We start from the raw sequence: 72,089 nt of genomic DNA on the forward strand, positions 1-72,089 counted from the left end.
TCCTTCCAAGTAGCTGGTATTCTTGGAAGATGAAGGAATGCTTTGTAAAAGTGGCTCTTTGGATGCACTCATCAAAGACATGGATTGTATCATAGCACCCATTATATGTGAGTCACCATCACCACCAAAATTTAATACAAGCAAACCTCTTTTGGTGCATTCCTCATATATGTGCTTCCACCGCAACATCACATGTTGAGCAGTGAACTTATTATCACTGCCAATGCAGGCTAAGCAAAATGGTGGAGCTGTCAGACACAGTGACTGTGCCATATAAACATAGGCATACTTAGCTTTTGCAGCAGACCTGAACATATCTTCCATAGCATTAAAAAAACAGCCGAAAAAGAATCTACAAGAGGAAGACCGTTATCATTCAATGGAAGAACAAACCTCACACATTTATCAGTTTCAGAGTCATAATCTAGTCAAGATATTACACGAGTGGCATCTTCTCCAATAGATAGAGCTGTAGATGCCTTAAACTCCTTGATGTGAAAGCAAACTCATCAAACTTGAAATAACCTTCAGAAAATGTTTTGTAATCAGAGCAAATGATTCTCTGAACAGTTTGAAGTGATGGTAATGCCTCAGGTAAGTTTTTCTGGATTAAATCATATGTCAGTGGCCCAGCATAAATTAATAGAGCTGTTGAGAATTTTTAAAAATTTCTGAATGCCTCCGATGGTTTGGAGCTTGATCTAAATTCCTTTCTGCATTCAAAATAAGCTGTCTTAGAATAGGTGTATATGATGCATCATGACTAATGATTGCCTCTGACTGCTCTTTCCTGTACTGTTGTAGCAAATCAGACAACTTTGAGTTGGCTTTTAACAATTGTTCAATATCTTTTAGTATTTGAAAGTAATCCGTTATGCGCGATTGGCATGGGTCGCTGGCTGCTTTAAGAAACTGTCTTTGAGCACACTCATGTCGAGAAGGCTATTTTGAAATTTTATCATTTGAACATAACACTACCTTCTTCACTAATACACTGTCTAATGGACGTGATTGTGAAGAACTACATTCATTTGAAGAATCTAACTGAATGGGCTTCAATGTGAGCTTTGCTTGTCCGGAGTCTGCTTTAAGCCTTTTAAGATAGCAAGGTGTAACATGTTTTGTCCAGTTTGATATTCTATGCTGAACTCCCTTTTTTGGGTTAATTTAGGTTGTAATTTTATGGGAGTGTTACAAAGTTTGCATTGTACATACACCATTACAGTAGTACCATTTTATTGCTGTAATGATCTTCATTGAGGCTTCTGAGCAATTCACTCTGGTGACCTTCTATCCAGTTCTGTATTGAGCTCTGCACCTGCCTATGTTCCTTACTTTCAGGCTGAACAGATAAGCCAGGAGGTGTTTCATTTAAGGTCACATCAATACTCATCTTACATTTTTTATGATTGCCATCTGATTGAGGATGGATTCTTGGTAACATTTGACCTTTTTCTATTTTGCTGTTCATTGTGAGGTATAGAAGCTAGCTGTGATGGCTTCACTGCACAGTTGAAAACAGGTGAAATCTTTTTGGTGTAATTCTGTTTTACTTCTTTACGAAATTGCAAATCCTTACTTTATGACCTGGAGGAAATTCAAACGGTCCCTCAAGGCCAACAGAGAATTCACTATGCACAGATGGATCATGGGAATAATGCTTCTCTATGTAGACTTCCATTATTTTCATAGCATTTTCTGGTCCATCACTAGTCATGTCCATAGAAGCAATAACCTCTTCAGAGTCAAACCCTGATGCACAAAAACACTTTGTTATATACCCAGGCAATTGTTGTTGGATCAACAATAGTAACTCTGGGCTTTCATCACAATTTATCTTGTTATCTGTACCACTATAATCAGAAATACGAAACATTTCATATATAAAAGTTCATTATCTTACTACTGATCACTGGAGGTAGACATTCTCAGATGGAGTTTCCCAGAGTTGGCAGAGATAAATCACCGATTTTATGATCTACATGTAAGACATATTGCATGTGTGTTAAGTATACACTATACATAAGTTAAAACAGTTCTATTTCAAAACTGCGAAGCATCAGTACTAAAGCAACTAGCAAAAAAGTTGTAAAAATGTCTCTGTGATGAAAGCTCAGTGGGTACAAACTCCTACATTTTATACTAGCCATGGATAAAGTTCACTTGACCACTGAATTTACATAAATGAAATATTGATCAGGCAATAATAGTGCTGGGTGATATTGCATTTTTAATCTATATATTCGTTGCTAAAGTTTCTCAAATTTTGTACTTGATATTTTTTGTATAATGTACCGTATTTACTCGATTTGTGCCCCAGGGGTACTATTATTTTTTGCCCAAATATAAGGATAAAACCCTTGGAATAGTGCCGCACTGCGGTATTATTCGAAGGTGCACTACTAATATTTTAAACATGCCACTGCTATTGCTATTCTACACTATAGTTCTATAAAGCATACACAACACGTTGCTACTTACTCCTTCTATACAGGACCTTTCTTTCTGTCAAGTCCTTGTAGCACATCCATCTCACGTCTCGTCCTACATCGTCAATTTACTAACTAATATCCGGAATTTCGATTACGTGATAGCTGTTTAAGTTTTGCCAGGACAGTGCCTTCCTTAAATTGAGATGGAGATTAATACTAAAGGTATGAGAACACTAGTAATTACGAAAGTATAGTGTGGTACTATTCAAGGGTGTGGTACAATTAAAATTATTTTCAGAAACAAGGATATAGACCTTTGAATAGTACCGCACTGCAGTACTATTCGAGGGTGTAGCACAGATCGAGTAAATACGGTAAATAAACACTGCAACATTGTAAATCCAGTAAATGAACATAGTGCATATAAATTAGTAAAAGGTTAACATGTTTACCATTTCAGTGTTTAACAAGGAATGATTATGAGTAACTTTGTCTTAATGATCATTCAGATGGACACCTATAGTGGCACAAAAGCATAGGTACTTCCTTGCTAAAGCCAACAGGGTATAAACGAGGCAGAATTACACTACTGTTTACTCCTAGCCATTACACCTGCTACTAGTACATGACACTACAGTACATTAATCTACACCATGTGCAAACCACTGGTAAACAAATTAAGTTGTTGGGGCTCCACCTGTACTAATTAAAAGTGAACAGTTATAGCTACATGACAAGATGTGAAATTGATCAGTGACAAATATCTAAATTATGTTGGCTATCAGGTTGCTGATAAGTGCTAATACAACATGTGTTTTTGATAATGACATACGACTCTATAGTGCATTATTCTCATCTACGTAGAGATCAAGAGTTAATCTTTTAGAATAAAGGCAGGACTTTATTGTCTACCAAAATTGTAAATTTCATCAAAAGCAAATTTTAACACAGGGTCTGTACTAGGAGTTAGACAATCTCCTCCGTAAAAATAAGACTAACACCTGAGATGCAACTTGGATTAGTACTTTCGCTCATTTGCTGTACACTCCATTTAGACACTCTCCTCTACACACAAACTTCCAAAAGTATGTGTGTATATGTAGCAATACTTCTGCATGCTTTGAAATAATATCACCCAAAAAACAGCCTCAATTTCCCCTAATGATGATCAGGCAGTATTGGTTAGGTGAAACTAAGCCCAAACAAACTTTCAGATTGAATCGAAACACTTTCAACAAGTTGCTACAGAATTTTAAAAATAATTTATTTAACGGAATTTTCTACTGACTGAGTAAGTAAGTAAGTTAATAAGTAACTGACTGATGCCTTCAGACAAGCGTAACTCGATAATGGTTCTAATTTTGTTAATATACAACATGCCATTGCTGAGTGAGCAATTGAGCAAGTATAGCAATTGTTATTTGTTTGCACGGATCTGTGAGATTGTATAATTGCTTATTAACTTGTTCCCAGGTTACAAGTGTGTACCAATGACCATATATAATAAGACATCGAGATTGGGAGAATGGGCTGGAGTGCTGTAGCCTCAAGACCTGACCCTTAATTTGTCACATGAGGTCACGCAACCCTCCAAGATTGGGTCATGGTAAATATGCACCCCGACATCTATGATAAGGCTCTGGCTGGTATATTTGGTGGTATGCCAACTTACCCACACCAGATGCCCTATATGGTCCCTCCTAGCTGATATGCTACAGCGCAACCCATGTCACACTAACAAGCCATAGTTTGGTACTACAAAGAAAGAAATGGGGAGGGATCTTTGGGCGGGATAAAACTTTTCCAGCACTGCAAACAATTGGTGATACTGCTGCTCCTTAGCTGCCACTGCTACCCTGCTATAGCATAGAATGATCTAGAACAGGCAGGATGCTACATATGCTACCACCTCAAACCTGATACCTTTTAATGCATACCACAATGCATAGTGATCAAGCTAATAATATTGTTAGTTGTTTACTGACACCTCACCTGCATAGTGTTTAACCTTAGTCCACAGACTAATGTTGCTATGGCACCTTCAAGTTAACACTGTTTAACCTTTGATTAAACTTGTGGTATCAGGAGAATTATTTCAATATGGAGAATGTGTTTAGACTTGATTAGTTGTTTCATGGGCCTGACCGACTCACCTATTCATAGATGGAAAAATTTAAGATAAATTTCCATAAGTGAGAAATCAAGCTACGTAAATACTGCGGTACCTGAGTACAAGCCCGATATTCTTGGAATGTTGCTTACCTATAAATGTCTTCTTAACACCTAGTTCTATTACAGATTAGTAGCTACAAATGAGCTTCTGTTTCATCCAGACCACACCCCTTACACATACTTTACTATTTCTGCACTGCTTCTGTCCTGATTTCTGTTAATATTTTAAATATTTATATGCCAGCCTACCAACCCTCTACTCTTGAGCTTTTTGCCCACTAAACAACTAATCAATGGCCTTAACCTGTTGTATCAAGTTCACCTTTCATCAAATTAATACCTCAACTGGTCATCATCTGATACAGGACTGTTGATTGGCAGTTGGACAGACTGAGGTTTTACCAAGAGCATGTAGCTATGCCTATTAGTCTATATGTGAAGAGCATGTAGCTAATGCTGCTACAACTTGAGCTCACTAAATTTTAGGCTAAATGACAACATGGCAAATGGTATGGAAGTGATTAACTGCTACAAATGAACAATTTGCTGTTGAGCATTTTATCCTATACCTGTAATTCTAATAGCCTTGTTCTTGTTATTGCAACAAGAACTTCACAGGGCCTGATAACTCTATTCTCTACATGATATTTTGGTTATAGAAGTAATGTATTAAAATTGCACTAAACATTTAGCACATTTGAAAAGCTTTTCTGATTAGTTATAGTTACTCAATTAAGAAATATAACACTGTAATTATGCAAACGTGTAGCTGTGAGGCAGAATATTCAGCTAGCCAAGAGCAGACCAAGAGGCTAGTTAACTAACTTATTATAGCTACATCCTATATTATACATTCAGTGTGACTTGAGCTAACCTCTGTAGTCTAGTGTATCTATTGTTTGATACTCGGCTTGAGATGTAGCTTGGTAGTCTCCTGGTGGACGACAGGTCACTCCACAACTGATCCTGTTCTAGCTTTTCTATGCTTTCTAGCTACTACAGAAGAACAGGGAACACAACACTATAGTGAAAGTAAAGGTAAATGAGCTAAATTGCACTCACAAACTGTAGCCCCACATACCTAACACTTGTGTTGTAGACAGTAGCGCTTGGACAGCAGCTGCCAGGTACCCCACTAAAGGCTTCCACACCGAGCCATTGCACACAGGATATTGTGTAGCTAACATGAGGGAGCTGATAATGAGCTATCAAGATCTCAACAAGACAGCCGAGCTGGGCAGCAGCCTACTCTAAGAGGACAGAGAGACCTACATGAGGACTTACAAGTACAGAATCAATTTAAGCTCAGTGTATGATCACGTGATTAGATTAGTTGCGAAACCGCCTACCAGGAAATTAACATTGTTAGAATTTACGGTGTTTTATTAAAATTATACGGAAATAATCGGATTTGATACAGATAGTCAAGATTTCACTTCGCCGAAGATTCTGGATTCCAGACCAAGATTCCAGATTTCATTGAGGGATTCCAAGTGATTTGTGTTGAATTCCAGTTGGTGTCGGGCCCCTCGGGCCAGTTACGCTTTTCGCTTTGTGACCAGTTGTAATAAAGCTTGTGCTTCGTGGCCAGTTGTAATATAGCTTGTTGTGTTGTAATAAAACTTGTCGCTTTGTTGCCAGTTGTAATACAGCTTGTTGCATTGTAACAAACTTGTCGCTTCGTGGCCAGTTGTTATAAAGCTTGTCGCTCTGTGGCCAGTTGTGATAAAACTTGTTATTTTGTGACCAGTTGTAATAAAGCTTGTTGCTTCATTGGTCAGCTTGTATTAGCTAGTAAACAAGCCTTGGAACTAAATAACAGCTGCTAAAGCAACACTAACCTGGCCACTAAGCCGGTGGCACATGCAAACATGCTGTAAAGGCGCTTACTTAGCATGACTCTGTGCTTCTTTTGTAATGAGCTTTCTAAAATAGTAGGTTAGATACCCACTGTCGTTTTTTAGTAGGTTGAAACCCTCGTGCTTGGTTTGGCACCTCGGCGGGCATTAATTAGTAACCTCAGCTGTGCCTTGGTCACTAATTAAAGCCATGCCTTGGGGACCAAACCACGCCCTCGGGTTGTGAACCCTACTAAAAAACCCTCAGTGAGTATCTAACATACACTAAAAATAATGTTGTTGTTGTTATCAGTTTGTGCTATGCAGTTTTATGGGGGGAGTGTATAAACAATGGAATGGAATACTGGAATGGTGGAATACTGGAATGGTGGAATGGAATTTTTTAAGTTCAATATTAGTTTTTACATCCAAGTAACTAAGTACAAATCCTCTCCTTAAGCAAATAAAAGGATTTCCCCTTCTTTTAGCTCATCATAGACAAACTTGATATAATTAAGCGAATGTATTTTTAATATGAATATGATGATATTGACTACTGACCAAGAAGACTTCTGACTCAACCCTGTTCCCAAATGGGAAATCAATGATAAAAAAGTTAGCTAGATGATTACATGTATGCATCGTAGTACACACTTGTGTTGGTGCTGCATTGCACACAGAACTGAACCTTCACAAGATAGCATTTGAAGAATGCATACATGATATGAGTCTTAAATGTTTTCAGACAAGTGATGATAAAAGTATCAAGTCACACAAGTGACAAAAATACAAAGTACAAAGTCATAACAAGTGACAAAAGTATCAATATACAAGATACAAAGTATCACAAATCATACAAGGAGCATAAAGTTGAGTCATAAAAGATATAAGTGATGAACTACAAGTTGTAAGTCATACAAGTGTTATACCAAAAAGTGATGAAATAATACTTTTGTGCTGTGGTAGTAACCTTGATAAAATTGGTGATGTAATCACCAGAAGACTAGGATTGAAATGAGGCCATTTCTTGACAATACAGGCAGGGTTAGCATGGTAGTAAGCATTGCCATATCTCAATTCTGGTAAACCTGTTGGAGACAAAAAAGACTGCCACTCTTCATGCTGAATACACAAATCGTTGGGTGGTGAAGCAGTTTTGTCAAATCTATTTTTGCTACCATTGCATACACTTACGTTTCCGGTTCTAAAACACAATCTGAATTCAGAACTATCACTGGTGACAGGTGACATCCAGTTTTGAGCATTAACCTGTGGAGTGTGACAATTTATGTGGGGAGAAAGCCAGTTTTGCATAGCTGAAACATATCCAGTTCCTGTATTAAAACTCATCGATGGCATGTGAACACCAGGTAAATTGTATACTGAATTAGATCCAGGAATTGTATTACTAAACCTGTTTGTCGGGTATGTAGCATTCCCCAAAGCTGCAGCAGGTAATGTATGGTATGCATCTTCAGTGTGATCAGCAGTGTGTGAAGGTGGAGTCGATATCATGGTAGTTGATGATGCCTGAATATGAGTGGTAAGCTCAGCAGGTGATGTTGGTAGCATGGTAGTAGGTGTGGTAGCAGGTGATGACTGAATACGAGTGGTGACTTCTGATACCTTTCTTTTCCGAGACACACGGTTACCTTTCCTCCCAACACCTGAAGAAACCCCTGTTAATAGTAGCCTGGTAACACTTGGTAGACGTTTAGATTTTCTGTAATAATCAACAAATTCACAAAGGCAATTGTTGGTTTCTGCAGCCACAACACAGTGCAAACAAATATTTAAAGACTTCCAATTTGGACAGTCGCTATCACATGAGACCCTTCCACCCTTTCCACATTTGACGAGATGAGGGCGTTACCCACTTCTACTTAACACCATCATTACCCCTTCATTAAATCCTGGGGCTGGAACAATTGCATTAGGCTCAGTTATTAATTCTTCAGCTTTCCTCCATATACCCTGAATGGAAAGCAAATGGAACCTTCTGATCTCCAGAATGGCATTGCCCTGCTGTAACAGAAAGAGAACATGGTCTTGCCTCACTAGGCACCAAGTCCAAATTTTTAAGTGTAGAAGCTGAAACTTTTTTCATATGTTTTTCTCTCTGCAATTTTGTCATTTTAAACTAGGTAGCTTCGTCAACTTCAAGAAATTTGTATTCTTCTCTAAATTCATATTTGCCACGTCTTATGACTGCACGTTCTAATTCTCTTTGTTGCTCATCGATTAATTCTTTTAGATGCTGAATAAAAGCTACCAACTCACTTTTTTTGTAGTTAACTTTTCTCTTCAGCATTGCAGTAATAGATTCACTTACATTCGTTGTGAATGCTGATGGAGGCACACCCAAGCCAGCATCTTCTCGTACAGGACTTAGCATACCAGACACTATTTCTTCACATTTGTGTTCATTAAACCACTCATAAAAGCCAGAAACACAACCAGGATTTTCCTTTTCTATTCTATCCCATTGAACTTTTCTCTCTTCTAATTGCTTGTAAAAAATTTCTTCACTTTCAGCGTCTACCAAACCTTCAACATAACTTGAGCCAACCTGCTTTCCAAATATTTCGTCAGTAATCTCATTGACAACTAGCTCAGGAAGCCTCCTTTCTCTTAGATTTTTCTTGATGTTGTTGCGAGCATGTATTGAGCAGTGTAGGTGAATAGCAAATCTAAATTCATGCATAAATGCATTAATCAAAGCCTTTTCTCCATCAGACCCAAACACTCGTAAATACTGTAGATCTTTTCTCAGAGCAACCAAAGCTGATGAAAAGTGCAGAAATGTGGAAAAGTTTTTGCGATAATGAATGAGAATTGGCCCCACGAACACTGGATATGTCTTGTACCTTCGCGTTTGGACCATCAGATGACGATAAGTAGTGGGTGTACACTCGAATTCTCCAAGATTAAACGTTGGACCAACTGTCATAGCACAGCTCTCTACTCCTGCTAATGGCGCACAAAATCTTACAAGATCATCTAGTTGTCCATCTGATGCTATAACGATAGCTGGATCTGGTGAGGTCTTGATGTCACGGACATATGAATTGTTTGCTTTTGCTTGTTGCATAACAGAATAAAGTTCGTCCATGCCATCATCACTACTGAATTTCAAAGTGCGCTTGGTATTGATTACTTGCCTTTCACCACGTGGCAGCTCTCCTGGGACATTTGCCTGCATGACATCTCCAACTTTAGCAGAAACAGATGCCACAACACCTTTAGGACAATTGCTGGGCACTTCACTTTTGATCATTTTCATTGTGCTGGGCCAGGTGGGAAAGAACGGCTGATTAGACTTGGAGTTTCCATGAGGTAGCGCAATAGGTGTGTGCCTTTTGGGATGTAATATACCAGCAAGCAGAGGTGATGAGGAGCATCTGTTGAGTCTACAAAGATTTACAAAACAGTGATATAAATTATCACAATATAAGACATACAAAATACACACACACATTATAATAAAGGAAGTAGGGTTGCAGCTGTAGCCAGTTTTCTGCTATGTCACATCAGGCAGACAGTAAAAAAGTTCTATCAAATAATTTTTAATACATTCTGTAGCATGTTTTTACTTTCAGGCTTGATTTTACCCAATCAATACTGTCATGTCGCAGTCAGAGAATATCGAGGCAGGTTTTTTGGTAATATTTTATATACACCTTCGTTGTCCCTACCATACTACTGCATAATATTACAAAACAGGTGCTTAAATTATTTAACTGAAAAATTTTATATTTCATTTATTACATTTAGATTGAACAAATATGTGGAATTTCTTTCACTATGCCAAGGGTATGCAGCTAATCTCAAGCACAATAGGGATACAACAATTGAGGTCTTTCGAAAACTACGAGAAAGTTTATATTTACGGACATGTGAACAGCCACAATAATTTATGGATGACTGGGTGTCAAAAGATGGTGAATCATAGGGCATTTTTGTCATCTCGAAAACTGCCAGCACAAATTAGCTAAACAACAGATATGATGTTTAATAGTTTATATCAGTATTGCGTAGCCAGTTCCGGCAGCAGCTTTTGAATTGCAGCATGTAGAATGAAACATGTGTATTTAGCCTAAAACTTCTTATCGAAAAAATACACTTACATATCAAGCTTTCTTCAAACTATACTGCTAGATGGTTTTCGTTTATACCACTAAACAACTTCCAACCTTGTCTTTAAAGTCTCTAACAAATATTACTAAAGTTGTATCAATTTCTTTTACCTGCCCAAAGACCTAATGTTTTTACACAAGTTCCAATAAATTCTGTGAATTCTTCTGGCAATTCACAGGATCCATACATATATGCGCATCTTGGAATTTTAAAGACCTCTATACCATATGACAGGAGTTGCCTCACTTTACACATCTGTGCTATATATAAATGTGGCACAACACACAAAAATTAATACAAACAGAGGCAAATTAAATAATTATGACACAAACAATCCGTCAAAATTTTCCTTTTGTCAATACTTATTGTCATACAGTGTAGGTAAACACCATATCATGAGGTGTACACTCACCAGTTAAAGCTCAAAATGGCTGAAAAAATGTTATGAACTCTTGCTATAACCTGTTTAGGGTAAGGCGTTTCATCACCTCTAAACCATCAACTACATTCCAGTGGCTTTGCCCTCCTGGAGGGCGGCAGCTGAATAGGCCAATTATCTACAAGCCACTATCCTTTACAACAACACTGCAATACATCACAAAACTGTGATATTACATATACATTATTGTATCCCTTTAAATTACATTTGTATCTATGGTAAGCTAGTTAGAGCTTCTCCCCTTTCAAACTAGCATACACTGTATAAATAATGCACTTACCAGTAATAAAGCACAACATTCTCCTGTAGCTGTCTTTTGCTGGGTGTTTGCTATGCAATCTTCTAAGTGAAAACGTCTCCCACTGTCTGCCATCTGTTTGTGAAAAAAATTGATGGGCCAATATGGACTTTGTCATCACTGACACAACATTGAAAAGACTGATTGTGGGAACCATTGTGTTTCCAAATACCAAAGTTGTCTTTTTTGACATCATCTGGGTCCTTCAGCGAGTTCAAGTCAATTACAAAAGTGCTGTTCTTCATAATGTTGAGTGGCCACTGGTGAAAAATCCTTGATTTGTCTATCTTTGGATCAAGCAAAATCTTAATAACCCTCTCAACAGAGTACTTACTAGGAGGGGTTTCATACAGTGGACAACTGTCATCAGACCTATATAACATACACTGAAGTTGCGCAATATAGCTAGCATACATGCGCACTTTGTTACATCAGTTTTAACCACTATGTCGTCTTCCTGACATGACGGATGCGAAGTCTCACTGTCGCTATCTCGGTCGCTATAGCTTGGGCAGTTGGAGGCCAGGTGCATGTCTAAGTCTTCAGTCTCACTAGCGCTTAATTCTTCGATAAGTCTTCTGCAAGTAAGGATAATAACTTAATATACGTACAAAATATTGGCTACACACTTGTACGATTCTTGGCGCCTCGTTACAGGCTTAACAGGACTGGTCGCATCCTCTCCATCATCTTCAATAAGTAAAGGAAAGGTACACGAATCCCCAGGAATGGGAGGACCATCCATGGTAACACCAACTAGCTCGCGAACACTTTTGTGTTAGTGTCACGAGGTACGTATGCTACATGCTGCCACGAGGCACGTATACTACGCATGCGTTAACAGCGGTGCTCTTTTAATGGAATGCTGCATCCGAGATGTAGAAGAGGAGGAGGCCGGAGTATTCACAGTAGGATTTGTGTATTCAAATGAAAATTAGTAGTACAAAAAAAACAAAAAAAAAAACTGGTTAATCTTTCCTTGTAGGCCATTCCACCATTCCAGTATTCCACCATTCCAGTATTCCATTCCACTGTTTATACACTCCCTTTGATGGGAAGTCACTACAGAGCATTCATGGTCACTCCCCTGGACTGTAAAAGTGCATTATCACCTAGCAACCAAGTGGTAGTTATTATTAGTAGAATAAACAAGCCACCAAACAGGTAAACAGCAACCTTTAGGCTCCCTCCTTGTGCTTTAAACTTCATTATGGTCAATAAACTATGTACATATAAGCCACATGACAAATTTGGGCCCAGACAATGGAGGTGCCTGGATAATAGAGGTCTGGATAAGGGAGGTTCCACTGTATGTTCCTTTAAAAAGAGTGTCAATACAGAAAGCTAATACTTTGGTATGGTTTCCTGTCATGAAGAAGAAGGTGACCATTTATTTGTAGATAAAAGAATGCCAAAGCACAGAAGACAGGCATTCATTGGAACCACAAAAGGCAGTGAGTTTGTTGTTGTGGAGTAAAATGGTGGCTGTGCGTTGCTTCATTTGGCCTCTATATAGCCTTGTAACTGATCTGTGAGGCAAGCAGTGGGGCAGGCAGACCGACAATATGGGTCTTGACGTTTTTGTAAAAAGTATTTTATATCCAATCGCCTGTAATTGTTTTCTTGTTTTTAATGCTGTATTTAATGTTGAATGGAGCAAGACTATTCTGTAAAGATGATTTCATCCAATATAATATTTTGAACATAATTCGGATGGCTGCAGGTTTGAGGCTACCTAGGTCCAGTCATGGATTTTTTCTCCTTTCTCCAACTTTTCAAACACACTTTAAATAGCTAAAGTCTAGTAGTTAAAGTCTTTGAGCAGGCTGTAGGACCAGGTGTCCTACAGACCTTCAGCACTTGTGCTGTAAAGGATTAATAAATAAAAATAAACTTCAATGATGGTTTTTAGGTACAGTGTTTGGAGGTAGGTGCTATTTTAGGTAGAAACCCTATTGAACAGTACTACCATACTGTTTGATAATAAGTTGGTGATATGATTATGATTCAGTGGAACCTTGATTATCCAAACACCGATTAACCGAACTCTTGATTATCCGACCACTGAATCGACTACTCAATTAGAGTATTTTAAGCGTATGCTTTATTAGAGTAGTTGAGCAAAGCTCTGTATATAAATGTATGGAAGTTCAATTTGACGTACTGTTTGATTATATGAACACCCTATCCCCCAATTAATTTGGATAATCGAGGTTCCACTGTATAGTTAATAAGTTATATCAATGTTTGTAATGTGTAGTCAGGCATTTAATTGGTGGTTAAGTATGCTTACCTGAGGAATGTTAACTTATGCTATAGTTAGTTCTGTATCATGTTTTATGTTCATATCAACCTTGGTAATGTATGGTAGTGTTTTCTGCTATTGTGGCAGCACTGAACTTGGTGTGTGTAGAAGATTCCTTTAAAATCTGGTAAACTACTCTAATGAAACATTCATGTCAGCTCTTTTATGGTGTCAAATACAGTGCACACATATATGACAGTTGTGTACAAATACATAATATACAATAGTTAACAGTTAGTAACATGTCACTGGAGTAAATGATGAAGGGCAGACCATTCCTCAGTAATACCTCTTTCTCTCAAGGATGGTGGCCCAAATTGAAGGAATCATGCCTTATAAACTGTTAATAAAGAAGTCCAGTGAATTGTATTTTATTGGCCACTGCAGTGACAAACATGTCATCTGTGACATGGAGGAAGGAATAAGTCATTGACTGTTCTATTAGAGTGTATGAATCTTTTACAATGACATGTCTTTTATATACACAATCAAGGATATTTGGATATTCTCCATATTATAGTAACATTATCATACATACAGTACAATAGTACTGTTTAGACTACAACAAGTTTGATACTGAAATTTGATTGGCTAAAAACGTGGTCTCTAAATCCCGTAGAGCCACGGTCATGTCCAATAGAGACCACGCTCTGAGGTGATACGAAACACGATAATTACGCGCCTGTAACATTGGTAACGCATGGGCATTTAAATGGCTAGTAACAGCCGTACTGAATTATAGGGAGGTGTAATGGGCTTGTTTGTACTAATCAACACTACATTACTTGCTTACAAGCAGCTGTCGAGGCACAACAACAGCAACAATGAGTTGTAGTCCACTCGCTGAGTCCAGTACTTCGATACATAGCACGCGTCTGTAACATTGGCAACGCATGGGCGTTTAAACGGGTAGCAACAGCCACGCTGAGGTCCCGCCATGTAGGGAGGTGTAGAGGGCTTGTTTCTAGTAATTAGCCATACATTTCCTATTTACAAGCAGCTGTCAACTCAAGGTACAATAACGAGTTGTAGTCTAAATAAGTTAGACGTCAAGAACCACTGGGTTCTACGGGATTTAGAAAACCCTCAGGCCCTTAGTAGCGCCTGAGCGCAGCGAAGGCGCTACAGCCCAGGGCCTTCGAGTTTTCTAAATCCCGTAGAACCCTGGTTCTTGACTTCTAACTGTTATATAGTAGGGACCACAAAGGTTTGGGTGTGACTCATGAAGAAACATCATCCAAAAACCAGAATCTCCCTGACAATGATGAGGCAGGTAAAACTAAGCCCAAAGAAGCTTTCAGATTGATCCAAAATGCTTTCAACAAATTGCTACATAATTTAAATATGTATATTATCAGAATTTTCTACTGACTGGGTAACTGGCTGACTGACGGATGCCTTCAGACAAGCATCACTCTATAACGAACGGCTCAGGCTCGGGCTATAAATTTACACCTGCCAATGGAATGGAATTTTTTCCTACTGATTTACCCCCTGAAGTAGATGACTCCACTATTAATGTGCTTTTTGTCTCTACAGTTTGTACATTAGGATGATAGCCCACTATTTCCAATTGTCTACAGACTGATTCTGATAACAACAACTTATGAGGTGCTACCAACTTGACAAAAGCAGTAGTAGTAATAGTTTTGTCACCAAGACTGACTTTCATATTCATTTGTCCATTCAGAATAATTGGTTTCTGATCATAGATACAAGCTTTCAGCTGAGGAACTTTAAGATCCTCTATCTTGAGATTAGCCTTCTCAACTATATGATAAAGCAGGTCTCCTCTAATGATGGTGATGTCTGAACCAGTATCAATGACACCAGTAGTAGATATTCCTTCAATCTTCACATCAACACAATAGGATTCACTTCTCTCTGTCATTGTCTGGGAATTAGTCTGTATCATGATGTTAGCACCAGTTGGCTTACTAGTCTTTTGGGTTGAAGTTTTAGTTAAGCTTTCTGTCTTCTGCTGTCATCATTGATAAGATAGGTGGGTGGGACTATCACATATGTATCATCTCTGTTGCTTCTTCTGACTGGTTTCTTTCTCAATCTTATTGCTAGCCTTCCCCTGAGTGGCGTTAGTACTCTTCTTGTTAAATCTAGACCAATAGTGTGATGACAGTTGACTGCTGTTACTCTTCTGTTTCCCCATTTCAGGTACTGTTGATCCCTTTGAGCTCTGCCAGTATTTGTTCCTCTCTCTTGGTTGCTATACATAATTCCTTATAGTTCTGAGCCCCAGGAACAGCAGGTGACTCCATTAATGTTGGTAATAAACCTTCCTGTAGCTGTCCATATAACAACAGCATTTCCCTTGTCTCATTTGACAGACGCTCCCTTCTAAACCCAGTCTGGAAAACATCTTCAAGTCATCCTATAAAATGTGACACACACTCATCTGGTCGTTGTGATGTGTGATGGAAATCCAATACAGTTAATGCCTGGTTACCAGGATCAAGTCTTTCTTTCAATGTTCTTGTAGCAATTTGGTAGTTTACTTTCTCTTCTGGTAGTAATAACTTTCACTCTTGTGCTGCTTTCCCTCTTAAATAACCAGCCAATTGCATCAGTGATTCTTCGATGGTCCAATCATTCCAGATGGCTGCTCGCTGTAGCATTAGTAACCAATCATCAAAGGTTGTCTTGACATCATCGGCAGTAAAAGGATCTACTGGGGGTGCCTTTCCACGATGGGAAATGTGAGCATGACTTGTACCAGGCACTAGTGGTACCTGTAGAACATACTGGTCTGCCAACAGAACAATGTCAAACAACATGTACTCAGTCAAGTTTCCTGCTGAGCTTGAGACCTCTCTCCTTTTCTGTCATACCTTGACAGTTCATTGCTCCAAGTTGGGTCACTCACTTTAACTCTTGCTGCAGCTGTTGTTGACATGCTACAGTACTCTCCTGAAGAAAAAGTTAGGTGCTGTTGTTGTGACCCATGTGGTGTTGTTGTTGTTGAACTAAGTAGTCACCTGATAAGGAAAGGTGTCACCCATGTAGTTGTTGTGATTCCATGGCTTCCATGTTGTTGTTGTTGGCCTTGTAACCATGAGGTTGAGGTTGAAAGGGAAAACCCAGCAAGTACTCCACCACTACTTGCTAGACCAGTTCTGCTACTCCCTAAAGAATAATACATACTGGCAGACTCTTTCACCACAGGATTGGGTAGTACTTCACCAACATGACCATCTGTTGGTAGTAACAATCTGGTAGCTCTGGAATCCTTGAAAAAACCTGAAATGGCTGCTTCTGTCAGAAAAGATGTTTTCAGTCTGGCTAGCTTCAGCTCTCTTGATTCCAGTATCTTTTTTACTTGTTGTAGCTGTTGCTCTTTCTTTGCTAGGATACCATCATACCTCAACAATTGCTCACTGTTTTCTTGCCAGAGCTCCATTTGCACTTTTAAGCTTAGCCTCCAATCGTTCAACTTCTTCCTTTGTTGACTTTAGCTCCATAAGCAATGCCATCTTCTCTTCCTCAAGGTTTTGAAGAACATTGTGTAACTGAATGAGCTAAGGTGTCAAGTCTAATTCCTATTCTTAGTAAATAGTTAGATGGGATTGTGTTGTTTGTTCAGGCTGGTTTTTACTGAAGTTTAGACTTTGTTGCTTAATAACTTTGTTGCGGTCACTGCAGCTGTTATGTAAACAAAAACAACATAGTTGACCTCCTTAGTTTATAGCAAGTATTTATGTAGGTTACGCAGGTATAAGTATGGTTACTAAGTAGTTCTGTGTATTGGCTGGTTAAGATGATGCCATTCAGCAATTCAGTCAGTAGTCCCTGAGAATTTGGCTGAAAATAGGTTGTAAAAAGTGGGTTCCCCATGCCTACACTGTCAATTTACTTGTAAATACAATCTACATTGTTTTCAATACAAGTCTATGCATGTGTGACTGGATCTGCGAAAAACTGCCTACGTTAATTTTACAGTATAAAATTAATGCGTCGGTTACGATTGATAAAAATAGAACTTCTGTAAATTTTTGAATACTTTGTTCTTGGTGAAGAAAGGGTCTAACAATATAAACCTGGATAACATCTTATTTGCACAGTTTCAGTCTCATGTGTCAATAACTTTTGGAGTTACTACCCTAAAATGTAGCAACAACAGAAAGATTGATATGTAGTGGAAGTATAGGGAAAATAAATTACAGGTGCTTACAAAACAGTTGTAACTTACACAGTACTACACAGAGTTAAAATTTACACCATGTTCGACATGAATTGATTGTTGGATAAGTTTGTTGTGTATCATTTTTCTTCACTACATACAAAGGTGATTTCAGTGAAGAAAGATACTAAGGCTTGGACCAGGTGTAAACAAACACCCTGGCCACAACTTACGTATCCATTGTCTACTACAGTGAAATAAAGATTTTTGAACTCTATAGGCCAGAGAATACTTTTGATTATAAATATTTAGAACAGGGCTAAAACAATTACTGCAAATGCTCGAAAGATTTTGATACTCAGATTGTAAAATTAGTACTCGAGCAAGATTACATGACCCAGTTCACATGATGCATTTGCCATCAGGGAGTGACACAATGAAGGCTATAGAGTTTGATTGGCATAATGTCTTGTCAGGAGCACTAACATTAATACTCTAGTTCAGTGTGTGTATCATTGTTGTTACTTGGAAAAGCTGTAAACTGCTTAAAGTCAGTATAAAACCATCACATTGGTATGACTACAAGTAGCTAGTGTTCATGACTACTCGATCATTAACTCTAGAGAGTCCTCAAATACTAAAAAGCCATTATCGTTTCAGTCCTGATAAAGAATTTAGGGTTTTCACAGATCCAGACACCGTATTTATAGTACACACAAGAAATATTATGTACAATGTATGTATCACCTACTGTAGTACTAACGTGTGTAACACTTTGCATAGGCAGATCAAAGGATTTTTGGTATACAAATCTGATATTATCCTATTTGTGGTCAGGACATTATTTGTATAATGCCTTTTGGTTGGGTAAAAAATGCGTGCTACAAAAATAATTTGATGCACGTTGTAATCACTTCAGTAAACAATGGAAGTAGACTTGAATTAGAATATCCAATACATCACTTGATTTGTTTCTTCGTGAAGAGTTTGACTATCTTTGTTTTATTTCGGTACCATAAAGCTATGTGTGTTTCTTTACATTGCGATAAAATTTAATGTTATCATTATCATTTCTAAGCTTTAACAGCCTTAATGAATGCTCCAGTTCACAGTGAACGCAATGCCACAAGTCCCACCTCTGTAACTTGTTCTTACAATCAATTAAATTAAATATGCACCTCTCTTTTGTATTTTGTATAGTTACTGTACAAATGGACTGTTTTACTCTTCTTGCTGTCTATCACTATAACTCTAAAGTACTCACCAGATAAGACTGAAACTTATAAATTAGCAACCTATTGGTGCTTTCCACTAGACAACAAAAGAAGTCATAAAATGGCATTTGAGGAAAATGCGAACTATTTGGGTTTTTGCTCAGTGGGTCACATACAAACCTCTGAGCAAGGTGCACTTTATATTATGGGTTTGAATGATATCCAATAGTATATTTAAAATTAGTAATTTTAAGCAATCCAATCGATAAAAAGTAGTGAAACGAGATATAACAATGATGGTATTACAGCATAGCTCAGTGGGAAAATCCCTATATGGCATGTTAGAACAATAATTTTGTTTAATTCCAAAGTAGGGATTTTCCCACCAAGCTATGCTATAATATCATCATTTATCTTTTGTTTCACTAATTTTTCTTGCTTGTATCCCTACTTCATTTTGAAATTAATAATTTGTAATATACTTGTTTGTTTGGTTTTTTGTTATAGCATACACCATACATGTGTTACTGATCTATGAGGGTGACTGTTGTATTAGAGTATCTCGAGTAAGCCTTTCAACTACCTACCAGAAGATGTGTTACTATTACATATTTTCATTGTGTTACTAGTAGGGATCTGCAATACATATTGATATGGCAATATATCAATACAGCATATAAGTATCACAATACGATACTGTACTTAGAAAATATTAATATATCAAAGTTTTCTAGTAGAAGAGTCTCTGATTGCTCTATTACTCTAACACTGATCTGATACTCAAATAGAAAGTCTCTCTATTTACCTGTGCTATTAATTGTAACGTTACAAGAAGCCATACAAATATGCATGTATAAGTGCTGCTGTTATGGCTAAACTATTCTTAACCGGGTCTTCTAAAAACAGTAGCTGTTACACTTTAAGTATAAAGAACTGCACCACTAAGGCTTAGTGGTGCAGCAATCTTGACAACTCATCAAAATGCAGAGTAATCCGGACAAGCCTTTGTGGGAGCATGCATTAAAATGTTTGTGGTAGCTAATTGTCTGGGTAGGCAGGTATCCAGGTAGGGATGTGTTTTTTAACAGCAACTCTGTTTTCCATACTAAAAATCATATCAGAACACACTAGCTATTTGTCACATCAGTATAATACTGTAGTTTATCAGCATTCACTGAATAAAGAAATTTGTAGATGCATACAGTGAATATAGAATCAGTGTCAGCTCTTTAAGATACAGTTGAATTGGATATTGTTACAACTATTGGTTAATATGCCAGTCATAACTAGCCATGATCACTTCATTATAGTATTGTGATACAGTATCGTATCGAACAGTTCACTGATGGTGATACGTGATACACAAGATGCACTGTATCGCAGAACACTATGTGCTAGCATCATAAATACAGCTAGACCAATAATAATAATAAAAAGGTGTTATATCGTGATCGAGTAAATATATTGTTAAGAGGCGTGGTCTCGGTAATTGATCGTTATTAATCAACCAAGATGGGTGGGGTATTGAACGTATTGTGAAATGTTACAGGTGTATGCCGAACACAAGTGCTTAAATAAGTTTGCGGCATCTAATATGCTGCTCAAGGAAAAATTTGATAGGGAAAATTAACACCTCAATATGGTTTCATTGCATGAAGAAGAACGAAGACAAGCCTGATTAAAGATAAAAGGAATAATGGAACAGTGTATTGGATAATACCTACAATGATCACCTCTTTATAAATACCACATTATTTAACAAAGTCCTCGAGACCATTCAAATTTAATGTCCGAATTGCTGCTATCTTGTTGTTTAGAGTGTATCCCCACAGGATGGTGGTCTTATTAATCAATCAGTAGCCCGGTGAGCCACATACCTAGAAATCACTGATGTATGACACAGTGAATAATGAATGCTCCATACAAAAAAACACTTGCCTGTACAAAAAGGCATGTCCACGAGAGTACAGTAAAAGTAACTGATTACTAAAGGAGGTGATATCTTGTGCAGACAAGAAAGAATGTTACATAATACTATAATTTTTTTTTTGCAAAAAATACCATTGGTGCTTTTTATCACTGACTCATGCAGTCTTGCTGCATTCCTAATTAATTCCTTTTAATGGCTAGTAATTTGGCCACCTTATAAGAAAAAGACAGCCAAATTACTAACTAGCCAATTAGAGTTAAAAACTAATTTAGGAATACAGCAAGACTGCATGAGTCAATGGTAAAGGATCATTACTAAGTTGTACAGATAAATATTCATTTCTTGGCTGTACCAGACATCAGCTCCTTTACTCACCAATTACTTTTACTTTCATGGACACACATTTGTGTACAGCCAAGCTGTTGTTGTATGAGGGTATTATTCACTGTATCATATATCAGTGATTACTCTGACATTTCTAGCCATGTGATACACCGGGGAACTAGTTGATCAATAAGACCATCCTATGGTGATACACTCTAAACAATTAGATGGCAGAAAAGTAGATATTAAATTAAACATTCTTTATATAGGTGATCCTTTTAGTAGGTGGTCTTTGTGAAGAGGTGACCACTAGATGAAGTTATCTAATTCACTATTTTATTCCACTGAATCAAGGTGCCCACCAGTAATTCCGTTTCCAAAAGTCTTGTTTACACTATGGTATATAGTAGTCCCTCCAAGCTTGTTTTATTTTCTACTGTACCATCATTAGTAAATGTAACTGCAACAACACAGGAGGTGAGAAACATAACACCATCTCAATTGGCTTTGATCTGAAATATGTCAGACCAACTGGAATATGGACAGTACAGTTTTAATTTGATTAGTAAAGGACTGTTTCCTGGATGTTATTATTGTAGTTGTTATTGTGACATTGTAATGTTCCTATGACAAGTAACTATTCAATGGACTACTGATATGTTGTATGTATGAATGTGTACATATATTACTCTACCACTTCTCACTTTTCAATCTTGTACATGGACATGTGTATGATATGTGTGGTACAGGTATTAAATGTTGTTATCATTTGATGTGTTTCACTTTTCATGTATACTACCATCACATCTGATGGATACACAGGGAGTAAGTTACAATGTATTATAATACTATATTATCACACTTTATTGTATAATGACATGCATCATTAATCATTCACATTGTTTACAAGTTGTATAGTGAATACAATTGTACTACGCAGCATATTGGCTAACCGTGAGTAATTACACTACTCAACTTGAAAGGTGTGATTACAGTGAAAACAGGGACGTAGGGACATAGCCAGAGTTTTCGTGATGCCACAAGATCTAAAAAATAAAATGGTAACTACCTGCTGACAATAGCTGCCCTCCACCAATTATATCTCCTTATTTGTAACTACATACGTAGCTTACTACACTGCTTCTCTGAATACTGTGACTGCTTTAAGTGATTGACTACTCTACTAGAGTATCTTGATCTTCGTGATCGTACAATAAAAATTTTATCTTGGGCCTGGATGGCCTACGCTACTGAGTGGAAACTGTGTTAGTGGCCACCTGTATATAAAGCCAGTTTTCTTCAGTTGTTACTATTCACTAGACTGGACTGCTGGACTGGATCACTGGATTGGACTACTGGACTGACATATTTTTGGTTTTTACACATTTCTTGGCTCAGTGTTGCTATCTAAGTACTTGCCTTCAGGAGCCATTACTAAATGCTGAATGCGAGCTATGGAATAAGCAAAAACTGTCTTCTATAGATTCTACTACTACTCTACAATACCTGTACTTATACACTCCTTACCCTTGTGTATAGCAATGTTGCAGGGCTGTGATAGTGATGGTTAACCAGGTATCAAGCTGCTAATGATGTCCTTGAATGATATAGAGCAACCATTGCGGATGCCATGCAATCTAACATATGGAAGCCATTCTGGAACAATCTATGTTCATTAACTACAAAATTGTCATACAAAAATAAAGTTGTTTTTGCCTGCCATAGCTACTTGCATGTGCTAGATGGCCCGCTATATTTGAGTCTAAATTTAATAGAGATGCAGTGTAGAGTTGCCAGTCTCTATTGCTAGTTTAACCATTGTTATCACAGCCCTGCAGCATTACTACTATAGACAAGGGTAAGGAGTGTATAAGTGTTGTAGAGCAGTATTGAAATATGTAGAAAACTTTTTTTTTTGCTTATTCCACTGCTCTTGTTCATGTACATACCTGAAGGCATATACTTATTAAAATGAAATATTTCAGTTCAGTAGTCCAGTGGTCCAGTCCAGTCCAATAATCCAGTGCAGTAAAGTTCAGTGAATATTTTAAATGAAGCCATTACTTATTAAGACCATGTCCCAGCAGTGACTGACTTAGACATGTTCCACTGTTCTAATTATACAGTAACATCATTGACCTGACTGATTTGTTCAGTCCTTGTGAATTTACTCCTGCATTCCCTTCTTGTGTTTGTGAGTTTATTCTAGCTGCTCTTACATGTAATCACTGTACATCCAGAACCTGTATACATGAAAACAAAAAAGGCTCAAATGTTATCACAACCCATCTCATCTCATCGTAAGTAGTTTTGAGCTTAGATGAATTCTGTGAAGTACCATCGAACTCCTTTGCCTCGAATTGTGGATAATTCTGGTGAGGTGATTTCTGATGATCCGAGCTATTAAATAAACATTTTTTTTCTGTTTTACTGAGGAAAATTGTTCCAATTTGGACTGAAGAACTCACTACAAACATTACCATCTGTTAATAACACTGTTCATTTTACCCCTGAAGACATGTACCAAGAGTTTTGTGTGTTGCATACCAAGAAGGTGTGTGGTCCAGACTTACGCCCACCCTGAATCCATTGCTCCCTTAACTAAGTTATTTAATCAATCAATGTTTACTGGCAGACTACCCCGTGACTGGACTACAGCAAATATTGTACTTGTGGTTAAAGTAACCAACTAGCAGAGAGGTCCAAGGTACTTATGCAGAGACCCAGAAGGTGGCTGCAGTTTGGAAGATCTTTCAGGTAGCAGGAACTTACTGACCTATCAGTCTCACTTCTCTTGTTGTTAAGATAATGGAAAGGATTTTCCACTGCAAGCTAACAGCTATTTGGGAGAAATCTGGTTGCTTTTGTGATAATCAGTTTGGTTTTTGTAATGAAAGATCTACTACCTCTCTTCTCAGTGCTGTTCATGATTGGTCTGTTTAGAAGATGGTAACTCTGTTCACTGCCTTTTCCAGGACTTTGCTAAGGCATTCGACTCTGTGCCTTATGAGAGGTTGCCATATCTGGTAAGCTTCTACGTGGGTTTGTTGTTTCTTAACATGTCATTTTCATAGTGTTGTAACAAACGGTTCACATACTCAGTGGTTACCTGTCAGTTCTGGGTGCACCCTAGGGTTTAGTTATAGCCCATTACTTTTCATTATATGTGAAAAAAGTAGTGTGACATTCTACTATTAGCTCTTTGCTGATGATGTAGCCCTGTATAAAGAGGTTTATTCTGTAAGTGACTGTGTAGGACTTGAAGAGTGTTCATGTGTGGGCTGTTTGCTGGCAGTTTTGTTTTAACCTATCAAAATGTGTGGCTCTGCTGATTTTTAAGAAGTGCAACTCTGTGAAAACTTCCTGTTTGCTCAATGGCTTTTTGAAAACCTGTAGTCCAATATCTTAGAGGTTTCATGAACTCTACATTATCATGGCATAGATAATAGAGTACATAAAATGGATAGGAAATGCAAACAACTTCCAGTTTGATTTGCATTACTCATGGCCTCAAAGGACAAGACAGTTTGTGTTCAAGTACAAAAAATTAGTGTAATAAGCAATGTATATGGTAATCCAACAGACTATAGTAAGGATTTAGGGCTTTGTGAGAGATTTTGGCGAGGTAATTTAAACCGAAATTTTGTAGCAAATGGTGTCACATTGAGCTTGAGTTTTACACAGCTTTGCACATTCACTCATAATGGCTTCATGAGTTGTCCAGACCGCTTCTTGTATAGCCAATTCAACTTTCTTGAGCTGTAGTAAGCTAGGCATGTCACCAACACAGCCCTTTAACCTAGTGTAGCACTGCTAGGTGTTTTAAACTCTTGGAAAAAATGAAAGATAATTTGCCATTTCTTTCAGCAACTGTTCCTGTTCTGCTCTGATAATCCCTCTTGTTCTCTCTGTTAAACGGTAAAGAAGAAGCATATCACAGTTAAAAGTATAGACTATATTTGTGTAGAAAGTTATGGGGTTTAAAGTACTTTTGAGCCATTTTTCTCACTTTCAATCTCATTTTAGTTTGAAGTCTCTGTCTCTATTGCTGTGTCCGAGGAAGGGTTGCATGCTTGGTCATAGTAGAATAGCACAAATTACAGAACCAGTGCAGGCTATTGTAACCCTCTAAGAAGTCCAGTATACCTCTCCAGAAAGTTTTGTACCAGTCAAGACAATGCCAAACTAGACAATGCTCACAGTGAACAAGTAGATGGACATCTCATTTGTATACATCACAAAGGTCTTCTTCTCCATCTGAGCCAGGGGTGACCTTTTGGTTGCTGTTGGCTTTTGTGGCCAGAATCTTAGAAGTATAGAGTATGGTTCACCCTTCTTCTTTTGCTTTGAGTACTTACTCTTTGGCATACTGCAACTTCCAACTGTTTTGATAGCACAATTGACAGCAATATTGTAATTAAAGCATGGCACACAGACTTTTTCACTTGGGTTACTCGCAGGTTCGTAATTCACAAATCAGTGTATGTTTCTAGTTTGTCCTTGTGAGCAGTTCTCGATCAGGTAGCTATCTAAGCATGCCTTCAGGATTCACATGACATTATCTTTTATAAATTAATGCTATGCATGCTGAGTGTGCTTCACACACTACCTACCACCAACCATGGATGGCACACCCAACCCAATTTGGCCAGAGCCAGTCCTGCATCATAAATAGTTTTGGGCTTGGGTGAATTCTGTGAAGTGTCATCGACCTCCTTTGCCTCCCATTGTAGATAATTCCAGTAAGGTGATTTCTGATGATCTGAGCTATGTATTCAACCCTTAATGCCAAATAAAATTTTACAAAATACATGCACAACATCCGCATAAGCTACTATAGTGGTTGCCAATATTGATCAATCGGTAACATGTAAACAGAAGGTCACAAAGATGTAAAATTAAGATTTTCAGAATGCTGCAATCACAAAGAATACAATGGTGTCCAAGTTTTACCAATTCTAGTTCTCCTTTACTAAGTTAGAATGGTTTAAACATAAGTGTGTAAATTCACATAATGTTTTAGAGAAAAAGATATCTTTGAGGTTTGTAAATGTTGTGGACTCTAGTCGTGTGGAAGATGTTTCTGTCAATCTACAAGTTGATATGGTCCACTGTTGTACAGTTCAAGCAGGGTTACTTTCAGCAAGTTCCTCAAGATTACTCGCCTTGTGGTGTGTTTAGAAGATCGTAGCTCTGTTCACTGCTTTTTCCTGGACTTTGCTAAGGCATTTGACTCTGTGCTTCTTAAGAGGCTGACATATCTGGTAAGCTTCTTAAGTGGGTTTGTTCTTTCCTAACATGTTGTTTTCAGAGTCTTGTAATAAACAGATCACATTCTCAGTTGTTACCTGTCAGCTTTGGTGTATGGTTTGTGTATGACATTCAGGAAGTAGTGTGACATTCTACTATTAGCTCTTTGCTGATGATGTAGCCCTGTATAAAGAGGTTTATTCTATAAGTGACTGTGTAGGACTTGAAGAGTGTTCATGTGTGGGCTGTTTGCTGGCAGCTTTGTGTTAACATGTAGTTGTACTGCTGATTTCTAAGAAGTGCAATACCGTAAAACCTTTCTAATCCAATATCTTGGTGGTTTCATCATTATCATGGTCAGATCACTTCAAAATCTCTGTAGTTAAGGCTACTAGGACACTAAATTATTTAAAACATTTTAATATGCGTGGTGCAACTTTGGACTGCTATGACTTCAACTGGAATATGCATGCACCATATGGAATCCTCATACTCCCAATGATCAGTTACTTTTGGAGCAAGTGCAACAAATGAGTATGTGGGAGTTATTGGACCCCTACCATCAGAAATTTGTCGAAATCATCTACTGAGTGTAGTACAGAACTAGGAAGCTTTGAAACCTTTCTACTAGTCTTGCCATAATTACCTGTCTCTGTACCTACTATATCAAGACACACTATAGTGTGTCGTGCGGCCCAAGAAGTCGGCGCGCCACACCATGAGTATATTAACAGGAAGAAAGAAAACGCAATTTTCACACCTATGTAGCTCTGTGATCCCTTATCCGATTGGAACCAAATTTGCTAGAGACGTGCCGCCTAGTTAGGGGAGTCTACATACCAAATTTGAAGAAAATCGGTCCAGCCATTTCCGAGATACGAGCGAACAAAATTTCGTTTTAATTTCTTCGTTTTTTTTCTTCTTCATTTCGCACACTTCGCAAAGTTCGCCATAAAACACGAATGCGTACTCGGCTCGGGCTGAAATTTGGTACACTTAAAGGGCGCATTAAGGCGGATCTCCGTACCAACTTTGGTAGGAATCCGATAAACATTCATGGAGTTATGACAGATTATTTGTGTAAAATAAGGTCGAAGGTCTGTCACGCCTACAGGGTAAACCCCTTGGAGGAATCAGTTGATAATTGATATGTAGATGGAGCAACCATTGTAGGAGTGCCTTTTTGTGGTTTGAAAGGAATCGGGATAAAGACCATGGAGATATGACACAAAACCCAACCTGTGTCAAAATTACGCGATCGATTTTTATGAATAAAAAACTATTAGTTTTCGTGTCTACCAGGCAAACCGCTTAGAGCAAAGAGCTGAAAATCAGTATGTAGCTGGAATAATCATCATAGAAAGTCCTTGCAGTAGTACAGAAGAATCGGATTACAAATCACTGCGTTATGAGTCGAAAGGCAACTATGTGCAGCAAATGCGAGATCGAGATACTCTAATAGAACAGTCACCCTAATAAAGCATTCAGCTGCATTTATAATTTACACAGTTATATTACATTGCAAGTTATTCTGTAGGGAATTCAGCTACAAACAAGTCACCCTGTAGTCAGATCAGCTAGAAGAAGGTACCTAATAGAGAGTTCAGCTACAAAGAAGCCATCATGTAGAGAGTTCAGCTCAAATAAATCACCCTGTAGAGAATTCAATTAAGGAATCATCCTCCTACGTATCCTCGTACAATTGTCTACAGACTGATTCTGATAACATCAACTGATGAGGTGCTACCAACTTGTCAAAAACAGTAGTAGTAATAGTTTTGTCACCAAGACTGACTTTCATATTCATTTGTCCATTCAGAATAATTGGTTTCTGATCATAGATACAAGCTTTCAGCTGAGGAGCTTTAAGATCCTCTATCTTGAGATTAGCCTTCTCAACTATATGATAAAGCTGGTCTCCTCTAATGATGGTGATGTCAGAACCAGTATCAATGACACCAGTAGTGGATACTCCTTCAATCTTCACATCAACACAATAGGATTCACTTCTCTCTGTCATTGTCTGGGAATTAGTCTGTATCATGATGTTAGCACCAGTTGGCTTACTAGTCTTTTGGGTTGAAGTTTTAGTTAAGCTTTCTGTCTTCTGCTGTCATCATTGATAAGATAGGTGGGTGGGACTATCACATATGTATCATCTCTGTTGCTTCTTCTGACTGGTTTCTTTCTCAATCTTATTGCTAGCCTTCCCCTGAGCGATGTTAGTACTCTTCTTGTTAAATCTAGACTAATAGTGTGATGACAGTTGACTGCTATTACTCTTCTGTTTCCCCATTTGAAATGGCTTCAAGTACTGTTGATTCCTTTGAGCTCTGCCAGTATTTGTTCCTCTCTCTTGGTTGCTATACATAGTTCCTTATAGTCCTGAGCCCCAGGAACAGCAGGTGACTCCATTAATGTTAGTAATAAACCTTCCTGTAGCTGTCCATATAACAACAGCATTTCCCTTGTCTCATTTGACAGACGCTCCCTTCTAAACTCAGTCTGGAAAACATCTTCTAGTTGTCCTATAAAATCTGACACACGCTCATCTGGTCGCTGTGACGTGTGACGGAAATCCAATGCAGTTAATGCCTGGTTACCAGCTTTCTTTCAATGTTCTTGTAGCAATTTGGTAGTTTACCTTCTCTTCTGGTAGTAATAGCTTCAACTCTTGTGCTGCTTTCCCTCTTAAATAACCAGCCAATTGCATCAATAATTCTTCAGGGGATCAATTATTCCAGATGACTGCTCACTGTAATGTTAGTAACCAATCATCAAAGGTTGTCTTGACATCATCGGCAATAAAAGGATCTACTGGGGGTGCCTTTCCATGATGGAAAATGTAAACATGACTTGTACCAGGCAACTTACTACCACTAGCGGTACCTGTAGAACATAATGGTCTGCCAACAGAAACAATGTCAGACAAACATGTACTCAGTCAAGTTTCCTGCTGAGCTTGAGACCTCTCTCCTTCTCTGTCATACCTTAACAGTTCATTGCTCCAAGTTGGGTCACTCAGTTTAACTCTTGCTGCAGCTGTTGTTGACATGCTACAGTACTCTCCTGATGAAAAGGTTAGGTGCTGTTGTTGTGACCCATGTAGGTGTTGTTGTTGTTGTTGAACTAAGCAGTCACCTGATAAGGAAAGGTGTCACCCATGTAGTTGTTGTGATTCCATGGCTTCCCTGATGTTGTTGTGGGCCTTGTAACCATGAGATTGAGGTTGGAAGGAAAAACCCAACAACTACTCCACCACTACTTGCTAGACCAGTTCTGCTACTCCCTAAAGAATAATACATACTGGCAGACTCTTTCACCACAGGATTAGGTGGTACTTCACCAACATGACCATCTGTTGGTAGTAACAATCTGGTAGCTCTGGAATCCTTACAAAAACCTGGAATGGCTGCTTCTGTCAGAAAAGATGCTTTCAGTCTGGCTAGCTTCAGCTCTCTTGATTCCAATATCTTTTTCACTTGTTGTAGCTGCTGCTCTTTCTATGCTAGGATACCATCATACCTCAACAATTGCTCACTGTTTACTTGCCAGAGCTCCACTACCCTATCATTTGCACTTTCAAGCTTAGCCTCCAATCGGTCAACTTCTCCCTTTGTTGACTTTAGCTCCATAAGCAATGCCATCTTCTCTTCCTCAAGGTTTTGAAGAACATTGTGTAACTGAGTGAGCTAAGGTGTCAAGTCTAGTTCCCGTTCATAGTAAATAGTTAGTTGGGATTCTGTTGTTTGTTCAGGCTGGTTTTTACTGAAGTTTAGACTTTGTTGTTTAATAACTTTGTTGCGGTCACTGCAGCTGTTATATAAACAAAAACAACATAGTTGACCTCCTTAGTTTATAGCGAGTATTTACGTAGGTTACGTAGGTATAAGTATGGTTACTAAGTAGTTCTGTGTATTGACTGGTTAATATGATGGCATTCAGCAATTCAGTCAGTGGTCTTGGCTGTGAATGGGTTGTAAAAAGTGGGTTCCCCATGCCTACACTGTCAATTCACTTGTACATACAATCTACATTGTTTTCAATACAAGTCTATGTTTGTGTGACTGGATCTGCAAAAAAACTGCCTACGTTAATTTTACAGTATAAAATTAATGCGTCGGTTACAATTGAAAAAAATAGAACTTCTATAAATTTTTGTTCTTGGTGAAGAAAGGGTCTAACAATATTAACCTGGATAACATCTTATTTGCACAGTTTCAGTCTCATGTGTCAATAACTTTTGGAGTTACTACCCTAAAATGTAGCAACAACGGAAAGATTGATATGTAGTGGAAGTATAGGGAAAATAAATTACAGGTGCTTACAAAACAGTTGTAACTTACACAGTACTACACAGAGTTAAAATTTACACCATGTTCGACATGAATTGATTGTTGGGTAAGTTTGTTGTATATCATTTTTCTTCACTACATACAAAGGTGATTTCAGTGAAGAAAGATACTATGGCTTGGACCAGGTGTAAACAAACACCCTGGCCACAACTTATGTATCCATTGTCTACTACAGTGAAATAAAGATTTTTGAACTCTGTAGGCCAGAGAATACTTTTGATTATAAATATTTAGAACAGGGATAAAACAATTACTGCTAATGCTCGAAACATTTTTATGAGAGAGGTTACATGAGAGGTAGAGAGGTACATGAGAGGTAGCTAGCAAATGCTAGCTACCTCTCATTTATATTTTGTATAGTCACTGTACAAATGGACTGTTTTACTCTTCTTGCTGTCTATCACTATAACTCTAAAGTACTCACCAGATAAGGCTGAAACTTATAAATTAGCAACGTATTGGTGATTTCCACTAGACAACAAAAAAGTCATAAAATGGCATTCAAGGAAAATGTGAACTAGTTGGATTTTTGCTCAGTGGGTCACATACAAACCTCTGAACAAGGTGCACTTTACATTGTGGGTTTAAATGATATTCAATAGTATATTTAAAATTAGTAATTTTAAAATGAAGTAGGGATCCAAGCAATAAAAAGTAGTGAAACAAGAGATAACAATGATGGTATTACAGCATAGCTCAGTGGGAAAATCCCTACATGGCATGTTAGAACAATCATTTTTTAAAATTCCAAAGTAGGGATTTTCCCACCAAGCTATGCTATAACATCATCATTTATTTTTATCGCTTGTATCCCTACTTCATTTTGAAATTAATAATTTGTAATATACTTATTTGTTTGGTTTTTTGTTATAGCATACACCATACATGTGTTACTGATCTATGAAGGTGACTGTTGTATTAGAGTATCTCGAGTAAGCCTTTCAACTACCTACCAGAAGATGTGTTACTATTACATATTTTCATTGTGCTACTAGTAGGGATCTGCAATACATATTGATATGGCAATATATCAATACAGCATATAAGTATCACAATACGATACTGTACTTAGAAAATATTAATATATCAAAGTTTTCTAGTAGAAGAGTCTCTGATTGCTCTATTACTCTAACACTGATCTGATACTCAAATAGAAGGTCTCTCTATTTACCTGTGCTATTAATTGTAATGTTACAAGAAGCCATACAAGTACGCATGTACTAATGCTGCTGTTATGGCTAAACTATTCTTAACCGGGTCTTCTAAAAACAATAGCTGTTACACTTTAAGTATAAAGAACTGCACCACTAAGGCTTAGTGGTGCAGCAATCTTGACAACTCATCAAAATGCAGAGTAATCCGGACAAGCCTTTGTGGGAGCATGCATTAAAATGTTTGTGGTAGCTAATTGTCTGGGAAGGCAGGTATCCAGGTAGGGATGTGTTTTTTAACAGAAACTCTGTTTTCCATACTAAAAATCATATCAGAACACACTAGCAATTTGTCACATCAGTATAATACTGTAGTTTATCAGCATTCACTGAATAAAGAAATTTGTAGATGTATCCAGTGAATATAGAATCAGTGTCAGCTCTTTAAGATACAGTTGAATTGGATATTGTTACAACTATTGGTTAATATGCCAGTCATAACTAGCCATGACCACTTCATTATAGTATTGTGATACAGTATCGTATCGAACAGTTTACTGATGGTGATACGTAATACACAAGATGCACTGTATCACAGAACACTATGTGCTAGCATCATAAATACAGCTAGACCAATAATAATAATAAAAAGGTGTTATATCGTGATCGAGTAGATATATTGTTAAGAGGCGTGGTCTCGGTAATTGATCATTATTAATCAACCAAGATGGGTGTGGTATTGAACGTATTGTGAAATGTTACAGGTGTATGCCGAACACAAGTGCTTAAAGGGAGGGAGACATAGAATTTTAAAATTTCATTGCTGTATTGATTTGATGCCCTTATGTATGGTTGTACATTTGAAATTTAATTTACTGTATGATTTGTTAATGAAATACACGATCAAAAATGCTTCCGGAGTAATCATACGTTATAACGCGTCATAAGTTGCTGACGTCAGAGAGAGAACGCTGCGTGAATGAAGTATACACTCCATGGAAGAATCAGATCTTATTATTAATTCAGTCACGTATCAGAGTGAAGTAATAGGTATAGAAAGACTTCGTTATGGATACTTCAAAGTCGTCAACGGATTCCTGCTGTGCTACTCCTGGCTCGAAATGTTCGATTGATTCCCAAGATATTTCTGATGAATATAGTGACGTTTCCAGTTCGGTCTCTAGTGACGAAATGAGCATTTTCAGCGAAGACATAGATGATCATGAAGACACTGAGGAGATGACTGGAACCTCTCTTGAACCTTACCAATTCGAGCCAATAGATGCTAACGCTAGCGATACAGACCGACTGACTGAGGATGAATCATCGTCTGATGAAGAGCTACTTGGGAAATTGCCCAATGATATGAGCTGGTATGACCATTCTACCACTACTTGTTAGCTAATAATACAGTTCTTACAGGTGTCACTGTGGCAATTATAAGATGATGCCCACTAGAAGAGAATGTATATGCTGCTGTTCCGTTGGTGAAGTGGTAGAGAAGATGGAAGAAATTGGTGCTTCATGTATCACTGAAAGTGAAGGATTTGATGCAGTTTGTTTAAACCAGTGGGTCTTGCTGACTGCATATTATCAATACAGACAACAGTATGGCAAGTATAAAGAATCCATTCATGAGTACGTTACACTGATATAGCACATTCCCATTGAACCTTTTAATTTAATGTGCAGGCAGTACCGATTCACAAGCTACCGTCAGCTGACTCGTTGGTGCTGGGGTTGGCTGTGAAAGTCTATAAGAATAGTACTACCAAGTTTTGCTGTGGATAAAATAAGGCGCACCTTTCCTTCAGAGACATATGCAGGCTTTAAGTACCCTAAATTGTAATATTACTGTATATATAATTATAAAAATGTATATCATGTAAAATTCTTGTATAATGCTAAAGTCAATTACACTATATATAATGGGCAAAATAATGATATCCAAATAAACTACACTTAAGTAGTGCTAAATCGACTTTTGTGCTGTTGTATTGCAGTTGCTTTGCCTGGTCGCTCAAAAGCAGAGCATAGTGGTTTAGGATCTTCTTCTTGCAGATCGCTTCCTCCTGTGTTGCATTGTTCAATGGTTTCTTGTAGTAGCTGTTCAACATAACCTACATACATATCATCAACCATATGAGCTAAATCAAATAAACCTTATTTCTTTTACCATATGTAGCTTTCACATGAACTTTGCGTACAAGATAACCACCACTCTTATACTTAGGTTGTATGACATCATACCGTTCCACATCCTGCTTTGTGACTGCTTGAGGACGGTCACTGTTTTCATTAAAATGCAATGCTGCTAGCTTTAACCTGCAATGATAATTATGTAAAAGCAACTTTATGTCTGCAGGTTAGGTCACACAATTAATGATTAAGGGTGCAAATAGTTAACTTACAATAGAGAAATTAACACAGCAATCATTACATGAACACCAAATTAAATGAATAGAATGAAGCCAAGTGACCAATACATTACCTGCTTTTCATTCCCTTGTAAGAAAAAGCAACTGCCTTTGGTGCAAAGTTAATTACAACATTGTGGAATGACTCCAAGCTAGATGTCTGGTGAGCACCAGAAAGGCGGGTCATGTCCTTCAAGTGTGTTGGCTTGGTCAGAAGAGATGTTAGCTTCTCACTTGCTTTTGTGTCTATTCAGTAATATACATGCTCATCCATATCACTATATATATATGGATATCATGCCCTACTTACGTCTTTTAAACCACTTTTTCTTCCTTTCTTGACGTCTTAATCTACCATGAGAACACTTTGGAAATTTTGTACTGTGCCTCCTGTGAACATCATGCACATGGTTGTCCAGTGATAACCATTTGGCTTGCACAAGTTCACTGTCATCATCAGGTGTTGTGGACGCACACCAATAGAGATGGTTGATGATGCTCTTCTGCCATTCACTAACCAATTCACAATCCTTTTGTTTGCCCAATTTCTCAAATTTTTTGCGAAAACCTAAATATATTCACCAGTTCTGATTATTGCAACAGGTATTGCACAAGTATGTACCTTTTGCTACATGCCATGTATCGAAATAGTGTTTGATGTATGGGTGTACTTCACGTATCCATTTGTTTATCTGCTTATGTCTGTCTGTGACAAGTACATCAATTGCAAGGTTATGGCCTTGAAGAAAGTCCATGCAGCAATAGAGGCCCTCCTTCTCCATATGGTAGCTTCCCTTAACTTCATTGCTCTGTTGTAAATCATTTAATTTACAGTTAGTATATACCACATACTTCACCATAATATAGCTTTACCTGAACAAGCTGTATATCCACTATTTTATTAAGATTCAATTCAAGCATGGAATATGATCCATACTTGGCACTGTGTCCAGGGCTATCAGATCTTCCATCACCACCAATTACCAAGCTTTGCTGTTTTTCTTTCAGTTTATTAAGGAGTAGAATTTGGTTCTTCTCTCAAATAACATGAATGGCAGGGTGAAGGTATTTTTCTAATGTCTAAAAAATGTTTTTCTACTTATTGTAGCACAATTAAGGGTCTTAAATACTCTGAGTGCCTTAGCTGGTAAAGAGCCAGTGAACAGAATAGCAGCAGATATCAGAAGATTCCCAGCTGGAATGTTACGTATATATGGCTGGCTTTCCCAAACAAATGTATTATTACACTGGCTGCATGCTTGCTTGATGCTAAGGAAAGATCCAATCACATGGCGTTTGATGGAAATAAAGGTACTGCCACATGCAACACAGGTGGCAAACAGCAACATGAGGGCAGACTCAAACACCAGAAAAGTCAGTTGCTTTTCAACTGGAATCTGTTCTTTTCAACTGGAATCTATTCTTCATCTTCTGTTGTAGTGGACTCCCAATCTATGGTGGATTCTGTAGGCTCTGTTTCACTCTCTTCCTCTTCTGTCAATTCGAAAGTGTCTTCATTCTCAGCCACTGGTACTATCACTCCTTTTTTAGGAGTTGATGTCGTCGGAATATGTAAGAGATTACACTGTACTCCTACATCACACATCAGTGGTGCTGCCTGGACACCTATGACCATGCAGGTTCATATTACAATAATAGATAACATTAATTGGTTCCTACCGAACTGAGTGACCTCAGGGACAATTGCAGCCTGAGTATGAGCATCAAGAACGTCTGGGAAAGTCTGTACCCCAAAGCTTGTGTACCGAGGTTGTGCAGCTTCATTCACAGATTGCAATTGGCTAGAACCAACAGAAGTATCTTGCTGCTCTGACTGAGCATCCATCACTTCTTGTACAATCTATTAATACATAAACCAATAGCTAGTTAATAAGTTAATTGGCGGTTTATTACCCTAGATCTCTCATACACAGTTCTTTTCTTTTCTACTGGGACGGACACTTCCTCACCAGGTCTCTTACGGCTTGAATATTGCTTTTCCATGTCGGTGACAAGTGCTGTGACAGATGGCGATTGTGTGGAGCTCGAGGTGGAGCTGGAATGGGCACGAGGAAACACAGTTGGCACAGCATTTGGCTTTAGACGCACTCTTTTTTCAATCCCGAATTGTACTGCTATAGCGGTGTCATCTTCGAAGCAGTCACTCGTGAAATGATTGCTGCAAATAACTGAGTGTTGACTAGGTCCTGTCCAGTTACTACAAGTTCTCTGGACTTGCCGGGTCCACTCTAATCGCAGCAAAGAGTCTGTCGGAAAACCATGCAAGCTTACACCATCCTGGTGAGTCTTAGAACAATTCATAGCAACGCACCGCTTAACCATTTTAACTATATGCTTCAATTATGCTCGCATGTTGGCACTTTTATCAATATATATACTACTAACACAGCTGCGTTCAACTTATGACATAAGAACACATGTTTACCGCAACCCGGAAGAAGCCGACACAGTGCAAATAATCCCATTTTAGAGCACCATTTTTCACTCATCATATTATATTATTTTTAAAAACAAATCATACAGTTGTACATATCATATCTTTAACTATACATACATACATACATACAAAAAAAATATTTTTTTAAATGCATGTCACTCTCACTTTAACAATACAATGTCACCAACTTTAAGATTCTTATTGGAATGGTACCACTTCTTTCTAGAACTCAAACTTGGAACCCACTCCCTCATCCACCTGTGCCAGAAGTGTCTACTTAACTCCTGGACTCTTCCGCTTCTTCGGATTGCTGTTTACTTCTTCATCAACTTGAGGTGAAAATTAACCACCACTCTGGCTATGTAAAAAATGGTTGGGAGTTAAAGGTATGTTGTCTTCTGGGTTGGCTGACTGATATGTTGATGGTCGAGAATTTATTAAGGACTTGGCTTCTGTAAATGCTGTTATCAATTCTTCATCATTGACATCTGCATTACCTAGTATGGCTAAGATTGCTCGCTTTGCTGCCTTTATCATCACTTCATACACTCCTCCAAAGTATGGAGCTGACGGTGGATTAAATTTCCATTTGATCTTTTGATTAATCAAACTTTCTTCAAACCTTTTATCTTTAAGTACTTTGTCTCTTAGCTGACACAACTCCTGGTTTGCACCCACAAAATTTGTACCATTGTCAGAAAGTATTTCTTCAGGCACACCACGTCTGTTGCATATTCTAAACAAAGCTCTTAAAAATGAATCTGTATTGAGGCCATAGGCCACCTCCAAATGAACTGCTCTGGTGGCTAAGCAGGTAAATAAACACAAATAACATTTCTGCTGCCGTTTTCCTCGGCCCTGAATAGTCATAAAAGATCAGCAAAATCCACAGCTGTTCTTACAAATGCCCCCTAGCGATAACTTCAATCGATTCAAAGGTAAGGGGGCCATGACTTGCTTTGCACACTTGGCCTTTCTTCTGTTACATGCTGCATATTCTTTTTCCCAGCCCAGTATCTCCTCTCAAACAGCCACAATCCAAAATCTTGCTGATAGAGCAGCCAATATCTGGTTAGTTTCTGCAGTGTGGTTGCCTACTTCATGATAGTGTTTAACAATCAGCTTTGTGATGTGGTTTCTTCTTGGTAGTATTATGGGGTATCTGACATCATATGGCAGAAATTCTGCATACTGTAGTCGATTGTCACATCTCATTAAACTAACTTTGGACACAGTTTAAGTAACTTGCTGGTTATTGTAGCAGTTTAGCCATCTGTAATGCCACAAACTCATCTTGAAATGCTTCCTTTTGAGCACTCTTAATTATTTGTTTCTCTGCACCTTAGATTTCATCTACAGTCAGCTATCCTATTATTCTATGTACAATTTAATACCTTCTGTATCACTCTCAACGGAATCCATACTATCATCCATGTAAGTGGAGTGGAGTATTGTTTCAGCAGCTCTAGGATAACTCTTTTCCCATTTCTTTGCATGATACTGTGACACAAATTGAGTGAGAAATGGTGCAGCATTGATGCCAAACACAAGACTATTAAATTTATATTCACATGGAGACTTACTTGAATCTAAATTTCTCCACAAGAATCTGTCATATGGTCTGTCTTCGGGACTGAGTCCAATTCTTAAATACTTTTCAGCTATGTCACAAACAATTGCAATTGGGTATCTTCGAAAACACAGTAATACATCAAATAATTCTCTCTGTAATTTTGGTCCTGGATACACCATATCATTTAGAGCTATCCCATTGCACTTAGCAGCAGCAGCATCAAACATGACAAGTATCTTAGAAGTGGTTTGAGTGTCTTTAACCACAGCAAAATGTGGCAAGTACCACTTATTGTTAACTCTGGCTGTTCCATACATATTTCAACCTTTCTTACATAACCTTTTTCAAGATGATTTACAATAACTTGATTGTATTCTGCAGCAACATCTGGGCTTCTCATCAAATGTTTCTCTAAATTTTGCAGCCTCTGAAAGGCCATCTTAAAACTATCTGGTAAAGACGGTCTATCTTCCTTCCAAGGTATGGTGATCTGATAACGACTATCTACAAACTTGATTGAACTTTCAACCTTTTCTATGACCATCTTTTCATTCACACTTAACACAGGTAAACTTTCCATGCCGCTACTATCAATCTCCCCAATACAACATCAATGTTTTCTCTGATTGTTTGGTCTAATGTAAAATAAGTTGTAGCAAAATGTGTCGTAGGACCAATCTTATCACCCAAGGCACCCACACACATCCAACCCAATGGGGTGAGTCTAGCACATGGTTGGTCTGGTTTACCCTTAATGTCCTTAATGGAATAATGCAAATCAACATAATCCAAACTAATTAGAATATCAACAATAGGTCTAGACCCCAAATTATGAAATTTCTAGTTTTAGATGTGACCACTTCTGCGAGCAAACATTCCAATTGATTACATTCATGTTCCCTGTTACTCTGTGTGTTGTAAATGCTGTAATGTTGTAATGTTGTAACATTTCCATCCAAACTCTCCAAGGCACAATCAATTGGGGTTGTTTCAAAACTTTCCATTTGACTGTTTAGCATACTAACATTAACTCTTTGTGACCCTTGAGACCCAACTCCGCAGCGACATCCATGTTGACATATGTCTTAGTACTTGCATCATCCAACACAGCATTTACTCTCACTCTTTTATTACCATTCTTTAGATATACTGGTATTGTTCTCAAAGCAACATTACCAGTTGTTTCTGAAACCATTGTTGTATCTGTTTGTTTTTCTTCATTTTTAGATCCCCCCTCAGTACACAAAACCTTTTGTGAACCAGTATTATGTGATTGACTTACAGTAATATCTTGTTGACACTTTTCTCTTAGACCCTTGTCAGGGTTTTGCTCACCTACTTTTATGTCTGACTTCTTGTTCTCACCCAAATGCAATAATCTATGATGTACTTCTCTACACCCATTGAGACCACAAACTCTTTCAACTGATTCTGTCCTATGGTTCTCATATATCCATCTGTGGTAATGGGTCAACATTGTGGCTGGTAGTTTCTTTTGTAACTTCATATAGGGCAATCCATCTTTCAACTCATCAAATTGACTAGCCTCTTTTAATTCACTATTGCGATGTCCAGTAAACATGCAAACTTTCCAAATCTTTTTTGTTTTACCATTTCGAACTGGTCTAAAGTTATCTATTTCTTCAAAAGTTAGGCATCTGTCTCCTCTGTCCACCACCAAACTTTCTTTCCAAACGATCTTTGGCTGCTTCATAGGCTGCTGCAGAGTAACCTAAATTCTCGATCGATTTAAGAGCCTCTCCAGTGAGGCATTGTTGAAGTTGCAGCAACTTATATTCTGCTGTAGCAGGAGCTTTATCTATACACGCCATAAAGGCTACTTCCCAGCTTTGATACGTCCGCTTATATCCAGAAAATGTTGGGATAGTGACTCTTTTCAATTGCTGCCAGATATCTTGACCGATAAGATCCGATTCACTCAATACACTATTCTCTTGAACTGAATATCTTGCTGATAATTGTTCACGAACACTGTTATTCAACACTGGATGATATGATGCTGACTGTAATAACTTCTCCTGAACAATTTCCCTATGACTTTCAGAATGTTTTTGAAATACAACTGGTTGGTTTGCTAAATTTTCACCCAGTCTATTCTCTATTATATCCTGTGCTCTCTTATGTGCACTGCTGCACTCTATCTCTAGTTGCTCTATTTCCTCACTGACTTTTTTGAAATTCTTTCTATATTTCTGACCTTATACCTTTCTACTAACTGGAACATAACATCCATTGCTTCTCTTTCACAGTCATCTAACATATCACACAAATCTTTAATGTTCTCAGTCTTCAATTCCTTATCTGTCAAGGATACCAACAAGGAGCGCCTAGCTTTAGTAAATGCTGACTTTATTCCAGCCTTCCTTTGTCTAAGTTCTATAATACTCACTTCATCCTGCACTGCACTACTATCTTCTTCTTCCAACTCTTTCTGTTGTTCTTCAACCATCCTCTGCTACCAAGTTGTTCTTAAGCTAGTGCTGATTAGTCAATCATTAATTGTCAAAAAGATACAGCAAGTCAGCATACAATATATTAACATACAACTCTTAAGCACAGCAATAGCAAACCAGCACTATATGATAAAAGTTCAGTCTATTTATAGGTTGCACACACATTGATTGAGGTTAGTTCTAGAACTTTCACTGTTCATTATTTCTGTAAAGGTAATTGCTGATATTCTCTGTTTATTATTTCACACTTGAGTAGTGCTTATTATTTGACACTCAGATTCTGTAGGTAATTTTCTCTTCAGGTGGAAATAGGTCAAAAACTCTGGGTAGGTAAAAACAGTGGCCCCAGGGACCAAGGACCCGGGACCTGGGGACCCGCGGAAATCCAACTCTGCTTGGAATTTTATATATTTCACAGTATTCTACTTGTACTAGGTACCTCTGCAAGTAGTCTTGTATGGCTAATCCACTTCCCCCCTCCCCTGCGGCGTCTTGCATGATGGTTACACCAATTAGAAATTATAAGCGCCTTTGATAAAGTGTCTGAAGCTGACTGCATTTATAGGCCACTGCTTGCTGTACAGTAAGCATACTAGTCTATTATGCCACCTAGCTACTAGAGTAGTTTAGGAACGTTGTGCAAATGCACCATGAGGTATGAAGAGCTGCTGGAACTTGCTTAGCTTGGCTTAGCTAGAAACTGCTCACCTGCTGCACAATGAGCATACTAGTCTATTGTGTCACCTAGCTATATACTAAAGTTGTGCAAACAAACATTCTGGGGAAATACTGTAGCAAGTGCAGGTTGCTTCAGACATATTTTCAGATGCACTCATAATTTCTAATTGGTGTAAATATCGTGTGAGATGCTGCGAGGGGGGAAAAGTGGATTAGCCATGCATGACTACTTGCAGAGGTACCTAGTACAAGTATAGAATACTGTGAAGTGTATAAAGTTCCAAGCAGAGTTGGATTTCTGCGGGTCCCCTGGTCCTGGGTCCTTGGTCCCCGGGTCCACTGTTTTTACCTACCCAAAAACTCTACCTTAATGAATACCCTACACTGTAGTTCACGGTGAAAACAATACCACAAGTCTCAACTCTGTAACCTGTTCTTATGGTCAATTACATGTAAATGAGCACCTGTAATTTATATTTTGCATAGGTGCTATACAAACAAATAGACTGTTTTACTCTTCAACTTATTAGCAAGCTGTGCTTTATATTGTGGGTTTGTGTGGCTTATTGAGAACCTATGGCTTTTAATTAAGACTAACTGAATCCCACAATCAAAACTGTTTATTGGTGATATAGGTAACATATACAAAATGAAAACTGTACTTGGTGAGTACTAGTGTTATGAAAATGATAATCTGTTCAACCACTTCAAAGGCTCAAGATATATTACCAGGCCACATCAAAGGCATTATCAATCACAGTAAAGTTTAAAAGAATCCAAAAGCTTTAAGTACTATTGTAGGCTAAAGAGATCTAACTGCTACAGTATGTGAAATCTAGTTGACCAGATGTGCCAAAAGTAACTTTCTCATCTCATTCACCTATTATTGGAGAAGACTATTAATTTGATGTCTGGTCAGCAACTTTGCATTATGTGTTGAGTAACCTTTGTGTCAATTTGAAACATAGTTACATTTTATAGAATTTGATTAGTATTGCCACAATACACTGAAACATTGATAGCATTGATATAACAAGTTGGTGAGGTGATATGTGACCGGATCTGCAAGAACCCCATATGTTAGCGTATTTTTCAAATTTCATTTTATTACATTATCTTTATTTAGATAGCCAATAAAATGGTCAGCCAAAGTTTCAGCTCTACAAACCAAGAACTTTCAAAGTTACAGTGCTACAAAGTGGCAACAACTGGAAAATTGATTTGTATGGTGACAATATGGAAAATAAACTACAAGTGCTTAATTAAATAATCGTAACTTACGAATGCAGTCATGTATCAAGATAAAATTTATACAATCGGATTCTCCATGAACAGGTTTATCCATTGCTGGGTACATTTTGCCTTCCAGATCCTTCCTACGACCAGGGCAAAAGCAAAAATGTGAGAAAAGAATGATATTAAACCGTTCGTCCAATGCGAGATAGATTAACGTTCATATCTTCCATCTCCTTGGGAGCACTGACGCAAAACAAGATTTACAAACTCCTCTTGCTTTGGGGATTACGATGGTACTAAGGTTTTTGCTGTTACCACCTTCCTTCAGTGTGAAACAAATGCTCAAAAAAATTACAGAATTTTTTTCCGTTTCATAAGCATTTCATCCATTGCGTTTATTGCACATTCTACTGTAAAATTAGGCTTGCGCTAACATATGGAATTCTTGCAGATCCGGTCACATATGACATGACTAATCAGTTACATCAATCTTTGTAATGTGTAGCGTAATAATGTGGGGGAGGCCATACATATGGTATTTTAGGAATTCAAGTTATGTGTTGATGGTTAGGCTATGTGTTATTATTTTACCTAAAGAATTCTCAATGCTATAGTTATTTGTATTCTTTATTCATATAACTTTGGTGATTTATAGTAGTGTTTTTCACCTGTATATCAAGTTTGATGGTATGTGGAAGATCCCTTCAAAAAACTCTAATAAAACAATCACACTTGACTGTTCTATTAGAGTATATCACATGTCATTTACGTATAATTATACACAATCAAAGATATATTATAGTTACGGCACAGACATTCTCCATTTTATAGTTAGATTATTCTTATTGTTTCAGGCACTTATCAAATAGTACTGTATAGTAGGAACGATGAAGGTGTGGGCATGACCCGTGATAAATACGTATCATCCAAAAACCTACAGCTATTTTTCTTCACAATGACATGACAGTATTGGTTGGGTAAAGTCAAGCACAAAAATGCCTTCAGATTGACCCAAAACGCTTTTGTTGAACTGCTACAGAATTTAAATTTTTTTTTTGATGGAATTTTCTACTACCTGCCTGATGTGTTCAGTCAAGCATAGCAGAAAACTGGGTAAAGCTACAGCCCTACTTCTTTCACAAAAACATTTCAAATTCACTTAAGAAGAAGCCTTTGGCATATCGATAAAACATACAGTGCATGCGCTATTGCCTTGCCTTTTATCCTTCTGTACCAGTGAAGGTTCTTCATCGATAGTAGGGCTTCCATCCACAGGTGTGGCTAGTTACACGTTACACAACATTATCCATATAGCATTGCATAATGTGAATGCCTGTGGACATGCAGTGCTGAGTAAGCTATCCAAGACAAGTATTTGTTTTTAGCAAAGTTAACTTTACTTGCATTCAGTTCTGAACGTTTGCTGTGCCATCCTCCTGACTGTTCGCTACAGGCACGGATCCAGACTTCTATAAAAAGAGAAGGTCCACTCTTAATGATAAACTCCCCAGCAATGTTTTACTGTTAAATCTTACCGTTTAGGCCTTAGCTGAAGCCTGTACCAGTTGCTGTAATATCTTTAGAAAAAAAAGACGATAATTATTTTTAGAGGCGCCTAAGCATTATTTACTGTATAATTATAGTGTTGTTGTTAACTATAACTGTGTGTAATAAATTATGACTGGTCATGTGAAAAGGGGTTTCCCACGCACAGACATCCAATTTGCCAACTTTAATAATTCATATCTTCAGACAAATTGAAGGAAACCAATGACTTCAAATCTGGTCAATAGTTAGCCCCAAGGATAAAATATTTTAGTGCTCCTATATGAATGAGTGATAAAGACAAAAAATCCAATTTGCATTATTACACAGTGTGTTTAGTGGTCATGAACTTGCAGGAAAAGTTCACAAGCAAGTACCGTATGGTGGGTTTTATCTGTGAGGTCCTAATTTGTGCAAATTATGGGAGAAGCTACAGGATCGCAGAATTTAATTCTACAACTTTCGTGTTTTATTAAGTCAGCGATTTAAATCTCCTCGTATTGCAGTGTGCACCTATGTCTCTTTTCAAGTGCTTCAAAAGAGTGGACATTTCATCCTTGCAGCCTGATCTGAAAGGTCCTTTGTCAGATCACTTACCTACAACATTGATTGCAGAAGCAAACAAAGAGGTTTAGAAAGCAGTAGCTGAAGCTAAGGAACCACAAAAGAAGGCCCCATATGTAAAAGTCACTCCAGAATGCAAGGCACAAGTTGCCAAGTTTGCTTCTATTAATGGAAACAGCGTCACTGCCGCTAAACGTTTAGGCAAGAAGTTGAATGAGAGCACTGTTTGTTTATCCCAGATGATTTGATACTAAACTGGGACCACTCAACTATAAACATCGTGCCTGTGTCTTCATAGACAATGAACCAGAAAGGAGAAAAATGAGTTAAAATAGTTTGCTTGAATGATAAACGGCAGATCACTGCCATCCTTTGTGGAGCACTAAGTGGTGAGATTTTGACATTTCAATAAATCTACCAAGGAAAAACATCTAAAGTAAAGCTTCCTAAAGATTAGCTACTGAGCTTCACACCAAACCATTGGTCCAATGAAGACAAAACCAAGGAGTATATCAATCAGTACTCTTACCTTACTTGGAGAAGAAAAGAGCAGAATTAGGGCTTTCTAGCACTTTTCCGGCTGTTGTGTTGCTTAATGCATTTAAAGGTCAGACAACCGAGAGAATTTATCAATTGCTGGAAGCTAACAACATATACACTGATAAGCTTCAGCCAATGGACTTAAGCGTCAACAAAACCCTGAAAGATTTTATGAAGGAGGAATTTAATAAATGGTATTCCTCAGTAGTGTACGAGACACTTGAAGCAGAAAATCCAACACCAGCTGATTTACGAATGGCAGTGATGAAACCTCTTGGCTATTAAAGGCTTACAGACATTTAATGGTCAACAAAGAAATCATTCAGAATGGATTCAAGGCTGTAGGAATAGCAGATGTCCTTAAGGAACAGTGATCACTGTAGTAGCAACTGCCAGGAACTTGTGTAATAATTGTGTTAATTGCATTATAATAATTATTTGATGATTAGTGAAATTGTGCAGCTAAATCACAATATTTTATGGTATGTACATGAAATCACATTTTAGTATCAGCTGCATATGCAGTTCACTTCTGAGGCTTGACCCAGCGAGATGAGAAAGGTGACATTTTTCCTTGACTCAGGCAGTTGAATAACTTGACTCAGGCAGTTGAATAAATGTGACCTTATCTGTGATTGGTGAAAGTAAGCCTTTTCTGGATTATGTTTTTTGTTGTTGTTTTTTTTTGCCAAAAATACTGCGTATGCAATTGCAAATAGTCCACAGTCATTGAAACCTTGTTGTTTCTGTACTGGTACCACACGAACCTCCTTAACACCAAAAAGCTGCTGTATGATCTTCAGGCTTTTTTCATCTACAGAATCATACAGTGAATCATAAACGTTTACTGCATTAGTGACTGGGCCTGTGAGAATAGGGCATGTAGGCACATGAATTTTGTCTACTTTTTCAAAATCTCATCACTCGTAACTTTTTGTACCATAATGTTATGGCAATACAATTTTCAGCCCTTAGTAAGCATCTAATTGGCTTTTTGATGCAAGTTACAGAATGCAAATATTCTGGTCCAGGACTGAGATATAATCCGTAGCATGACATGGTGTAGTTTGTGCCCAAATGCCCTGTTTTCGTAGGTTTTGACGATATTGTGCTGGCAGTTATCCAATGATTACCCCTGACATAGACAATTTGCAGCTCATTGACTAGGGAGATGAAGTTGCCTGCAGTAGAGTGGATTGCAAACCTTTAATTGAAAACTTGTACTTTAGTATGATTTGGGCGTAGTTATGGTGCTAGTCATTTAGTTGAAAACCACCAGCAATTTCATCTCTGTCTGAAAGAGTAAAATACATTCTTCCAAATTTCACCCATGTGGGACTGGAGACCAGTGCAGATGCACTGCTTTGATGCTTCATGGCATCTTTGCTACCACTAGTACTTTCAACTGGATGTAGTAAAACCACAGATACACAGGCCTCAACATCATAATTATTTCTGACTTTGTTTTGTTGTAGAATTTCTCCTCTGGGGGGGCCATCTTGACATGTCGGTTCACATTCTAACACTTTCACGCTTGTCATTGGATCAGTGATGGATTACTGTTAGAGCTACTGTTCACATCACTGCCACCAGTACCAGCATGACAGACTCTAACTGGTACAGACATAGAAAGTGGCACTGGCCTTTTCATATCAAGTAGTACAGACTTCGCTTTATTCACCATCACCTTACAACCAGCAAACTTCATTACCTCCATGCCACCTTGTGGCAAGTCATGAGAGTACTGCCTCGAACCTGTAACCGTGCCAGTTATCGTTGCTCCTGTCTTCCCCAGAAAAACTGAGATATTTTCCTAGGCATGTGTCCCACTACAGTGATCCCCTTACATACCACAACAGCAAATGGATTGTGGTGGTTTCACATATCACGGCGGCAATACAGCTCTTCTCCTATAAAACTGGACCAAATATCCTTGTAAACGTGATATCAAGAGTTCATAATATAAAAAGATATCCTCTAATCATAGAATCTATTGTAAAAGATTCTACTTAAGAGGCAAGCAACTATGTCCCATGGCTTCCGTGAATAAAATTATGTGTTTTATATGGAGCTGTAAAACCAACATACACCACCTGTAGATACTGTTCTCCACCTGATGAATAAAACATGTTTTAGTTGAGACATTGAACTTATGTTTAGTGCAAATCTGAGTGAAATCCCCTGAACTATATGCATATTATTTACGTGGTTACAAAACACTGTAATTTTAACACTAAAATTGATTCTCCTCCTGCAGCTAATTATGAAACTCCCCAAAAATTCTTGTAGTGGCTTGTAATAGTATTATCTTAAAGAATATGGAAATAGATTATTGGGTATGACTAGTATGGCTTCAAAGGAGGAGAATACTCTTTTTCATTTTTCAATGGCTCATTTGATCAAGTACTTCATACTTACATACTTTTGTTACGAATATACTTAGGTAGCAGATGGCAAAGTTTAAGAAGCGTGGAACCAAAACTGTGAGACTCGATCCAAAATTTGTAGAATTCCCATTCTTCAGGTCTAAAATACTAAACTGAGTCTTAAAGTCAGACGTCTAATTGGAGATGGTGATTTTTAAGTACCACAAACACATATGATACACAAAGGGAATTAAAAGCAAGCACAGATCATGAAAACCAAGATTTTGCTTGTGAAGCCATAGGAATTAGTAGCGTGCCCCTTAAGACACGAGCTCAGACGCCATTGCACATGTAGCATACCATGATTTTTATTGTGACCATGTGTTTTGATGGTTGGAAGGGTTCGCAGATGTTATAATCACAGATATTACTGCTGGAAGGAAAATTTGCTTCTTCACAGAAATTGCGCCTCACACATTATACCCGCTATATGGTATAAGAATAATTAGAAGATGAAACGCACAGTAGGGATATTCACTTCTTATTGTTTTATAGCAATTGGACATTACTGTTTCAGTACTTTTAATTGTGGTACTAGCTACATTGTCTCTACTCTAGTTTAAAATTCCTAATTTCTCTGTGTCCTTTTTGCAAATTATGCCAGCATAACCTAGTATGATCCAACATAATAATCAAGAATAACACTAAGGTAGTCATTAACCTCTTCACCACCAAATCCATAAAGGCTCCAATCTACCACTTCTAAACTGCTTTAACTTACACACCATAACATATAATCCTATAAACTATATACCAACGAACTTGCTATAGAACAAGGAATTCAATTATCGAGTTGTTGTTTACACAAGAGCAACCACGAAGCCTTTAAAGTACAAAAATTGATCTAAGTTAAACCAAATGTAAAATTTCGCAACTTTACAGGCTAGCACTGTTTATAATAGTACAAGAAACATCACTAACCTGTTAACAGTTGAAGCAATTATCTCTAAGTTTGGTTTTCCAGCATTTGAGCAAGTGCGCATGAGCATACAGGCATGAGATCACTGTTTCAAGGCATACGAAAGTAAAAACACGCCACCCTAACCTATGTAATCCCTCTCCTTACTGTTTCTCCTTACTAGTAGTGCCATTATCACTTCGAAGAATCATCTACAATGCTTGTTATCGACATTCTGAAAGTACGCAATTGCACCATCTAACTGCACGGTAGTGCACGAGAGACCGGTTATCCCTGTTCCCGTTTACTTAAGGGCATGCCTGTTACAGGATAAGCGCAGGGGCTACTAGAACGCTTCACTGAAGTTACAGAGCATTTAGAATGTAGGCATTTATATATATCGGAACCCGGTGAGTGGGTTAATAATAACACAGTACTATTAGTGGCTCTTTATACTTCCTTATACAACAGAACAACTTTAGTGACACAGTGATCTGATCTTATTTTAAGATCTGTGTTTGTTATCAACACAAGATTACATGTTAACTGTGAGGAGAAGAAAAGTGCTGTCCTAACCCACTATTAGCTAAACACATATTACACTGTAATTGTGTCTGTTCACATAATGAGGTCATACAATATACCAGTGAAGATGTATGTAACATCATGTTGGTATTGTTGTTCTCGACTTTTTGTAGTTAATTATTCAACTTCCTTTATATCCACACGTTTTATTAAAATTTTCTGATACATAGTTGTGTGTATGTACACGGGAAGTGTATGTATGTAGTAATTTAAATGTTGTACTATGACAAACACTTGACTGTATAATGTTATTGTGTACACATGGGCTGTACATTATCAGCTTTATCAGTTTATTGTCTTGTAGACAAGTGTACATGTGTATGATATGTGTGGTACAGGTATTAAATGTTGTTATTATTTGATGTGTTTCATTTTTCATGTACACTACCATCACATCTGATGGATACACAGGGATGGGTAAGTCACAGTGTATTATAATATTATATTATCACCCTTTATTGTATAATGACATGCATTATTAATCAAACATATTGTTTACATGCGCTACTTGAAGCAGCATTGAAACCAGGTTAGTACTGCTGACTCGGATGACCTTCTGACCTGTATGCAATCTGTGTCATACCTGGATTAATTAAAACTGAGGTGTAAGCCAATAGCTACGTACATTTTGTACACTTGACTAGCGTATAGGTCGAGCACAAGGATAGGTGTATAAAGCTAAGCTTTATATTATAATTAACTATCATTTGGTGTGGTTGTACATAAGTGTGCAGACAGGAAGATATATTTCCTGTAAGTGGGTGTGGGTTTGTGCAACCTACAAATTTCACACACTGTACTAATAACTTAGGGTGGGTCCACGTATGGTAATATAAAGTATCACACATTCTTGATACTAAAGTGGGTGTGGCATCCTATAGAAACTGGTGTATTACCAGACAACTGTGTTGTGTCTTGTATGATTACAATGGATTAGTGGGTGTGGCTCTAATCTGTAGACAGGATTTTGTGTATATCTACAGACTTCCATACTGATAAATGGATGTGGCTACATGTATGGTTACATACAGTAGCCATGTGATCAGATCCAGGTCAGACCAGATAATCTGTAAAAGTAGGTCAGACCCAGATGATCAGGACAGAATGTTATCCAGATGAACAGGTTGACCCAACCTGGTTTCAGTGCTGACTTGTAGTATAGTCATTAGTAGTTTGTGCTACACAACATAATGGGTAACCCAGTGAGTAATTACAAACTGTTTAATAAACAGTATTATGATAGCATAGATAAATTTCATAAATTTGGCTGTTTCATGACATAGTTCACTGGATATGTGAAAAAGTGGTCTTGTAATGCATCTGATCTACGTAATTTCATGTTTCTTAACTTCATAATATTATGGTTAACCTAATACAGTGTTGACTTACCTACTGACTATCCAGTTTACAAAAGGTAGCTATTATACTGGTAATAGTTGTATCATGTACCCGAGTGATTTGCCTGATATGTATACCCAAGCTCGAGGGCCGTTAGGCCCGATTGCTGGGGTGTACATATCAGGCAAATCACGAGGGCACGTGATACAACTGATATGTACCGTGCCAGTGCAGGCTAAGAGGCTGCGGGCGACTAATCACCCAAGCCAATACGAGACCAACCACCGAATTCATTATAACAGACCAACTTGTGAAATTCGTTTATGGGACAGCAACAACTAACGTTGTGACTACGTTTGTTAACATAAACGGGCAAACCCTACGGATATCACGGAAACACTCAATTTAGCAATTTTACAAATGTTTCAAAGTTGCTACATCACTTAAACACTGTTTACACAGTTTTCTAAACATCCAGAGGGGTAAGCTTCGCTGTAGAGTGGTTACCTCGTGATATATGAAAAGTGGGCATGGTACATAATCAAACACGCGGACAAGCACTTGTAAATTACCCATGACACTAGTTTTCACCTTGAACTTTCGTTTGTCAACTCATAGGGTGGTGAGGGAGTCGAATCGCCTCTGTCTGAGTGCTGTAGGATGGAAAATCGGCCTCATGGTTTTCATCACGTGAGCAATAGTAAACTCCCACAATCGAATGCTACCAGGATTCTTATAAAAACAAACTAACGTTACCTCACCAGATATCAAGGCCATGGTTTAACTAAAATAAACCATGGCCAGCCATGGTTTAACTTAAATATACCATAGCAAGCCAGGGTTTATGAGATATGTACCCTGAAATTTTCCTTTGAAGTTAGGTGGTTTCATGGTACATGTGTTTTTAACTGTCCCTTGTCTGCATTATGAGAATCTATGCAACAATTAATTTTCATACCTAACATTGTTCTGTACAGTAGTGCTCAGCGGTATTGAAATTGAATACACGGTATTAGTAAAAGGAAAATATTGCGGTATATCGATATATAGTTAACTTGTTATTGTAATTATTGCATCATTTCTTGGGTATAGTATGAAGTGGTATGCATCCCAAAAACCAAAATATATAGTTCAGTACAAGTAGGCATGTGTTGTAATGTGACAACATCAAGAGTTTGTTTAGGGCGTGTCTGCCAAACCACCAGCAAATTGGGTGATTAAACACCAAAGGTTGAGTTTAAAGCAATCCTATACTGGAATTTGTTGATACACCAGTACTGTATTTCAATATATCGGCTATCAAAGGTTGTCACAGTATGATAGTCAGTTGTGATAATGTATTACGATAAACTGTATTATCGGTATATCGCAGAGCACTACTGTACAGTAGCCTTTGCTTCTAGACCCAGACATGATCTTTGCGTAGTACAAGTGCTCTAGAAATCTAATGCAGTTATAATTGTAGTGATCTACTCTTGTTTACTGTCATAGGCCACATCCAGGAGCTCTCAGATTTCAGTATAAGGCAAATGGCACTTATGCCTACTAAGGTCCTGGCTTTGTGAGGCTATGTTGGGGTATGCCAGCTGAATCTCTGTGAGTATACATTAGATTTCTATACCATGTGTACACCAGTATATGGTGTATGGTGCTCTGTAGCATGCTACTCTATCCTTTGGACATGCGCTTAACCCTTAATCCTGCACGTAATTTTTGTAGTAATGCACACCCTGGCCTCAAACAGAATGATGTAGTTGTTGAATTAATAGTTCTACGGCTACGCAATTTGTGCCACTATATTTGTGATGTAATAAGGAATAATATGATACCTAAGGATTTACCCTCCAGCAAATGTACGGGGCCAAAACTTACCAAGAAACAACATGTATGCAATTAAAACACGCAAGCCAATACATACTTCCAGAAAATGGATCATACACTGTAAGTCTGTCCCAGTTCACTGTATCATGCTGAAATGAACGCTAGTAGTTTTGCCATTTATTGTAGAATCATGACATATAAAGCTCACGTGAGTCAGATATTCATAAAAATAGTTACCAGACCATGCATTCATGAGGTAGGGCAAACCAAACATCGATTTTCAGCTCATCATAGCAAGTAAGTGAATGTTGTTACAACGGTTATTCATCACTGTGTAAGTATCCCAGTGAATGTACTTTCCAGTGATAGGTGGTTTTTGGAATAATGTAGTTAGACAAGCTTCATACACTGCTGGTTTAGAAGCCATCATGCATTCATCCATTATATAGTAATAATAATTGTGCATATTTCGTGCTTTATAAAAAACTTCGGCATATGTGGGTTTAAGGGTTAATAGATAAGCACTACTCTAAGTTGATCTTGGTGTCTGGAAGCAAAGACTACCGTATGTAGAACAGTGTTAGGTATGAAAAAATAACTGTTGTTTAATTGTAAAAGTGTATTATGAAAATGTCCGTGTCTGTGTCAGACCATATTCACCTTATCCAACTACATACATACCTTGTAAAAGGAATAACAAACAGCTGGGGAGTAGCAGATACTACACAATAACTTGTGTTCAGGTATCAGAACCAGGTGGGATGTAACAATGATGTTGTATAAAACAAAGCACTTCAGGAGGAGAGTGGGGGATAACCACATCTCTTACTATAATGTATCACCTTTGTTACAATGTTAGACAGCGCTGGAGTCATTCTAAGTTAGCTCACCTGGCTTACAATGGTTGTACATACATGTACATATACATCAGATGTGCAAACACCTTCACTACATGTGCTCCTTAAAGTGATGTAATTTGTTTATGATTACATTTGAATGGCTTTCATTTCTCCTAGAATGTCAATGACACATTTTGCCTGTTTGTTTAATACCACCACACCATCTGAGTTTCCTGTGCATCCCATATTTAGAGGGAAAATATACATGTGACAATGTTTGTACGCAGGAACAGGTAATTAAACTATATGAACAAGTTAGCTTGTACCTGAGGTTTGCTGACCTACCATGAGGTATTTAGTCCTTTTAATGTGGTAATAACTATTACTAATGACTTCATTGACTAACTGACTGTTTGACTTCAGTCAAGCACAGCTTGATAATGGCTAATGCTATGGGGCTTGATGTTGTACTGTTCAACATCACTTCAGTGCGACATGTGCCTTTTTGGCATACCACAGTACATACAATGTGTGGTTCACATGTGGACTTAGTGTGTCCTCCTTTGTGTACCATTTATCTTTGCTGACAGTGAAAGGTGTTGATCCACAGTAGTGTTGCATGATGACTTTCCTATGTTTGTAATGGGAATCATCTGAGTTTTCCATTGTGACTGAATTGAGATCTTTCTCATAGTGTTCTTCATTTGTAATGTTGTGTAATGGGCTGAACATACTGTAGCTGAAAATGAAGCATAATGATCACTTCAGATAGTTGGGATACGTGTTCAGATAAAAACAATTAGCCTTGTCCCATTCTTCTTTCTACTGCAGTATTTGTATATGTAATAATGTTGTAAAAATGTAAAGGAACAAATATGTATAAGGAAAATTTAGGAATTACGTTTGATTAGGGATCATAGAAATAAAAAGGTAGTGAAACATGAGAGGTCACCTTAACACCTGAAGATATTTTTATGGATATGCAATAATTGATGTTCACTAGGTGATTTCCTTTATTTCACTACTTTTTATTCCTATGATCCTTAAATTTATATTCATTTTTATTTATTTGTACATAATTGTGTTTGTTTGCAACAGAATTACATGATGTATGTAACGTACTGTATTGTGAAATGGAGTACCGTATAGCGGGTTATTTTCAAAGCAGAAAATTTTGCAGTAAAAGCAAATTCTGAAATTTGAAGGTTTTTAATTTCAAAGAACGCATATTTCGAAGTCTAGGTGAATTTCGAAATTTGTTGCACAAATTATGAAGATGCATGAATGTTTACCAAAAATTGATTTACTAATGGAATAATCCTCATCTCTGTGTACTGGAGAGAAGACTGGGTTAGTCTCGAGTTGATTAATTCACTGGCTTGAAATATAGCAGCTATCTACGATAGATTCTAGAGCAGAGGGCATCAATTCCCATTCTGGATCACCTGTATTCTGGTTATTAGCACAGTAATGATGCTGTTTACCCATTATCATCAGTAATGCTGAACTAAAACTTGAGGAATACGCAAGTGAATTGCTAAAAGTTGGATCATGTGAAGCTAGTTGCTCTCGCTTGTAGAAATTTATTTTTGAAGAACAACCGGACGTGGGAATTTATTTTCGAAGACAAGGGCATCCTTGCAACATGTAAAAATATAAGCCCTTTGAAAATTACTAGTGCTGGGAAAACAGCAAATGGTATACCTTCCATAAAAAGTATCACAGTGTTACTAAATATCACGGTATTACTAAATATCACCGTATAAGCCATTGGTATTTAAGTAACTGCATTTACCTCAACAAAAGCACCAAATACCCATGGTACAGGTGTAACTCAGCAAACCTCAGGTACAAATTACCACAAACAAATTTGTTTACATAGTTTAGTTAGCTGACTACATCAGCACCTGCCTACAAACATTGTCACATGTCTGGTTAACTTCTAAATATGGGATGAAACAAGCCCACAGGGAGGCCATAGTGCCCAGACGGTATGGCGGTATTAAAAAAAAAAAGGCGGTATCAAAACCTGTATGACTTAAATATCACAGATTACTAACAATACCAGTATATCGCCCAGCTCTAAAAATTACCAGCTATATGGTAATGATATAATGGTTGTTATACAATGATGTTTTGTAATGAATGAATACTGAGTGTGATGAATATGAATACTGAAGTATCCAATACTGAGCCATGAGTACTGAGTATGAATAACTCAGAACACCACACCACTGCTGGAGAGCAGCCTTATGAAAAACAGTGGTATTTGTTGACGTTTGTGTACAATAGGACTAAACGCTACCTCAAGCAAACTTTTAGGTTTGGATGCCACTCTACTTGTGCTTGTCAGCTATGAATATGCAAAATGCATTTAAATCCTGTTACCCTTGACTTGTGAGATTGATTAAACTTCATTTTAATTCCTTGTTTGTAGTACTGTATAACAGGTGGAAAATTGCTGAAACTGAGAGCAATTGCCACTTCATGTTACTGTAATTGATAGTCAGGGTGTGTGTTCAGTCATAATTTCTGTAGTGGTGACTGGATTGATTACAGAGGTGCTTTTCATAATAGTCTTACACTGTATAACAGCTGGAACATACATAGCTAAAAATGAAATGGAATGGCCATGTTGTGTTTCAATAATATTGATAGTCAGGGCATGTGTTCAGTCACACAATTAACTTTTATGATGGGTCTGGTACCATGTATTCCTTCCTTTGTAATGGTTCACCAGTAATGACTTAGCTATGTATGTATGTTATTACAAAATAGTAAGCATGCAAGTGTTAGGAAAATTAATAGAAAATTTTCATTTGTGTACGTAGGGATCATAGAAATAGAAAACAATGACACAGTGGAAAGCATCTACATCTACAGCTATGCTAGTGGACCTTTAATCTCTACTTCAGTTGTGACTATACTATTGTCAGGCTATCGTGAACCACGATAGTGGGTTCATAATAGGGATTGCCAATGTTTTTTGCAAAACTCTAATAGTACGCACGCCTAAAAACCACTTTGGAATGCATCCTTCAACTCAAAACCACCCTCTGGTGGTTATTTGCAATTAGTATTGGTCCACTAGTAAGTATCACGTAAAAAGAAAACATTATGTGTATTTGGGACACAATTAAAATTTGCCATTTTGTTCATCTTCATAAATTATTATTCTTATTTTGTTTCATTCATGTACAGCAAAAGTTATCCACTTTTTCGAGCTAAAAACTATATAGCCATGCTTACTGAGTCCTTCTGCGTGTCCATGACCTATTAATAAACTCGTATTCCTAGGATCGCTAGCCACCCTAGACCTTGAAAATTTTCCAAGTTCCCTTCACCATTACACTATTGGCAGCAGTTCCATATACTAAAGAAGCCATATAACAATAAACTTACAGGATTCCATTGTCAGTGTGAGGTCGTTTGGACTTTGTTAGCGTTAGTCAAGTACTCAAGGCTGTAGCAACACTTCTTACACTTAGCAGATCGCCCATAGCATCTCTGCATGGTAAGTATACTACTTCCTGTAAGCGCATGATCGTGATTTTTTATGAGCGACCATACAAGCACTCTCTCACAAAGATGTAACGAAGTGATAGTGCTGTTACCAGAGATTATTCATTGTTATGAATATGGTTTCTATAAACCATTTCCTTTCCGCACAAAGCCTAAAGTTGGGTGGAGTCAGTTAGTTGTTGTTAATTAAAATTTGTGAATGTCATAATTGTCTGACCACATTTCCAGTGTAAACAACATGGCTTCATGCTGTGATTGACATTGTAGCTACACAGAAGTGACTTTGCTGTTGTGTGTATTTTACACTTGCTTAGTTTTTGCTGTATACTTTGTCTCTATAACTCTATTGCTATTCAAACTATCAAAAGGCACTGCTACGATGATCAGCCTATCTACACACCAATTTTCAAGTTATTTCCATACTTGGTTTACCCTGTAGCCGTGACAGAAGTTTGATCTGTTTTTACGTGAATAAACATCCATAACTCCTTGAATATTACTCAGACTTACAACAAACTTGGTACATGAATCCACCATTACACGTTCTTCATTAGTGCCAAAGATCGAGGCAATTGAGTTACACGTTTGCATTTTATAGCACTTTTTGCAAAGTGTGCGAAAAGAAATCGAAACCCCCGTACCCCCCCGTACGGAATAAGAAGAAAAAATTTAAACGAAATTTTGGACGCCTATATCTCGCAAATGGCTGTTTCGAATTTAATCAAATTTGCTGTGTAGCGTACCCTACCTGGGGGACAGCTATAATGCAAAAATGGTGTGCTTTGGAGAAGGGGCCATGGAGCTATGCATGCGTGAAAAAGCTGTTTTATTTCTTCCTTTAAATATAGTCACGGTGTGGTCGCCGGCTTTCTTGGCCGCACGACACACTACCGTGTGTCTTGATATAATAATTAGCAATTTAGTAACATGTCGCTGGAGTAAATGATGAAGGGCAGACCATTCCTCAGTAATACCTCTTTCTCTCAAAATCAATGGGATGGTGGCCCAAATTGAAGGAATCATGCCTTATAAACTGTTAATAAAGAAGTCCAGTGAATTGTATTTTATTGACCACTGCAGTAACAAACATGTCATCTGTGACATGGAGGAAGGAATAAGTCATTGACTGTTCTATTAGAATGTATGAATCTTTTACAATGACATGTCTTTTATATACGCAATCAAGGATATTGGATATTCTCCGTATTATAGTAACATTATCATACGTACAGTACAATAGTACTGTATAGTAGGGATCACAAAGGTTTGGGTGTGACTCATGAAGAAACATCACCTAAAAACCAAAATCTCCCTGACAATGATGAGGCAGTATTGGTTAGATAAAACTAAGCCCAAACAAGCCTTCAGATTGATCCAAAATGCTTTCAACAATTTGCTACAGAATTTAAATATATATATTATCAGAATTTTGTACTGACTGAGTAACTGGTTGACTGACTGATGCCTTCAGACAAGCATAACACTATAATGGTTCAGGCCCAGGCTATAAGTTTACACCTGCCAATGGAATGGCATTTTTTCCTACTGAATTATCCCCTGAAGTAGATGACTCCACTATTAATGTGCTTTTGGTCTCTACAGTTTGTACATTAGGATGATAGCCCACTATTTCCAATTGTCTATAGACTGATTCTGATAACATCAACTGATGAGGTGCTACCAACTTGACAAAAACAGTAGTAGTAATAGTTTTGTCATCAAGACTGACTTTCATATTCATTTGTCCATCCAGAATAATTGGTTTCTGATCATAGATACAAGCTTTCAGCTGAGGAGCTTTAAGATCCTCTATCTTGAGATTAGCCTTCTCAACTATATGATAAAGCAGGTCTCCTCTAATGATGGTGATGTCAGAACTGGTATCAATGACACCAGTAGTAGATACTCCTTCAATCTTCACATCAACACAATAGGATTCACTCCTCTCTGTCATTGTCTGGGAATTAGTCTGTATCATGATGTTAGCACCAGTTGGCTTACTAGTCTTTTGGGCTGAAGTTTTAGTTAAGCTTTCTGTCTTCTGCTGTCATCATTGATAAGATAGGTGGGTGGGACTATCACATCTGTATCATCTCTGTTGCTTCTTCTAACTGGTTTCTTTCTCAATCTTATTGCTAGCCTTCCCCTGAGTGGCGTTAGTACTCTTCTTGTTAAATCTAGACTAATAGTGTGATGACAGTTGACTGCTATTACTCTTTTGTTTCCCCATTTGAAATGGCTTCAAGTACTGTTGATTCCTTTGAGCTCTGCCAGTATTTGTTCCTCTCTCTTGGTTGCTATACATAGTTCCTTATAGTTCTGAGCCCCAGGAACAGCAGGTGACTCCATTAAGGTTAGTAATAAACCTTCCTGTAGCTGTCCATATAACAACAGCATTTCCCTTGTCTCATTTGACAGACGCTCCCTTCTAAACTCAGTCTGGAAAACATCTTCTAGTTGTCCTATAAAATGTGACACACACTCATCTGGTCGCTGTGACGTGTGACGGAAATCCAATGCAGCTAATGCCTGGTTACCAGCTTTCTTTCAATGTTTTTGTAGCAATTTGGTAGTTTACCTTCTCTTCTGGTAGTAATAACTTCAACTCTTGTGCTGCTTTCCCTCTTAAATAACCAGCCAATTGCATCAATAATTCTTCAGGGGATCAATTATTCCAGATGACTGCTCACTGTAACATTAGTAACCAATCATCAAAGGTTGTCTTGACATCATCAGCAGTAAAAGGATCTACTGGGGGTGCCTTTCCATGACGGAAAATGTAAACATGACTTGTACCAGGCAACTTATTACCACTAGCGGTACCTGTAGAACATACTGGTCTGCCAACAGAAACAATGTCAGACAACATGTACTCAGTCGAGTTACTTGCTGAGCTTGAGACCTCTCTCCTTCTCTGTCATACCTTAACATTTCATTGCTCCAAGTTGGGTCACTCACTTTAACTCTTGCTGCAGCTGTTGTTGACATGCTACAGTACTCTCCTGATGAAAAGGTTAGGTGCTGTTGTTGTGACCCATGTAGGTGTTGTTGTTGTGACCCATAGCTGTTGTTGACATGCTACAGTACTCTCCTGATGAAAAGGTTAGGTGCTGTTGTTGTGACCCATGTAGGTGTTGTTGTTGTGACCCATGTAGGTGTTGTTGTTGTTGTTGAACTGAGCAGTCACCTGATAAGGAAAGGTGTCACCCATGTAGTTGTTGTGATTCCATGGCTTCCCTGATGTTGTTGTGGGCCTTGTAACCATGAGGTTGAGGTTGGAAGGAAAAACCCAATAACTACACCACTACTTGCTAGACCAGTTCTGCTACTCCCTAAAGAATAATACATACTGGCAGACTCTTTCACCACAGGATTAGGTGGTACTTCACCAACATGACCATCTGTTGGTAGTAACAATCTGGTAGCTCTGGAATCCTTGTAAAAACCTGGAATGGCTGCTTCTGTCGGAAAAGATGCTTTCAGTCTGGCTAGCTTCAGCTCTCTTGATTCCAATATCTTTTTTTACTTGTTGTAGCTGCTGCTCTTTCTGTGCTAGGATACCATCATACCTCAACAATTGCTCACTGTTTTCTTGCCAGAGCTCCACTACCCTAACTTGTGTACTTTTAAGCTTAGCCTCCAATCGGTCAACTTCTCCCTTTGTTGACTTTAGCTCCATAAGCAATGCCATCTTCTCTTCCTCAAGATTTTGAAGAACATTGTGTAACTGAGTGAGCTAAGGTGTCAAGTCTAATTCCCATTCATAGTAAATAGTTAGTTGGGATTCTGTTGTTTGCTCAGGCTGGTTTTTACTGAAGTTTAGACTTTGTTGTTTGATAACTTTGTTGCGGTCACTGCAGCTGTTATGTAAACAAAAACAACATAGTTGACCTCCTTAGTTTATAGCAAGTATTTACGTAGGTTACGTAGGTATAAGTATGGTTACTAAGTAGTTCTGTGTATTGACTGGTTAATATGATGGCATTCAGCAATTCAGTCAGTGGTCTTGGCTGTGAATGGGTTGTAAAAAGTGGGTTCCCCATGTCTCCACTATCAATTCACTTGTTCATACAATCTACATTGTTTTCAAAACAAGTCTATGCACGTGTGACTGGATCTGCAAAAAAACTGCCTACGTTAATTTTACAGTATAAAATTAATGCGTTGGTTACGATTGAAAAAAATAGAACTTCTGTAAATTTTTGAATACTTTGTTCTTGGTGAAGAAAGGGTCTAACAATATAAACCTGGATAACATCTTATTTGCACAGTTTCAGTCTCATGTGTCAATAACTTTTGGAGTTACTACCCTAAAATGTAGCAACAACAGAAAGATTGATATGTAGGGGAAAATAAATTACAGGTGCTTACAAAACAGTTGTAACTTACACAGTACTACACAGAGTTAAAATTTACACCATGTTCGACATGAATTGATTGTTGGGTAAGTTTGTTGTGTATCATTTTTCTTCACTACATACAAAGGTGATTTCAGTGAAGAAAGATACTAAGGCTTGGACCAGTTGTAAACAAACACCCTGGCCACAACTTACATATCCATTGTCTACTACAGTGAAATAAAGATTTTTGAACTCTGTAGGCCAGAGAATACTTTTGATTATAAATATTTAGAACAGGGCTAAAACAATTACTGCAAATGCTAGAAAGATTTTGATACTGAGATTGTAAAATTAGTACTCGAGCAAGATTACATGACCCAGTTCACATGATGCATTTGCCATCAGGGAGTGACACAATGAAGGCTATAGAGTTTGATTGGCATAATTTCTTGTCAGGAGCACTAACATTAATACTCTAGTACAGTGTGTGTATCATTGTTGTTACTTGGAAAAGCTGCAAACTGCTTAAAGTCAGTATAAAACCATCACATTGGTATGACTACAAGTAGCTAGTGTTCATGACTACTCGATCATTAACTCTAGAGAGTACTCAAATACTAAAAAGCCATGATCGTTTCAGTCCTGATAAAGAATTTAGGGTTTTCACAGATCCAGACACCTTATTTATAGTACACACAAGAAATATTATGTACAATGTATGTATCACCTACTGTAGTACTAACGTTTGTAACACTTTGCTTAGGCAGATCAAAGGATTTTTGGTATACATATCTGATATTATCCTATTTGTGGTCAGGTCATTGTTTGTATAATGCCTTTTGGTTGGGTAAAAAATGCGTGCTACAAAAATAATTTGACGTACGTTGTAATCACTTCAGTAAACAATGGAAGTAGACTTGAATTAGAATATCCAATACATCACTTGATTTGCCTCTTCGTGAAGAGTTTGACTATCTTTGTTTTATTTCGGTACCACAAAGCTATGTGTGTTTCTTTACGTTGCGGTAAAATTTAATGTTGTCATTACCGTTTCTAAGCTTTAACAGCCTTAATGAATGCTCCAGTTCACAGTGAACGCAATGCCACAAGTCCCACTTCTGTAACTTGTTCTTACAATCAATTAAATAAAATATGCACCTCTCATTTATATTTTGTATAGTCACTGTACAAATGGACTGTTTTACTCTTCTTGCTGTCTATCACTATAACTCTAAAGTACTCACCAGATAAGGCTGAAACTTATAAATTAGCAACCTATTGGTGCTTTCCACTAGACAACAAAAAAAGTCATAAAATGGCATTTGAGGAAAATGCGAACTATTTGGGTTTTTGCTCAGTGGGTCACATACAAACCTCTGAGCAAGGTGCACTTTATATTGTGGGTTTAAATGATATCCAATAGTATATTTAAAATTAGTAATTTTAAGCAATCCAAGCGATAAAATGTAGTGAAACGAGATATAACAATGATGGTATTACAGCATAGCTCAGTGGGAAAATCCCTACATGGCATGTTAGAACGATCATTTTGTTTAATTCCAAAGTAGGGATTTTCCCACCAAGCTATGCTATAATATCATCATTTATCTTTTGTTTCACTAATTGTTATCACTTGTATCCCTACTTCATTTTGAAATTAATAATTTGTAATATACTTGTTTGTTTGGTTTTTTGTTATAGCATACACCATACATGTGTTACTGATCTATGAGGGTGACTGTTGTATTAGAGTATCTCGAGTAAGCCTTTCAACTACCTACCAGAAGATGTGTTACTATTACATATTTTCATTGTGCTACTAGTAGGGATCTGCAATACATATTGATATGGCAATATATCAATACTGCATATAAGTATCACAATATGATACTGTACTTAGAAAATATCAATATATCGAAGTTTTCTAGTAGAAGATTCTCTGATTGCTCTATTACTCTAACAGTGATCTAGATACTCAAATAGAAGGTCTCTCTATTTACCTGTGCTAAAAAATGTAATGTTATGAGAAGCCATACAAATACACATGTATAAGTGCTGCTGTTATGGCTAAACTATTCTTTACCGGGTACACTTTAAGTATTAGATCTAGACTTTCTGCTTTGTCCAAGACACACTACTTTAACACTATCACACCTATCTACCAACTCAATGTTCCTTCTCAATAATGTCTTTCACTAGCTCTTCATCATTTAAATTTTCTGGAAGATTATGGACAATTAGACTGGGTTTCCTTGGTTGTCTGTCAAAGTAATTACCCACCATCCGAACAACGTGTTGAGCATTGTTGAGTACCTGTGGAGATTCAGGTATGCTTTCTGGTATATCCGTAACATGAGATTGCTGTGAGACCTCTTTCAAAAATTGTTTAAATTGCTCTTTTACTTCTTCCATCATACTGTTCAGCTGATTAACAGAACTATCCACTGTCTTTTTCATCAAAGAATGGATAGTTTCTGAGGAAGTCTCAGTCTCTATTGCTGTGTCCAAGGAAGGTTTGCATGCTTGGATGGTTTTAGTCATAGTAGGGTTGCACAGATTGCAGAACCAGTGCAGGCTATTGTAACCCTCTAAGAAATCCATTACCTCTTCAGCAAGTTTGGCACAGTCAAGACAATGCCAAACTAGACAACGCTCACAGTGAACAAGTAGATGGGCATCTCGTTTGTACACTTCACAAAGGTCTTCTTCTCCATCTGAGCCAGGGGTGACCTTTTGGTTGCTGTTGCCTTTCATGGTCAGAATCTTAGAGGTATGTATAGAGTATGGTTCACCCTTCTTCTGCTATAAGTACTTACTCTTTGACATACTGTGTAATATCCAACTGTTTTGATAGCACAATTGATAGTAATAGTCTAATTAAAGCATGGCACACAGACTTTTTCACTTGGGTTACTCGCAGGTTCGTAATTCACAAATCAGTGTATGTTTCTAGTTTGTCCTCCTGAGCAGTTCTCGATCAGGTAGCTATCTAAGCATGCCTTCAGGATTCACATGACATTATCTTGTATAAATTAATGCTATGCATGCTGAGTGTGCTTCACACACTACTTACCACCAACCATGGATGGCACACCCAACCCAATTTGGCCAGAGCCAGCCCTGCATCATAAGTAGTTTTGGGCTTGGGTGAATTCTGTGAAGTGTCATCGACCTCCTTTGCCTCCCATTGTAAATAATTCCAGTAAGGTGATTTCTGATGATCTGAGCTATGTATTCAACCCTTAATGCCAAATAAAATTTTACAAAATACATGCACAACATCCGCATAAGCTACTATAGTGGTTGCCAATATTGATCAATCGGTAACATGTATACGGAAGGTCACAAAGATGTAAAATTAAGATTTTCAGAATGCTGCGATCACAAAGAATACAATGGTGTCCAAGTTTTACCAATTCTAGTTCTCCTTTACTAAGTTAGAATGGTTTAAACATAAGTGTGTAAATTCACATAATGTTTTAGAGAAAAAGATATCTTTGAGGTTTGTAAATGCTGTGGACTCTAGTCGTGTGGAAGATGTTTCTGTCAATCTACAAGTTGATATGGTCCACTGTTGTACAGTTCAAGCAGCGTTACTTTCAGCAAGTTCCTCAAGATTACTCGCCTTGTGGTGTGTTTAGAAGATCATAGCTCTGTTCACTGCCTTTTCCTGGACTTTGCTAAGGCATTTGACTCTGTGCTTCTTAAGAGGCTGACATATCTGGTAAGCTTAAGTGGGTTTGTTCTTTCCTAACATGTTGTTTTCAGAGTATTGTAATAAACAGATCACATTCTCAGTTGTTACCTGTCAGCTTTGGTGTATGGTTTGTGAATGACATTCAGGAAGTAGTGTGACATTCTACTATTAGCTCTTTACTGATGATGTAGTCCTGTATAAAGAGGTTTATTCTATAAGTGACTGTGCAGGACTTGAAGAGTGTTCATGTGTGGGCTGTTTGCTGGCAGCTTCGTGTTAACATGTAGTTGTGCTGCTGATTTCTAAGAAGTGCAATACCGTAAAACCTTTCTAATCCAATATCTTGGTGGTTTCATCATTATCATGGTCAGATCACTGCAAAATCTCTGTAGTTAAGGCTACTAGGACACTAAATTATTTAAAACACTTTAATCTGCGCGGTGCAACTTTGGACTGCTATGACTTCAACTGGAATATGCATGCACCATATGGAATCCTCATACTCCCAATGATCAATTACTTTTGGAGCAAGTGCAACAAATGAGTATGTGGTAGTCATTGGACCCCTACCATCAGAAATTTGTCAAAATCATCTACTGAGTGTAGTACAGAACTAGGAAGCTTTGAAACCTTCTACTAGTCTTGCCATAATTACCTGTCTCTGTACCTACTATATCAAGACACACGGTAGTGTGTCGTGCGGCCCAAGAAGCCGGCGCGTAACACCCGTGAGTATATTGACAGGAAGAAAGAAAACTCACTTTTCGCACCTCCGTAGCTCTGTGCTGCCTTGATGAAACAAGACGATTTTTGCTGTGGACACTTCCTCCACCTTCAGCACTCCACATTCCAAATTTGAGCGAAATCGTTTTAAGCGTTTCCGAGATATGCGACTTCAAAAATTGGCTTAGTTTCTTCGGTTTTTTTTCTTCTAATTTTTCTTCCTTTTTTCGCACACTTACAAAAACTGCTATAAAACGCGAACGCCATATCCAATCGCCTTGAAATTTGGCACACAGAAGGGGGTTATAAAGGCGCATCTCTGTACCAACTTTGGCTGGAATACGATAAACAGGCAAAGAGTTATGAGCACTAATTCACGAAAAATAACACCAATATGTTGTCACGCCTACAGGGTAAACCGCGTATGGGAAGAAGCTGAAAATCGGTGGGTGAATAGGTTAACTATTGAACCTCAAACCTTTTGTGGTTTGAAAGAAATCGAGCTAAAAACCAGGAAGATACAATGAAAAAACCAACAGTGCGTAACAATTACGCAATCGAGATTAGCTAATAAAAGACGACTACTTGCCATGCCTACTACATAAACCGCTTGGGATAATGCTTTGAAAATCGTTGTACAGATGGAGTTATCATCTTAGAAAGGCTCTTCAATGGTGTAGAAGAATCAGACTTAAAGCCACGGAGTTATAACACGAAATCCAAATTGGTGTAGCAAGTGCGAGATCGAGATACTCTAATAGAGCAGTCATCCTAATAGAGCAGTCATCCTAATAGAGCAGTCACCCGAAGAGAATTCAAGAGATCAGTTAGAAACAAGTAACCTGTATAGAGATCAGCCACAAACAAGTCACCCTGTAGAGAGATCAGCCACAAACAATTCACCCTGTAGAGAGATCAGCTAGAAGAAGTTACCTTGTAGGGTATTCATGCAACTATAGAAAGAGATAATTCAGCTAGAAAAAATCACCTTGTTGAGTTCAGCTACAAAGAAACCACAATGTAGAGAGTTCAGCTACAAACAAATCGCCTTGTGGAGAGATCAGCTAGAAGAAGTTACCTTGTAGAGAGTTCAGCTACAAAGAAACCATCATGTAGAGAGGTCAGCTGCAAACAAATCACCTGTAGAGAGTTCAGCCACAAACAAATCTCCCTGTAGAGAAATCAGCTAGGAGAAGTTTCCTTGTAGAGAGTTCGGTTACAAAGAAACCATTCTGTAAAGAGCTCAGCTGCAAACAAATCACCTGTACAGAATTCAGCTACAAACAAATCACCCTGTAGAAAGATCAGCTAGAAGAAGTCACCTTGTAGAGAGTTCAGCTACAAAGAAACTACCATGTAAGGAGTTCAGCTAGAAGAAGTTACCTTGTGGAGAGTTCAGCTACAAAGAAACCATCATGAAGAGAGTTCAGCTGCAAACAAATTTCCCTGTAGAGAGTTCAGTTAGAAGAAGTTACCTTGTAGAGAGTTCAGCTACAAAGAAACCATTCTGTAAAGAGCTCAGCAGCAAAAAAATCACCTGTACAGAATCCAGCTACAAATAAATCACCCTGTAGAGAGAACAGCTAGAAGAAGTTACCTTGTTGATAGTTCAGCTACAAACAAATCACCCTGTAGAGAGATCAGCTAGAAGAAGTTACCTTGAAGAGAGTTCAGTTACACAGAAACCACCATGGACAGTTCTGTAATAAATATATGTATTATATATATATAATTCGTACATTTACTGATAAAATCAGAAATATTTAAGGTACATCTGCTTCATCTTTTCTTCTTCCTGTGGTAAAGAAAAAAAGATAGGTTAAAAAAGTCCCAAAGCAGGCCATAGGCTGGCTTTGGGGTATACAAATACAAAAAGAAGTGAAATCTAATCCAAAACAGCCAAGCTGTAAAAAAAGTGTGCGGCCCTCAAAAAGGCTATGGTGAAAAAAGATGTGAAATCCAAGGTGGCGGCCAAGAAATGGCTGTGATGGTAGGTTAATTGTAAAAATTTTAATAACGACAATTCAGGTGAATTTTGTGCCAATTGACCAAGCGGCACCAAAATTCACCTGAATTGTTGTTATTAAAATTTTTACCATTAACCTACCATCACAGCCATTTCTTGGCCGCCACCTTGGATTTCACATCTTTTTTGACCATAGCCTTTTTCAAGGGCCGCACACTTTTTTTACAGCTTGGCTGTTTTGGATTAGATATTATTATCAGTTGTTATCACCACTGGAATCAGTTGAATTTAAGAATTCACTTTAATAAGCCATTCACTCTGTTTAATTCCATTGAATTCAATCTTCAATTATTACAGACTCTCATTTTTTGTGAATACTATTTTCCTTTGGAATTTCTATTTTGTCTCTCTACTGTGTCCTAGTGCTTTGCTGTGCTCTTTACTGTTACCTATGTAATTATTGTTGGTGTCTTTTTCTTAACTTAGTAATTGTGTACTTGTTCTTTGTATGTTTTGTTATAATAACTGACTCACTTATGCTCATCTGTTAACTGATATTTTCACTATTCTTGCAATAAAACTCAAGTGTTTTTGAGAGCATGATACTCTAATAGAACAGTCATCTGCTCTAATAGAACATACAATATGGTAGTTCCGCAATTTATTTACTTTTAGGATGCAATTTATCCAAACCTAACTGCAGTTAGAGATGTATCTTTACAAATTTGTGTGTGTAGTTCAAAGGCCTTTCATTTGATACCTACTTGTACAGTATTTAATGACAGCCATTGAGGAATACTGTATTCATGTGTGCATGCACCACTGAAATTGTTCTCAAATTCAATCACAACCTTCAAATTTTTCCTGTGAGGCATATATGTCCTAATATTGTGATTTGTGCACTAAGGTGCGATTCTTAGATACTACCTGAATGTTAACCACCTCATATGAGTTTGCCCCCCTCCCACAACTTAGCTAGAGTACTGTTTGGTTAAGTTAGAGTACTGTTCTCCACTCGTATTATTGACATAGCAGTAAACCTTCCAAGACTACAGAGCATACTGAAGAGGATTTATTGTGATGGTAATTGTGATAATGAAGCAGAAATGCCAAGTATCTATGAAGAAGCAAAGAGTTGAACATGGCTAGCTACAAAGACGTAGGGACAATATACAGAATGGGGGGGGGGGGGGGGGCAAAGATAGCTATAACCAGTTAACCATAAACTGATCCAACACCTATACAGATAGAAGGTCAGCCCCTGTACACATGCATTTATATAAATGTGTTGTGGAGTATGTTATCACTAGCTAATAGCCCTACACCTATACTGCATAGCTATATCTCTTCACTCCCTATCCTGCTAATGGCTGCTATGCTCCTCTACACCTACTGCACATGATCGATGTATGTATATGTCACATGAGAAATCATGGTCATGCGAAGGTATTCTTTTTATGCTAGCTTTACGTATACTTCACACTACAAGGATTACAACATTAACAGTTGTTATCTGCAAAGTGAAACATCATTACCTTTAAGCAGGGTTTCTGCTCTAGCAGGTGTTGAGTGTAGATCACATGATTACCACACTGCATTCATGGTTGGCCAATTTTATTTTCAGTGTCATTGTACGTTTCTCTTTAGACTACTTGATAAATCAACTTCACCAAAGTCTTTATAATTTCTGGTTGGATCGCCAGTAGTCTGCAATAGTGATTTGCGGTATACCAAAAATATATTGATAATTTGGTAATTGTAGATATACCGTGGTTGGCTCGATATCAGTATTGAAATATACTTATTTCGATAAATATCGCTGCATCAATATAATCATCAAATCCGGTAAATACCGATAGTACCACTGACTCTTGATATTCCGATGATCCTTCGATTCGGTACGGTAGTTAGTATATTACTGCAGTTACTGCCCGCTGCATGCAATGCCATTGCGCTAGCGTATCCTCACGGGTTGTACTGAATTATTGGATTGCACCAGGACACGTGCCACTTGAAAATGGTGTCTAATACAGAATCGGATCTCGAAGACGAGGTTGAAGATGTGACGGAAGAGGTTGGGCGGGATGTTATAATTGTAGAATCGGTGAATGCAAAAGGGAAAAGTAAGGAGAGTGCAGTATGGCTTTACTTTGAAAAGACGGAGGAACACCTGGAAAGGACTGGATCTCACCGCATGGCCAATTGTAAGGAGTGCGGAAAAGGTATTAAAAAAGTGAAGGGAAATACTTCAAACTTAATGAGCCACCTGAAGACAAAGCATTCTAAAATATATGAGGAAGTGAGACGGAAAACCGATGAAAAGCACAAAAGTAAACAATCAAGCAGTCAGTCTAGTGTGCTGAAGAGACACGCGCAGCAATCCTTACCTGGTATGGCTGCAAAAAAAACCAAGCTGGATAGCAATAGTGCCTTACACAAGAAAATCACAAGAGGAATTGCTGGTATGATGATCCATGATTTTCAGCCATATTCATTTGTTGAGGATAGAGGATTTTCAGAGCTGATGCAACAATTAGAACCTCGTTATCAGATTTCCCACAGGACAACATTTTCAAGATCTATTGTTCCTTCTATGTACAAGGAGGCAAGGAAAGAAGTTGAATCAAAGCTCTGTGATGTACTGCAAAGCAAGAACAAGATGGCTCTGACAACTGACATGTGGACGTCAGAGGCTAACGATGCCTATCTTGGACTAACCTGTCATTTTTTGGCAGCAGATTTTGAACTTGTGTCACTGTGCCTAGCAGTTGAACCCTTCACAGGGAGGCATACTGGTGTGAATATAGCTTCCTGTTTAAAACAGATTCTTCATGATTTCATTATCAACCAAGCTGCAGTGTCTGCTGTAATAACAGATAATGCTTCTAACATGGACCTGGAATCACGCCTTGGTGAGTGGAATAGTAGGCATTGCTTTGGTCATACTCTGCAGTTGACCATCGATGATGGTATTAAGATGTCCCCAGGAATACAAAAGATGATTAAATCAACCTAGGCTATTGTAGTCTTTTACAATCGCTCAACTAAAGGTACAGAAAGACTGACAGAGCTCCAAGAACAACTGAGCCTGCCAAAACACAAATTACTTTCAGACTGCCCAACAAGATGGAACAGCACCTATTACATGCTTACCCGACTTTTGGAACAAAAACCCGCAATCACTATAATGTGTGCTTCGTCTGCAGGACCAATAGTGAGTCTTTCTGCTGCTGAATGGTGCATGATGAGTGAACTTATTCAAATCCTGCAACCACCGGAAGAAGCCTCACGGGAGCTTAGCGCTGAGCAGAGAGTGTGTTGCAGTAACGTAATCCCTTTGCTGAATGCCTTATTGTTTGAGCTCCGCAAGAATGTAGTTGATGATGTTGAGACACAAGTCCCCGATGATGATGAAACCCAGGTCCCAGAAAGCCAAGGAAGTAGTGTTCCTACCTCTGAGGAAAGCCAGCAAGTGGTTGTAGGTTTAATTGCATCAATTGAACGGAGATGGTTAAATTATGAAGAAGACAGAATTTACAGTATATGTACCTTATTAGACCCCAGGTTTAAGGAAGTCTGTTTTACTAATGCTGCTTTAGTCAGAGCCAAAAGATTACTTCTTTCCATTATGCGTGCACTTACACAAGGAGATTCAGTTACAAGCAGTGCAAGTGTTGTCAATGATGATTAAGAAGATGTACACATCAAGAAGAAGACATGTTTATGGGACAGTTTTGATGAACTCAAAAAGAAGAAATCTACTGATTTATCAACTAATCAAGACATAGACGAAAAAGAATTGTCATATACTGCAGTGCCGAATACATCGACAGAAAGGAGGATTCTTTAGCATGGTGGAAGGGAAACAAGAGCCGTTTCCCTACCTTGGCAAGGATTGCAAGGGAGTACCTGGCAATACCAGCCATGTCAACTCCATCTGAAAGACTTTTTTCTGCTGCCGGGTACATTAGTTCCCAACGAAGATCTCGCTTAAGTGGAGAAAACCTTAACCAGCTTGTGTTTCTAAACAAGAACTTGTAGTTATTGATTGAAATTTTCAGCTGACAATGCCATGATTATATTATTACATGATTACAATTAATTTTAATAGCAATTCACACATTAAATATAATTATTACAATATAATAATACTGATGTTGATAACGATACCGAAGATTAACAGCAATTGTGACCGTGCCTGTGATAATAGGGCATGTGGGCACATGATTTTTGCCTACTTTTTCACACTTTCATTAATTATAACTTTTTGTACCACCATGCTATGCTATTGACATTTTCAGCTCTTAGTATGCATTTAATTGGCATCATGATGCAAGTTACAGAATGTAAAAATACTATTCCAGTACTGAGATATGAAATGAAGAGTGATGGAGTGTAGTTTGTGCCCACATGCCCTGTTTTCGCAGGCCCGGTCACAATTATCGTACCGGAAAAATACCGACTGCCAA

At 37.9% G+C, this 72,089-nt stretch overlaps 4 protein-coding genes across 5 annotated transcripts; 2 read left to right on the forward strand and 2 right to left on the reverse strand.

Annotated features, from left to right (window-relative positions):
- Nucleotides 1–7,810: 7,810 nt before the first annotated feature.
- Nucleotides 7,811–12,115, reverse strand: LOC136243518 (uncharacterized). Of its 2 annotated transcripts, XM_066035029.1 has the most exons (4): nt 11,946–12,115; nt 11,739–11,894; nt 11,299–11,688; nt 7,811–9,852 (listed from the first exon to the last, which is right to left on the reverse strand). In XM_066035029.1, the coding sequence occupies exon 4, from the start codon at nt 9,723–9,725 to the stop codon at nt 8,583–8,585; it is 1,143 nt and encodes a 380-aa protein (XP_065891101.1). In that variant the 5' UTR covers nt 9,726–9,852; nt 11,299–11,688; nt 11,739–11,894; nt 11,946–12,115; the 3' UTR covers nt 7,811–8,582. The 2 variants fall into 2 exon arrangements, with proteins under 2 accessions (XP_065891101.1, XP_065891106.1); XM_066035034.1 differs by having other exon boundaries at nt 11,739–12,115.
- Nucleotides 12,116–32,752: 20,637 nt separating this feature from the next.
- On the forward strand, nt 32,753–33,923 carry LOC136246727 (uncharacterized). The gene is made up of 3 exons (XM_066038285.1): nt 32,753–33,353; nt 33,403–33,618; nt 33,673–33,923. The coding sequence occupies exons 1-3, from the start codon at nt 33,049–33,051 to the stop codon at nt 33,728–33,730; spliced, it is 579 nt and encodes a 192-aa protein (XP_065894357.1). The 5' UTR covers nt 32,753–33,048; the 3' UTR covers nt 33,731–33,923.
- On the reverse strand, nt 33,825–35,464 carry LOC136246726 (uncharacterized). The gene is made up of 6 exons (XM_066038284.1): nt 35,271–35,464; nt 35,020–35,206; nt 34,708–34,965; nt 34,472–34,643; nt 34,157–34,305; nt 33,825–34,100 (listed from the first exon to the last, which is right to left on the reverse strand). Exons 1-6 carry the CDS (start codon nt 35,316–35,318, stop codon nt 33,943–33,945), a joined length of 972 nt encoding a protein of 323 aa, XP_065894356.1. The 5' UTR covers nt 35,319–35,464; the 3' UTR covers nt 33,825–33,942.
- Nucleotides 35,465–69,637: 34,173 nt separating this feature from the next.
- Nucleotides 69,638–70,636, forward strand: LOC136247875 (zinc finger BED domain-containing protein 4-like). Its single transcript, XM_066039695.1, has one exon. It carries the CDS (start codon nt 69,638–69,640, stop codon nt 70,634–70,636), a length of 999 nt encoding a protein of 332 aa, XP_065895767.1.
- Nucleotides 70,637–72,089: the final 1,453 nt, after the last annotated feature.

This window comes from Dysidea avara, chromosome 2, assembly GCF_963678975.1.
Source record: "Dysidea avara chromosome 2, odDysAvar1.4, whole genome shotgun sequence".
In the NCBI taxonomy this organism is placed as follows: domain Eukaryota; kingdom Metazoa; phylum Porifera; class Demospongiae; order Dictyoceratida; family Dysideidae; genus Dysidea; species Dysidea avara.

What these genes read in the sequence shown, in the direction of transcription:
- LOC136243518 (XM_066035029.1), bottom strand. Translation starts at nt 9,725, where the DNA reads ATGAAAATGATCAAAAGTGAAGTGCCCAGCAATTGTCCTAAAGGTGTT.
- LOC136246727 (XM_066038285.1), top strand. Translation starts at nt 33,049, where the DNA reads ATGGATACTTCAAAGTCGTCAACGGATTCCTGCTGTGCTACTCCTGGC. An exon ending in TTGCCCAATGATATGAGCTG is followed by an intron (nt 33,354 to 33,402) that starts GTATGACCATTC and finishes CAGTTCTTACAG; the next exon opens with GTGTCACTGTGGCAATTATA. An exon ending in TATAAAGAATCCATTCATGA is followed by an intron (nt 33,619 to 33,672) that starts GTACGTTACACT and finishes TTTAATGTGCAG; the next exon opens with GCAGTACCGATTCACAAGCT.
- LOC136247875 (XM_066039695.1), top strand. Translation starts at nt 69,638, where the DNA reads ATGGTGTCTAATACAGAATCGGATCTCGAAGACGAGGTTGAAGATGTG.
- LOC136246726 (XM_066038284.1), bottom strand. Translation starts at nt 35,318, where the DNA reads ATGCTTGAATTGAATCTTAATAAAATAGTGGATATACAGCTTGTTCAG. An exon ending in TACATGGCATGTAGCAAAAG is followed by an intron (nt 34,966 to 35,019) that starts GTACATACTTGT and finishes GAATATATTTAG; the next exon opens with GTTTTCGCAAAAAATTTGAG. An exon ending in TCATGTGAAAGCTACATATG is followed by an intron (nt 34,101 to 34,156) that starts GTAAAAGAAATA and finishes ATATGTATGTAG; the next exon opens with GTTATGTTGAACAGCTACTA.